The sequence below is a fragment of the Poecilia reticulata genome, chromosome 11, assembly GCF_904066995.2.
Source record: "Poecilia reticulata chromosome 11, P_reticulata-male-v2, whole genome shotgun sequence".
In the NCBI taxonomy this organism is placed as follows: domain Eukaryota; kingdom Metazoa; phylum Chordata; class Actinopteri; order Cyprinodontiformes; family Poeciliidae; genus Poecilia; species Poecilia reticulata.
The window spans coordinates 3,436,549-3,508,637 of NC_088840.1; the positions used below are offsets into that span (position 1 = coordinate 3,436,549).

Genomic DNA, 72,089 nt, shown 5'->3' on the forward strand with positions numbered 1-72,089 from the left:
TCCTCATCCCTTTATTCCCTTCATCCCTTCATTCTTTCATCCCCTCATCCCTTCATTCCCTAATCCCTTTATCCCATCCATCCTTCTGGTGCCTATCTCCAGCTGTCAACAGGCGAGAGGCGGGGTCACCCTGGACATGTCGTCAGTCCATCGCAGGGCAACACAGAGACACACAGCACACACACACTCACACACACAGACCTAAGGAGAATTTAGAGACAAATTAACCTGACAGTCATGTTTTTGGATTGTGGGAGGAAGCCGGAGTACCCGGAGAGAACCCACCATGCACAGGGAGAACATGCAAACTCCATGCAGAAAAAGCCCTGGAATTGAACACAGGACCTTCCACAGTTCTACCAACTGCACCACTGTGCATCATGCCTTCTTTTTTAAAATCTTTAAACTTATATCTCCTAGTTCTAGTTCTAGAGAAATTAAGTTAATATGTTAACTTACGTTCAAGAGCAGGACCACATCCAGACCTCTAATTAAATATATTTATCTAATTTCATCCCTTTGTCCCATCCATCCATTTTTTTACACTCTTATCCCATTGAGATCTGTGCTGGTGTCCATCTCTAGTGGTCAACGGGCGAGAGGCAGGGTACACCCAGGACAGGTCACCAGTCCCTCAAACAAAGACAAACACTCATATAAACACAGACTTAAGGAGAATTTAGAGAATCCAATTAACCTGACAGTCATATTTTTGGACTGTGGGAGGAAGCCGGAGTACCCGGAGAGAACCCACAACATGTGCATCACGCCTTCTTTTTTAAAATCTTTAAACTTATATCTTCTAGTTCTAGTGAAATGGAGTCAATATGTTGACTTAAGTTCAGGAGCAGGACCACATCCAGACCACACCTCTAATTTTCCAGTGAGTACTTGGCTCACTCTTTCTTCTCAGTCCGTTACGTTTCGCCTCTGCGGGCTCAGGAAAATAAAGAGGAGTTATTTTCCCAAATACCCCCCGCCCCCCCCCCCCCCCCCGTTACGTCCGTTACGTTTCGCCTCTGCGGGCTCAGGAAAATAAAGAGGAGTTATTTTCCCAAATACCCCCCGCCCCCCCCCTCCCTCCTAACACTGAGTCTTCACCTTTTCACTTCCCTTCATCCCTTCATCCCCTCATTCTCTCATCCCTTCATCCCTTCTTCAATAAATCTTTAAACTTTTACCTTTATGATGTGGTCCTTGGTAGTGAATTGCAAATCTTCATCCATTCATTATAGTGAGTAGTTTCATTGTCTTGGCCCTTAGCATAAATCAAGCATTACTCATTTTCTTCAACCTCCCTTTTCTTCCATCTTTCTGGTTTCCTCAAACCCAGCGCATGTCGGAGTTTTTTTAGTAAAGGCTTCTTTTCTGGTAGGGGAGCCTTTGCTTCGTCATTCTCCTGTTCTTTCTGTTTTAGCTCCTCAGAGAGCTTATAATTACATTGAAGTTGACGTTCCATTTCAGCTGTCAAAGAATCCATCTCTTTTTTATGCTCTACTTCATCTAAAAAGAGTTTCCGTTTCACTTCGTCCAGTTCCTTCTGCAACATGTTTTTCTCAGCATGAAGGAATTTGGCTCTCTTTCCATTACGTATCTCAATCTCTGCATGTCGATATCTTTCGTCTCTGTGCTCCTGCTCCATCGTTTGTATTTCTTCCCTGAGGGCCAAAATATCAGCTTCATATTTCTGGACCATTTCCAGACTCACCTCTTTGATTTGTTCCAGCTCACTCTGGAGACGTGTCTCGGTCTGTATGGTGGCGTTTTGCTGGGATGTCAGTTGTTGTCTAAGAGCCTCGTTCTCAGCTTCCAGACCGGCTTGAAGTACCTGGTTCATCGTCAGCATTTCAGAATGAGCTTTTTCATTGTCTCTGAGCTTTTTCTTTAATGTCTCTGTTTGCTGCACCAGAACATTAACAGAAGTTTCATAATTTCTCTTTAGATCTTGAGAGGACTCTGTCATCTTGTGCAGCTCTTCCTGTAGCTGCCTCTCCTTCTCTGAAGTCGTCTTTCTCAGCAACGTAATTTCTTTCTTCAGCTCTGTAATCTGAGCTGTGCTGTCACCTCTTCTGATCTGAAAAAACATTTTGTTTGCATTTTGAGAATTGGCTGATCTTTCCATCTCCAGCTCTTCTTGCAATGTTGCCACCTGTTCTGAGAGATTGACAACATCATTTTGGAGCTTAGCCAGAACTTCTTGGTACAAAGCCGTATTATCCTGGATCTCTTGTTGTAAAAGTGCCGCTTTATCTTGAGAAGTTCTTAGTTGATCTTGGAGGGCTTTATTTTCCATGTCTTCACTGGTATTCCATCCTTTTTTTGCCTCACTGCAGAGGCGAATGTCATTTTGATTAAACTCACATTTTTCCAGCTTGAGTTTGAGCAGTTCTTCTTCCAAATTATTTGCTCTATCATGTTCCTTGTTGAATTTGGCTCGTTCTTCGTCCAAAAGAGTCTTTAATCTATTAATTTCCTCCTCCAAAGACTTTCCGCTTTGGGTATCTTGAATCCAGGCATCCTGATTTTCCTTGTTCTTCTGTCCATCTTCTTGGCAATGGGTCTCTTGCTCAAAGATTTCCTTTGTCTGAGTCTCCATTTCTCTCAATATCCGTTTCGGAAATATGCTGAAAATTGATAACAGTGTTTTCTGAAGAAGCAGTCTCCACTCGACCTTGTGCTTTCTGACAAGCTAAAGAACTAGTCAACTGAACTTTAAGTGAAGTTCTGTGGTGACATCACAACATGTATTGTGACATCATAGGATTGTCGTGCTATGGTAACCTTTGACAACTGTTCTAAAACCTCTCTGCACACTTGTGCTCAAGCTTGGCACAAAAAAGCACCGTCTCCTGGCAACCTCTCAGCCAATAAAATGTGTTATAGTGGACACATTTGTTTCCCCCACCTGCCCAAATTTGAAGTGTCAAGGGTTTCCATGGTGACTGGAGAGCAGTGATCGACAGCAGTTCACACTAAACAATTTTAGATGGTCGGATGATTTTCAAAACCTGAGAGACCACACATTAGCCGACCAAAATTGTAGGTATAATGCATTCGATTGGGCCTGATCCTGCAGACCAAGCTTTATAGTTCTTGGTAATATTGTTTGGAAGCAATGCTTCTCTAGCTTCAGTTAAAATTCTGGCTACTCTACCCACCTGGAGTTTGCTCACCTAAAGAAAGAACAAATATGGTGACCTGTCCAGGATGTATGCCACCTCTCGTCCAGTGACTACTAAAGATGGGCATCAGCCCCGCAATGGTACGATGCATCGATAAGCAGGTATAAGTATATTCACTGTTAATCAGCACATGAATATGTATCTAATGAAATACTTTTTTATACTTAAGTAATTTTTTATGGTTATTTTTACTAAAATTCGAGTAAAAAATTATTCTAGTATGAAAGAAGTGTAAAGTACATACATTCCTTGTTCGTGTGTCTGATTTTATACTTCTATTCTTGTAGAACTTTTGGATGAATTAAATATTAAATATATAAATATTAAATTTTTTTGTTTGTCATTGAAAAAAAAAGAACTACATGAGGAACAGAGACAGGGATAGATGGAACCAATGACCTGACAAAATCTCCTAAACCGAGACAGAGTAACTAACTACCACAACTATAGCTGCATTTTTAATGTCCTTTCCATTTCTTTTCTTTGAGTTCTGGTTTATCTTAATGAAACATTTATAATGGTTTTGTGTTTTCGTATGGTATAATCAGCAAGCCAGGGATTGTCCACATACTTTTCTTGCATGCTTTTGATGATTGTAAAGACATAAAACAATGAAACATAATCTACAATCAATTCACTGCACAGCATCCATAGATTCTCTATAGAAAATAATTCTGGTGGTCATATTGACGGAGGCTGCAAAAACACAAAATTTTACCAAGTATATTTGATCTAGTTTCTATATCTTAGTGTACTAAGATATTTGCATAATAAGACAAAACTCATTTCCAAGTATCTTTTCAACAGGATCCAGGAGATAGTTTTAAGCATATATTGATGAAAAAGTACTAGTTCCACTGGCAATTATTTAACTTATTGGAAAAAATATAACTTTCCAGGAATTTTATTCACGATCTTGTATTTTTTTTTTGACACTACGACATACCGAATTCCATAGCAACACGCGTGATTAAAAACCCAGCTACAGAATAAACAGCCTCTTATCATACGGTATTATAGCTTTGATGGGAAGTGACAGAGGAGAAAGACAATGAGACGGGCTAAATCCACAGAGGAGCATCCTCTTTAAGAGGCTTGAAACAGGTGCATTGGTATGTTTAGAATCAGATCACATAACTGCAGCATCTACAGTTTGATTCAAGCAAAGTGGGCTGTATGTGTCCTTTATATATTCCACCAACAGCATATGAAAGCCATGGGCATGAAAGGTAATATTGAAAGAATCGCCACTTCAGTTTCAGATTGGAAAAATTGCTATCTTTAGAAAGTAATGTTCCGTTCACGAAAAAGTAGAACTTTTACCTTGAACTTAATAAACCGCAGAGGCATCCATTAGGTGTGAAGGTGTTTCCCTGTGTCTCTGTGTTTAAGGCCAGGATGGGTCTTTTCTGTATTTTTTCTGTATGAGTGTTTTAAATGCAATGCCGTGTCCCGAACTCAACAAGACATCCAAAGTTGATCGCCTTTGGACACCAGGCACCCTGCATGTTTTAGTTCTCTCCCTGGTTTAACACACCTGGATCACATAGCTCATTAGAAGCCCTAAGAAAAACATAGAGTTGCTAAGGAGTTTTTTTACTACCATCAGGCAGAGAACTAGAACATGCAGGATGGCGACCCTTGAGGACCAGCTTTAAACACCACTGCCTTAGACACCAGTCTACATTTTAATGGTGATGGTCCTGGCATTCTTGAGCGTGTCTGGATGGAACTGTCATTTATTAGTACATTCTGTACAGGTACCAGGCATTGGTAATATTTGGGTTAAAGTGAAAAAACCCCCACTTATGTCAAAATGAAGTCCTGGCTCTGATAATCAATACGTTCTTGACTTTGAGGTATGAAATGACCTTATTCATTACTGGAAATGTTTCAATTCCTGTTCTGTCAAGGCTAGATTTCCTTTTCTTTTTTGAGAAACATGATGTTCTATGTAGTAAACCCAACTTTAATTATTAAGTTGGAGATTAAATGGTTCACCTAAAGTTTTTTTTAAAAAATCTCCGGTGTGGAAAATGTTATTATAAGGTAACATCTGCTAGCCATGCTATGTTATGTCTTTATTGTAAGTGCATTAATTGAACCTGTTTGGCATACACACTGACAAGGTGTTGTTTTCTGCAGCTGCATGGGAGCCAGACTGTTTCCAATGTCTGGGATTTCTTGTCTTCAGCATAAAACTGCTGCGTTGTCAGAGACATCTCAGAGAATCCCTGAGGCCGCATGGTGTCAACTCTGACACTAGTATGACTCTTCACTCTAATATGGAATAAATCAAAGGGAAGTCCTGATCATCACATCGGTTTAGGTTTTCTAATCTCTGGGAACTAAATCTGCAAGTGGACTGGAGTTATATTCAGTCCACTTTCCAGTCGTTCACACTAGCACTTTACCAGTGAGGTTGGTACACACTACTTTTGTTATACTGAATTCCGATTCCCAACATATGTCCAAAAAAAGCTATATATTGCTATATATATTACAACATATGGAAAGTGTGACTCATTCGTATATTTTGAAATATATTTCAATATATAACATGAATATATATTGTGTAAAACATGTATTGTCAAAATATTACTCAGTGTATCTACAATAACTTATAAATTGTATTGGGAAAAAATATACTAGAACAGGGGTGCTCAAACTTTTTGAGACCAAGATCTACTTTTTCTCTCACCCGCCGCCTGAGATCTACCTCATGACACAAAGACATAAACATTGCAAATTAAACTCTACATCAGTTATAGCAGAAATTATAAAGTGACAGAAAACCTAATCCAGATTCCTCCTCAGTGAGATTCTGACACTGGGAGCAGGTTACTGGTTTCTCTGTCAGAAGCTGGTTGCAAACCTGAGGCCAGCAGGTGTCAGTCAGTCATGGTAGATCTGAAATTTGGTTTGATGACCTCAAAATCAGAAAATACAGACTGATAGGAGGAACCAAAGAGCCCAATAAAGGTAAAGGCAAATCTTCTGAAGTCGGGATATAATTAATTTAATTTCACATAATTATCGCGGTAGAATTTGTTAAAACTTAATGAAATGTATTTGTCCTATTTGATGTTTGTTGTGACGTATACTCACAAACAAACGAGGTAATTAGTCCAAGTTTGTCGTTTATTGAACGTTCAGAAACTACAGCAGGTGTGATGAGCCACAGCAAAGGTAAACAACGGTTAAACAACCCGAACAGACCATGAACTGAAAACATCTCCTACCTTTTTACTCTCGGTCTCTGTCCTTTAAGCACACCTGTTGCCGTGGCAACCACCTGCGCTTAAGCCGAGCAAAGATTACATTAAAACACAACACTCAGTCCGTTACGATATCAGGTTCCCAGGCTTGGTATTTATTTCTCGATTATTAATAAGCCTCTCATGAACACAGCGGTGGTTGAGTAGCTAATTTAAACTCCTGCTCTGCTCGTCAGTCGGTCTTTGAGTCGCTTTTTTTTGTTAATGGAACCGAAACGCACAGAATTGCTCAACACCTTGTTGAAACAACACCTTGTTGAAACAATAATTACAACACGTTTCGTTGACTTTTTATAATTATTCTTTTTTAATGAAGCTACAAACGTTTAGGATCTTAGTGAATATTTTTGATAAACCTATCAGAAGAGGAAGTGCTGGCCTCAGCGTCCTGGCGCGTTCAGTTTGTCACTTGCCGAGATCGACTCAAAACCTTTCCGCGATCGACCGGTCGATCGCGATCGACGTATTGAGCACCCCTGTACTAGAATATATTACAATAGATTTTCAGTAATCAGGAATAAATATATTTTTCTTTTGTAAGGGATCCCATTAAGATAGAGTCCAGCACATGGTCAAAATCAACTGGAGTAAACATAACAACATGTAGATTGGTGCTTTCTGATAGGACGTCTCATTCATAGAGGAGCTGGCAATGTTGCCTACTGTCTGGGTAAAGTCTGCTGATGTGACAACTGTGTTATCAGATGTGATAACACTTTTAGATTTCCTCTGCCTTTAGTATCATTCCTACAGCTCTGGCATCTTCTTGATAGGGCGCCTCATTGAGTCAAGTCAGTTTAATTTGTTAAGCACATTTCAGTAACAAGGAAGTTCAAAGTGCTTTTCATCAGAAAAAGCGTCATAAAGGCATCAGTTACAATGACTGTATAGATTAGACGGAACAGCTGACAATGTTGCCTGACAGGTCTCCGCTGACTTCCACAGAAACAGGCCCTTCCCTCTAGCATCGTGGGACCTCACCTTCCAAATGTCTCCACACTTTTTTATTCCTTGTAACTTTCATGTGTGACATTACAGACGGAAGTCTTTGTTGGAGAAACCAGCAGCATTTACTACGCCAATAAACTGAAGTTGATCTTGATCTGTGGGACTTTGTTGAAGTCCACCAGCAGACGACATGAACCAGATGTTTCTTTTCTGCCAACAGATGTACACAGCTGTGCATTTAAGCAAACTCCATCTTACCTGTTCAATATTAACAACTGCAGAGACTCTCCTCACTATACCCATGGATGGTGATAGGATGGATGACCCAGACCAGGAAACAGATTCAGTTTAACACAACCTCTCTGCAGTTTTTGTACTGTCACCCACTTATTATCCCTCTAAGAAAGTGTCTTGCTTACTGCCAAAATTAACTACACAAAAGATTTGACCTAAAAAGAGGAAAGCATGAAAATAATATGATGACAAACATGACTCTGAAAAGAAAATAAAAACTATTAAATTCTGCTTACTGAACACAATCTCTCTTCAAAGACTTTAGTTGCTAATGATTTATGGTCATCAGGTTAATTTGTTTTTACTGGCTGCTGCAAGAAGATTATGTTGTGTAACCGAGTCAACAACTTCTAATAGTGAAATCTGATACGTCCCCCAAAGTACAGGGTGGGGCGGAGACAATGTTGTCTGACAGGTTGTTCAGATATTTGAATGATCGCTGTACCTATTAACAGCTACAGTTCTGTTCAACATGCAACCTTTGTTTTTCCTCATCCAAGTTGCAAAGCACTAGAACTACTTCAGTTGTTTTGTAAAGTCCACTGGGATAAGGCCATTATATTGAGCGATTATAACATTCGTGTTGACACTGACATGATAACCTAAATCAGTGTTTCTCAACCTTTTTCGGCCCAGCGCCCCCCCAGCCTTTATCCAGGTCCCTCACCACCCCCCACCAAAGAATTTGTAGACTACTTGCACTGACAATTCTTTTATTATTAATGTTACTATCATTATTGTAGATGTTTTGAATCGGCGCACCGATTATGTTTTCCCCTACACTTCAGCGCGCCTTACGCTGCTTCACCTCGCGCACATAACGGGGTAAATGTAGCGAGTTTTGCCCTAAATGTATCGGCGTCTGGAGGAGGGGGCTGGGGGGGAGGCGAGCGTATGTTTCTACGCTCCTTCGTGGGGGGGCGCCGATTTATGTTTTCGCATCCACCTGAATAATGTGTAGTTGCGCCCCTGCCCATGGCACTTCAACAATATTATTTTACCTTTTATCTGGAAATAGTGTCTGTTTATTCTTGCCATACAGTCTCTGTATTAATTATTACTCTAAAGGTCTTGCCATACCACTTTATTTCTCTGTATTTACTTTAGTTTCTTAGTTTATTCTTGCATTTTGTTCTTCATTCATTTCCATGTAGTTTCATTTGATTAGTTTTATCCTCTCTTGGTTTTTTGCTATGTCCACCTTAGTTTCTTTCCTGTTGCTACATTTATTTGATCGTTTATTGACCACCGGTAATATTCATTCATCACCTGCTACGCCTCCTAATCGTCATGTGTTTCACATCATGTGTTGATTTTTCACTGTTCTGCGTCGGATTCTCTGTTTTTATGCCATAATTCACATCTAGTTCTTCGCTCCGTTTTGCCCGCTTCTCATGTTTCAGAGTTTTGCGCAATGTGCGCGGCGTTTTTTTTTTTTTACTCCCTAAGGTGCAGGGCGGTCGGGAAACATATCAATGGGGAAAAGGCAGAATGACATAAACCTTTTAAAACAACGGAAACAATGTCTGCATTCTGATTATTTAAATGTAAAAGTGCTGTGTTGTTCTATCACCTCCGTTTCATACCGGACCACTTATAGCTCCGGTGTTAACGCTATAAAATGAACGCTCTCTATCGTGGTATCACCCATGGAGGGATTTCTTTATTTAAATGGGTTCATTTTTCAGAGGGATACAAAGTCGTGATTTTAGTAATTACATGTTTATAAGAGCGATTTTCTGTTTTCCTTCCATGGTAGCGGGCAGCTTTCAAACGGAAATAAAAAACTTTTTTATATAAATTGCTGCTTTGACATGATCACAGAACTGCCAAAACGTAGCCTACATGAATACCAGACAAAGTGAATCACAGCAGCGTCATCAGCCGGTGTAACGCTGAACTGATGCGGAGCGGAGCCATGAAGCTACAAACACTGAATAGAAGAAGAGCTGCCATAGATACCGTTGCAGCTAAACATGATTTAATGTTACACAATACAGTTTTAACCAAGTTGCTCAAAGTCTAAACTGGTATTGTTGTGGATTTAAGGTGTAAAGTTTACCTTCGACCAAACGCCCCCCAAAGGCATCCCAGCGCCCCCCTTTTGTAAAAATGTCCGCCAGCGCCCCCTGCCGTCCTCTGAACGCCCCCTGGGGGGCGGTACCGCCCACGTTGAGAACCGCTAACCTGAAGCCCTTGATGCTGACTTCAACTGATATAGTTTACTCAAAGACTACAGTCCTGCCTATTCTTGTTGTTGCTCTGGATTTAAAATGTAAACATATTCAAATCGGATTTTTCTACTGATGATCAGATGAATTCACGTTTCACAAGAACACCCATCCAGATCGTGGGTTGGTAGGGCAGCACACCTCCAGCCCCAGCATAGAGGGGAGAGTTGGAAGACAGGCTATGACTTAAAAGGATCCAGTCGCACAGCTCTGTTAGATGTGGGTTGGTGTTTAATGATAAGGCGCCTCAGCGAGGATCTGACATTGCTGACTGACAGCATTGTCAGTCAGCAATGCTGTCAGTCAGCATGCTGACAGTCAGCAATGAACAGGTGAGTTCTACAGAAACAGGCACTTCTCTGTAACACCATAAAACCACACCTTTCATATTTCTCCTCACTCTTTTATTTCTTGTTACTTTCATTTGTGACATCCCAGATGGAAAGCAACATGTATTACTCTAATAAACAGAAAGTGATCTGGATCTGTGGGACTTTGTTAAAGTCCACTAGGAAACTTCAAGATCCAGATATTTCTCCACTGCCTGCTGATGTGCATACCTCTGCCTTACAAAAAGTAATTTTATATGTCCAGTGACAACATCTTCAGAGACTCTTCACACTAAAACAGTGGATATGGATAGGATGGATGGTCCAGACCAGGAAACAGATTCACATTTTAGCACACCTATCTGCAGCTTTTGTACTGTTACTCATGTCAACTCTTTTTGACTCTTGTCCACAGACAAAAGCAGTTGGGACAAACATTAACCTAAAAGGAGCAAATCATAAAAATCTCATGAAGATAATTATGACTGACTGAACAGAAAATTGAAACAATCAAATGTGTTACTGAGCATAAGATCTGTCTCTTCAAAGACTTTGCTATTATTTAATTTGTCATCATTGACTGAAATTGGTTTGAGTCCGAAACTTGGCTGCGACAAGAAGATCATGTTAGTACACTGAGTCAACACTTTCTAATTGTTTAAACTGTGACATTGCTGGAAACAGAGGGTGAGGTGGAGAAGTACTAATCATTTTTCATTCAGATGTAATAATTAACCTGACACCTGTTAGTTCTTTTGAACGCATATTCATTTTTTCCCTCATCTAATTTGCAAAGAACTGAAACAACTTCATGTTTTAAATGTGTCTCTGTTGAAGCACACCTGATTCAAATGATTACATTACCTCCTCTGCAGCCATAAGTGCTGCTGAAGCCTGTTGATAACAGCTTTATTGAAGTCATGAATTCGTCTACTTGTAGAAGCAACTAAAACATGAAAGCAGGGGCACTGGATGACCACGTTTGGCAACTAGTTCTCTCAGGTATTAGATTTCCTTCGTCACTAGGATCAGTCGCACAGCTCTGATAGATGTTAAGGCGTCTCGACGAGGATCTGACAATGCTGACTGGTGAGTTCTACAGAAACAGGCACTTCTCTGTAGAACCATAAAACCACACCCTTCATATTTCTCCTCACTCTTTTATTTCTCATAAATTACAATAGTTTCATTTTATCTTATTATTTATTTTTAGTATTTTTTTCACGACACATCAAACCATATCAGATACTTTGTCCACTTAGTCAGCCAGAGTTGATGTGAGATCTGAAAAACTTGTCCCATAAAGCTTGGGCAACCAAGCCAGTTTCTGTGGCGCTTATTAAAACTTAACAGACACAAAATGGAAGAGCTACTAAAGCCACATTAGCAGCATTGAATTAAATCTCCTGTTTGCTGTGCTTCTCTGCACTTCACATCTCTGCCTTGAGCAGAAATTGCTGCTAAAAACATTAGCACCTCTAACAGCATTTCAACATAGTTTTAGTGAAATCTGGGAGAGGGGGAGTAATTTAAAAAGCCATCAGTGATAATTGTAGTTTATTGAGATTTATTTGTAAACAAAAGGAGCCCATCCTCAAGGAATAAACTCACAGCATCAGATTGTTGCTATGGTAACAAAACAATCTAACTATGAATATTGTTCCTTGATCTTTTACCAAGTAAACTTGCCAGCTCCTTAAAATCTTAAATTTAAATGTTAAACAATTTAAAATATTTAAATTTATGTATGCTGAAACCATTATATCAAATGTAGCAGCCTTGATCATCTCAATAAACAAATATTACATTCATGTATCTGTGGTCTGTGTTAAAATATTAGCATTTATGGGGCCCCTGAAGCTCTGGGGGGCCTGATGTAGCCACTGACTTAATTTGGCTTAAACAGAATTGTTAAAAATTGATACTCATTTTAACTGCATTTTTTTCTTGTTTTTAAGATGGATGTAAATAGCATTTCACTGGCGATGTTTTCCCATAGTTGCAGTTTCTGATATGGGTGACATGGGCAACTCCCCAGGGTGGGATTTTGTGGGGGCTAGCAAGGGGGGGCAGCAGTGTCCGCTGCCCCCTCTTGGTTGTCGAATTAGGTCAGGTAGTGGTCAACCAAACATTCAAAATGTTCCCTCAAAATGTAGCTAACTTGTGCGGATGTGAGAGAAACAGTCACAATGTGATTTATGAACAGTGTTTTACTTTAAAAAGAGTCTGTTTCACTCTGCCACTCTCTGTAGTGCAAGAGTGTAGGGGGAGGGGCGCCGGAAAGGTGGTTCGCCCAGGATGCCAAACATTCTAGGATCGCCTCTGTCATAACATATAATTACCCAGTAATAATTTACATTTCCTGTCAATTTAACATCTTTTAATACAAAAACACAGTGGACTGCTGGTGGACCACCTTGGCACCCTGACCACCGGGTTTAGCAAGTTCTTTGTGGGAAACCCTGTAATTATTTAGGATTTAACTGAAGTTCAAAATATTTATTTTTATTTTTATTGTATTTTTGTCTGCCCTTTTAAAGACTGTATGGCTGATATTTAGGTATTGTGAATAATGTCTTACAATAACATGATTAACTACTCTATCCTAGCTCTCCTACATCTGGATTTAGCAAGTTTTCTGGGGGTAAACCCTGGATGTCCACACCTCTTGAAGAGGAAGGGGCGGAGCCTCAGGTGGGCCAGTTGTAATAAGTTCAGGAGAAACAGGTCCAGTTTGTTCAAACTCCAATGTGTGTAAACAGAGCAGAAGGAAAATCAAAGATTTGGATCAGGGTAGGGTAAGTTTTAACTTCATATTCTTCTTCTGTTGCTCTCAGAGTCCCGAGTGGGTTTTTTCTCTCTTAACTCTTGGACAGAACCAGAGGCAGAATTTAGCCTGGCACTGCTTCAGTTTTATGGAGGAGAGCTAGACCATGTGATTTCAGACATCTGTAACCCAAACAACAAACTAAATGTACCCACACCAATGTGTAATCACCATCTGGTGTTGTAGTTCATCCTCAACCAGTGGTTTGCAGATTCTAACTCCCATTCTGTCCATCTTTGTCAATGTAGCCTGGGGGAAGACATTTCACTTGCAGTAAGTTTAAACTTACTGCTTAAACTTTACCTTTAATAACATAAAGTTACCTAATTTTTAAAGTGCAATCAGAAATACTTTTATAACAAATTTATATCAGTAATGATTTATTGGTTAATGTCAAGTTGTCATAACAAAGACATTTTGAATAATATCAACTTTGTATTAAAAGTGTCATAATTTACCGAATGATGCTTTATGACAACAGTCATCGATATTCATGATGACTGTTCATGTTTATGACAGGTGTTATGTCATGTTTATGAAAGTGTCATGTCAGTCTTATTCACCCCCCTTCAAATAAAGTGTTACCGAAAATCCTATTTCAAGCTGATTGCAGGTTAGTGAATATCTCAATGGTCAATACCTCAAACTGTGCAGTAGGTGGCGACAGCAGACAGCTGATTACATTTTAATCAAGTGGTGAAATGACAAGAGTCACTTAGAATATTTCAAAAGATCACACCTCCCTCTACTGCTTTTATAAACATATGAAAATGTTTGCTAGAGATCTGTTGTTCCACACTATAGTTTCAATGAGGTCTTAAAATTCCAACCCAGATCTGCTCTCTTGTAAGAAGGGGCGGAGCTTTATGTGTGTAAGTATGGTGAGATCAGGAGAAACCGGTTCACAGTGATTACATTTTATATGGTGGAATGGCAACAAATGCAGTTTAACAGAAGAGAGAATTGATTTTCTTGAAATACATAGTTGACTGTGTATTGATTGTTTTTAAATATTAAACAAAATTCTTCAAACCAGAGATTGTTGTATTTCATTAAGGAGATTTTCAAAGGAGGTCACTGAGACACTACAATGAATGAATGAATATACATTTTTAATCTCTGGGAGGGAAATTGATGTTTCAGTATGCCCCATCCAAAGAACGAAAACAAGGACATGGGTAGACAGGTGCCTGAGGCTGGAGCCATTGGACGTGCTACCCTTTCGTTAGATAATAATAACATTAGGGTAGGTTACATGAGGGAAATAAGGGACACACTGTGGGTTGCAAAAAAACGTCTGCACATCAAAACAAGATATGGACAACAGGGTGAGGGCGGCAGCGAAGGCTGTGAGTTCAGGGGGTTTCCTTGAACTCGACACCCCCTGAACTCACAGCTTCGGTAGAGGTCCCTTGAAAATATAAAAAAAAATCAGCCCTCCGCTGCCCCTGCTTTTATTTAGACCTGTGTAAATAAGTTAACACATTAAAACCCATCTATAAAATACCTCTTGGAGCTAAAATGGTTCCAACTGTGAATGGATTGACATTTCTATACAGTCACCCAGCGTTTCTCAACTCCAGTCCTCAGGGACTACTGCCTTGTATGTCTCTCTGTTCCAGAATACTTGATTGAAATAATTACATGACCTGCATGTCAAGTTTCACAGATGCCTGTTATTCACCCACTTATTCAAATCAGGTGTGGTAGAAGGGAAACACCAAAAACATGCAGGGAAGTGGCTCCTCAGAACACGAAGTGAGAATTGCTGCTTTTGGCCCTAACCTTCAGGTCCAGGACTTTCCCTAGTGGACAAAGAGCAGATATAGAGCGGACTATAAATGCATTCAATACACTTTGGAATAGAACAGAGATGATTATGAAGTTTCTTCTACAGGAGAAGGTGAGACCAACTGATCTGACCTCATGGACCAGAGAATGGACACGGAGAACAAGAGTCTGAGCAAAGCTCAAAGGTGGGATGACCCTCACTTTATTTCTTTACAATGTCTCAAGAAAAAAACTACATCATCTGTTCCATGTGTTCTTATGTGCTCCAGAAAGAAAAAGGCAGCAGGACCTGAAACCAGCAAACAGTCCTCTAAGAACTGCTCAACATGTCCTTCATGGTGTTGTTGTTTTCGGTAAGTTCTTCTGAAACCAGTCTTCATCATGGCAGCAACTTAATTTATAAAGGAATAGATCTCTACTATTTGTTTTTTTTATTGACTTTAAAGTAAGCATTTAGTTTTTTTAACTAGTGCTCATTCATTATGGTGAGCTATTTTACAATATTGTTTTTGACTCGCATTCACACTGTTGTTCTGTTTGGTTCTGTTTTTGCAACAATGATAGACCTTTAGAAGCATCATAATGATAAACATGATGGTTCTAATTAAATCAGAGGTTTGTGTGGGAGGACCAGTGTTACATTTAAGATTCCCATAAATCTTTTCATAATCTATTGCATTTATTCTTTATACATTCCAGACTAAAAAAACACCTGTTTAGAGTTGCTTTTGAAACATTATAAATGGGGCTGCACAGTGGCGCAGTTGGTAGAGCTGTTGCCTTGCAGCAAGAAGGTTCTGGGTTCGATTCCCGGCCTGGGGTCTTTCTGCATGGAGTTTGCATGTTCTCCCTGTGCATGGTGGGTTTTCTCCAGGTACTCCGGTTTCCTCCCACAGTCCAAAAACATGACTGTCAGGTTAATTGGCCTCTCCAAATTGTCCCTAGGTGTGTGTGTGCATGGTTGTGTGTCTCTGTGTTGCCCTGCGACAGACTGGCAACCTGTCCAGGGTGTACCCCGCCTCTCGCCCGAAACGTTGGCTGGAGATGGGCACCAGCACCCCTCCCGACCCGCTGAATAACGATTGCACTTGGCAGTTGTTGGCTGTGTGTTCTACAACTTTGTATTTCTTTGTCCGTGGATTTATGACATAAAGCACTTTGAACTGAATTGTTGCGCTATACAAATACACTTGATTGATTCTATAAAGATGTACACATCACTACCTTCTGATCAAACCATCAGAAGGTAGTTTTATAATGGTTGTTACCAATAGAATAAGATTTTTCAAGCTTTAATTTTTGCAATTTTATCAATTATGGCGTACACCTAAAGAGAACCCAAAATTCAGTGTCTCTGAAAATTCGAATATCACGTAAACCAATTAAAAACAGATGTTATAATGTCAGACTTCTAAAAAGTTTGTTCAGTCTGTGTACTCAGTACTTGGTCGAGTCTCATCTTTCCTGTAGAGCTGTTCAGAAGAGCAGCAGGTGGGTGCACTGAATTACTCTAACTGTAGTTAAAGGTGATCCATTCCTAAGTTTAATTTATGATGTTCCAAATTGTGGTCAGCATGATAATTTGACACCTTTAACCCTCTGATGGAGAAGTGGGTCCTTTAGGACCCGGTGAGGTCATCTTTTTGCAATACCTTTATAATGAAACGTTTTTATCACTTCATATTCCAGGTATTCCTCAAAAAATATGTTACTGATATCATGCAATTCAAATTTTTAATTTACCTTTTACAAATTTTAAGAAATATCATGTTTTATATTACTACCCCATTCTTCCATAAGTGGGTCCAAAATGACCCGCATTCATTTCCTATGGAATTTAATGGGAATCTTTGATTCTTACCAACTGTGAATGTCAGGAACACATTTTTGTGAACCAAACAAACTGAGACCTAAGTGTCACCCCTGAATAATATTTTACAAAGCAAGAACTTGTACATATAAGTATTATCTTTGTTTTTACCTCACAAATGTGTTTGTGTGTGTCAATCATCAATACTGTGACAGTGTTATTGTCACAAATCAACCTATTAGCCTTCTTCAAAGTTAGTTAAAACCAGTTATCTAACCAAGCTAGAAAACATTACTGCCTATACTTTATTGTGCATGTGTATTATTAGAGAGAGAGAGAGAGAGAGAGAGAGAGAGAGAGAGAGAGAGAGAGAGAGAATTTCAAATCAAATCAGACATAGATCTCCACAAAAACAATGCATTTGATGGCATTAAATCATACTTTACATATAGTAAAGTTTTCTACAACCTCATGCCTTGTTATATACTTGTGTTTCTCTTCATTAAAGGTGAGATTTTTAAATGTAATAAAAGGTGATTTTAAGACAGATATGTGTGTAATAATCAGTGAGTGCATTAATCTGTCTTTGGCCAATTACTGGTTCAGAATGTTGTTCACTGATGATGATATTATTAGTACTAAAATCATATTTCATATGTTGTGACTGCTGCTTTGTATATTTTCTAAACCCACTTCTGGGTAATAGGCAATATGTGATAAAATCAAACATTTAACTGCTGTTTTCAAGATTTTGAATTAATAAAACTTGCAAATACTTCCTGAGAAGCATAAGACAATTAATCAATGGGCATTTTTACCTGAATGCTGGACTCTTAAATACTTACCTGAAAGCATTTCCTTTTTGGTTGTCTGGTCATGTTCAGACGACAGAAACATCATGAACCTGAACGTGTTCAGACACTTCAACCTGGACCAGTACCTGAACCTCAGAGTGAAACTTACACTAAAGCTTCATTAAATCAGAGGTAAGTTTAGGCTATTTTCTACACTCTTATAATTGACAAGCCTCTACCCATATATACAATCATGTTTTTGATGTTTTTTTCCATAATAATTTATCATCAACCCTTAATTTCATAAGTTTTTTTTTCTCAGTTACCTGGTATTTAGGGATGTTATTCATTTTAATATTAAATATTGAATTACCACTATTAAATTATAATTTCACTGCAAAATCATACAATTAGTTTTAGATATATTCAGGACCATCTCATTTGCATTAACCCATTCTGTCACTGTTTTTAATTCCTTGCTCATAATGGTGTCTAGTTTTTTATTAGTTAATGCTGATGTATATATGCTTACATCATCTGGATGCATTACTATATTAGCTTTATTTAACATAGTGGAGTGCAGATTATTAATTTTGGATAAAACAGAAAAGTAACAGCAGAGTGATCCCACCAGTAGGTGTCGTCAGCACTGCTGTCCAACATGTGGTGAAGAAAGAGCTGAGCCAAAAAGCAAACCTGTTAGTGACTTATCTACTTTCCTACACTCACCTATGGTCAGGAAACATGGATTAGGACCGAACGGAGGATATCCTGGATATAAAAGGAGCTGAAATGAGCTTCCTGCTTTTGAGGTTTTCCATGTAAGTCCCAGAAGGAGGCGATTTCAGGCGAAATCAGACCTCACTGGAGGTACTATAAATCCTTTCTGGATTCATAGTACTGGTATTTAGGGATAGGCCTTTGAGATCCCCCAGAATGAAACATAGAATGTTGTTAGGAAGAGTGAAGTCTGAGGTTCCCTCCTAGACTTGCTGTCCCTAACAAAATATTTCCTGAGAAGCATAAGACAATTAATAAATGGGCATTTAACCTGAATGCGAGACTCTAAATACTTACCTGAAAGCATTTCCTTTTTGGTTGTCTGGTCATGTTCAGACGACAGAAACATCATGAACCTGAACGTGCTCAGACACTTCAACCTGGACCAGAACCTGAAACTTACACTAAATTTAAATTTCATTTAATCAGAGGTAAGTTTAGGCTATTTTCTACATTCCATCTCATATCTCCATGGAGACACAAACCAATCTAAGTCTATAAGCTCCTCTGTCTGACTGAAACTATTGCATTTTATATTCACCATTTTGGATCAGGTTAGGACAGAAGAAAGAACAATTTCTATGCACACTGAATTCAACATGATTATTCAACGTTACATGATGTCAAGAGTTTTAATGTACTCTGTTAGTCAAACCTAAACTTTCTGGTCCTTATAGTAATTTTCAGATGTTTGATGTTTGTATGGAAGTATGCAGGGGGAGGTTAGGAATTTGGTAAAAATCCAACCAGATCATAAATCTCCTCAGAGTGACTCATGTTCTAATATCTAGGGGCTGGAACATGTCCGTCAGTCCTGGAACATGTCCGTCCGTCCGTCCGTCTGTCCATTTTCTTCCGCTTATCCAGGGTCCGGTCGCGGGGGCAGCAGCTTCAGAAGGGAGGCCCAGACTTCCCTCTCCCCAGCCACTTCTTCCAGCTCCTCCGGGGGAACCCCAAGGCGTTCCCAGGCCAGCCGAGAGACATAGTCCCTCCAGCGTGTCCTGGGTCTTCCCCGAGGCCTCCTCCCAGTGGGACATGCCCGGAACACCTCACCAGTGAGGCGTCCAGAAGGCATCCTTACCAGATCCCCGAGCCACCTCAACTGGCTCCTCTCGACGTGGAGAGATCCCCCTGGGGAACATGTTCCCAGGGGGGCCCATGTAATTGGAGCAAACCCTCCGGTCCCCCTTTTTAAACAGGGGGACCACCACCCCAGTCTGCCAATCCAGGGGAACTGCCCCCGATGTCCATGCAATATTGCAGAGTCACGTGAGCCCACACAACCCTACAACATCCAGAGCCTTAAGGAACTCCGGGTGGATCTCATCCACCCCCAGGGCCCTGCTACCGAGGAGCTTTTTGACCACCTCGATGACCTCGTCCCCAGAGATTGGAGAGCCCAACCCAGAGTCCCCAGGCTCAGCTTCCTCAACAGAAGGCATGTTGGTGGGATTGAGGAGGTCTTCAAAGTATTCCGCCCACCGACCCACAATGTCCCGACTTGAAGTCAGCAGCACACCATCCCCACTATAAACAGTGTTGGTGCTACACTGCTTCCCCATCTTGAGACGCTGGATGGTGGACCAGAATCGCCTCGAAGACGAATGGAAGTCTTTCTCCATGGCCTCTCCAAACTCCTCCCACGCCCGAGTTTTTGCCTTAGCGACCACCCGAGTCACATGCCGCTTCGCCCGCCGGTACCCATTAGCTGCGCCTGGAGTCCCACAGGCCAAAAAGGCCCGATAGGACTCCTTCTTCAGATTGACAGCATCCCTCACCGAAGTTGTCCACCAACGGGTTCGACGGTTGCCGCCGCGACAGGCACCAACAGCCTTGCGGCCGCAGCTCCGATAAGCTGCCTCGGCAATGGAGGCACAGGACATGGTCCACTCAGACTCAATGTCCCCAACCTCCCCCGGAACGTGTTCAAAGTTCTACCGGAGATGGGAGTTAAAGCTCTGTCTCACAGGGGACTCCGCCAGACGTTCCCAGCAGACCCTCACTACACGTTTGGGCCTGCCAGGTCTGACTGGCTTCCTCCCCCACCACCGGAGCCAACTCACCACCAGGTAGTGGTCAGTGGACAGCTCCGCACCTCTTTTCACCCGAGTGTCCAAGGCATACGGCCGCAGATCCGATGAAACGATGACAAAATTGATCATCGAAATGCAGCCTAGGTGTCCTGGTGCCAAGTGCACATATGGACACCCTTATGCCTGAACATGGTGTTCGTGATGGACAATCCGTGACGAACACAGAAGTCCAACAACAGAACACCACTCAAGTTCAGATCGGGAGGCCGTTCCTCCCAACCACACCCCTCCAGGTCTCACTGTCATTGCCCACGTGAGCGTTGAAGTCCCCCAGTAGAACAAGGGAGTCCCCAGGAGGGGCAATCTCCAGTACCCCCTCTAAGGACTCCAAGAAGGGTGGGTAATCTGAACTGCCGTTTGGCCCGTAAGCACAAACAACAGTCAGAACCCGTCCCCCCACCCGTAGGCGGAGGGAGGCTACCTTCTCGTTCACCGGGGTAAACCCCAACATACAGGCGCCAAGATGGGGGGCAACAAGTATGTCCACTCCTGCCCGGCTCCTCTCACTCTGATGTTGGAACATGATTACAACATGTATCATTTTATCTGCTGTAACTGATAACATTTTTACAAAAATGAACCATCACTAAAATTTGCATCATCTTTTCACCCAAAGACTTCCCGAGGACATGAAGAAAACCTGGCAGGAGATTTGTCCCAAAGGGGACAAGGATGCTGTAAGTGACTGTCCATCTTCTTTAAGCTTGTTGCTATAGAGTACGGTTTGTTTGTTCTTGTTTGTGTATTCTGGTTTAATTTGTTCATAGCTGATTTTAAAGTCAGATTTTCACTGTCACTCATACATTTGCAAATGTCACAGTTCCAAACTAAAGTCTTAGTTTACAAAGTATACTGTATATTTAGAAGCAAATTCAATATGTACTTTAAATATTTAGTTCAACGTATATTTTGAAAAATAAGTATTAATTTTCCCAACTATATTTACTTACTTAGCCATTTTGTATAATCACAAAATGGCTGATGCAAATAGGATACTTATGGTGAGCCTAAAAAAACAGCCTGAAGTGTTAAATCAACAATTTATTCATTGTACACTGACTGAAAAGGTTTGCTGGCCTCACAAGGGGTAATGTGCGAATTATTCCATGTAAATCCCAGAAGCTTACCGGGCCTCCAGGATTTCATGCAGCAAATGAAGCTAGTCTGAAAAAATATTAAAACTATCTCAAGCTAGGCTTCAGTCCCATGCCTTCATCTGAAGGGCTATTCTCAAAAAGAAATTTTGAAAGAGTAATTCATTGAGGCTGAGATGTACCACCATATGTCATCACATGCCTTAATGTGAGGGAACATACTTAGAATGGAGTTTCGCAGGAGTTAGTTTAAAGTACAACGTTTTACATTACTCTTAAGATTTTACTTAAATCTAAAGTAACAGTATACAAACAGGATTCCAAAAAAGTTGGGACACTAAACAAATTGTGAATAAAAACTGAATGCAATGATGTGGAGGTGCCAACATCTAATATTTTATTCACAATAGAACACAAATCACAGATCAAAAGTTTAAACTGTGAGAATGTATCATTTTAAGGGAAAAATATTGTTTCAAAATTTCATGACATCAACAAATCCCAAAAATGTTGGGACAAGGCCATTTTTACCCTGTGTGGCATCTCCCCTTCTTCTTACATCACTCAACAGACGTCTGGAGACAGAGGAGACCAGTTTCTCAAGTTTAGAAATAGGAATGCTCTCCATTCATGCCTAATACAGGCCTCTAACTGTTCAATTGTCTTGGGCCTTCTTTGTCGCACCTTCCTCTTTATGATGTGCCAAATGTTCTCTATAGGTGAACGATCTGGACTGCAGGCTAGACATTTCAGTACCTGGATCCTTCTCCTACGTAGCCATGATGTTGTGGTTGCTGCAGAATGTGGTCTGGCATTAACTTGTTGAAAAATGCAGGGTCTTCCCTGAAAGAGATGACGTCTAGATGGGAGCATATGTTGTTCTAGAACCTGAACATAGTTCTCTGCATTAATGGAGGCTTTCCAGACATGCAAGCTGCCCGGCCACAAGCACTCATGCAGCCCCAGACCATCAGTGATGCAGCTTCTGAACGGAGCGAGATAACAACTTGGGTTATCCTTGTCCTCTCTGGTCCGGATGACATGGTGTCCCAGTGTCCCATAAAGAACTTCAAATTGTGACTCATCTGACCACAGAACAGTCGTCCATTTTGCCTCACTCCATTTTAAATGTCTCCTGGCCCAGTGCAAACGGCTGAACTTGTGGAGATTAGAAATGGCTTCCTTTTGCACTGTAGAGTTTCAGCTGGCAGCGGCAGATGGCACGGTGGATTGTGTTCACTGACAATGCTTTCTGGAAGTATTCCTGAACTCATGCTGTTATTTCCTTGACAGTGGCATTCCTGTTTGAGGTGCAGTGACGTTTAAGACCCCGGAGATCACGAGCATCCAGTAGAGTTTTACGACCTTGACCCTTACGCACAGAGATTGTTCCAAATACTCTGAATCCTTTGATGACGTTATGCACGGTTGATGATGATAACTTAAAAGTCTTTGCTATTTTACGCTGGGTAACACCATTCTGGTATTGCTGCACCATCTTTCTGCGCAACAATGGTGGAATTGGTGATCATCTTACCATCTTAGCTTCAGAGAGACACTGACACTCTAAGAAGCTCTTTTTATACCCAATCATGTTGTCAATTGACCTAATTAGTGTCAATCGGTCTTCCAGCTGTTTTTTATATGTTCAATTTCCTTTTTTCCAGCCACTTATCGCTACTTGTCCCAACTTTTTTGGGATTTGTAGACACTGTGAAATTTTGAATCAAAATATTTTTCCTTTAAAATGTTACATTTACTCAGATTAAACTTTTGATCTGCCATCTATGTTCTATTACGAATAAAATATTGACATTTGCCATCTCCACATCATTGCATTCAGTTTTTATTCACAATTTGTTTAGTGTCCCAACTTTTTTGTAATCCGGGTTGTAATTCAGAAACACCGACTGCCCACTGTCATCCAAACACAGACCATCACATGCTATTATTATGTGCTGCCATTGTAGCCACGTGAGGTCACATGTCACGTGTCCAATTATGTCATCATGCCCCTCCACTTGCCTCTCTCCTCAAATGTCAAAAGTCACCTGTCAACATTTTTTGATCAAAGTTTTTGAAAAAGACTTACATTTTCGTTGAGGAGCTAATAAGTTTGAGAAAAAGGTTCAAAGTTCTTGTGTGTCAGTTGGAGGTTGATTCCAAAAGCAAAGCTTAGGTCATGCTTTTGTAGTGGTTTTTGTAGCAGATTTGTATCTGATCCCCTTATCGCAATGGGGGTAGCTTGGCAGAGGTGTTTTTAGCACAACGAATGTGATATCTCCAACAAAAGAAATAATTAGGAATTAGATCCCATCAGTTTGTTTATAAAAATGGATTCCAACAAGGGTAGGCTTTCTAACAGCCTTGGTGGTGATTTATGTATTATTCCCTTTATCTGTTTTTTTAAAGGAAATTAAGGAATGGTTGAAGACCGGTCTGGAAGATCTGGACAACAAAGAGTTTAAGCACTTCCACTGGTACCTTCGTACTCCATACAAGTCCGAGGTTGATTTCAAACCAATCAAAAAGACCCGTCTGGAACATGCAAACAGATTGGACACAGTAGATCTGATGTTTCAGATGTACACCACAGACACCAGGAAGGTGGCAGACGATATTTTCAAGAAGATAATTCCACATGAAGGACATGTAATTACATTTACCTTTATTCCCTACACACAGGAAGCTCCTTAATTTCTCCCATCAGAGGGAGTATGAGTTCAGAGAAGATTTTCTTGACTGGTATGATACTAATTAATCTTTTTCAACTATGGCAGGATTTAAAAGTTTGGTTTCTGGACAAATTGGAAAACCCGGACAAGAAGCAGCTGAAGTTATTCCAGTGGTACCTTCACACTGCAGACGAGTCCAAGGATGGCTTCACACCCATCAAAGAGTCCAAGCTGGATGGTGCAGACAGTCTGGACACAGCAGATGTTATGATTAAGACATACACCTCAAACACCAGGGAGGTCACGAAGAAGATCCTAAAGAAGATTGAAAGCAATAAAGGTATGTTTGATGAAGAGAAAAACCTGAAACATTAGAAGTTCCTGCTAAACATTTATTCTGGTTCCCAACAGACAAAGTTATACCTGAAACTGAGCAGCAGATTAATTCATCTTCTCCAAGTGAAGGTACAACTAGCATGGCTTCCATAATCTGACCTTTATGGTTTCATAAAATTTCCATCAAGGAACTGCAGTGATTTGTATTTCTGCCTACAGAGAAAGAACTCAACATGAAGCTCAGTGACTTTGTGAAGAAGGTACCAAAAGAAACCTTAACACAACTCACAGAGGATCTCATGAGTGCAAACATCTTGAAGTCATCAGACAAGGAGAAAATCTTTCAAAACCGCACCAGAGTAAACATGGCCACCTGCTTAGTTGACAAAGTGGAGAAAAATGGAACCTCCAAAAAGCTGATTGATCATCTTCAAACCAAATATCCACAACTGTTGTCTGATGTACAGTCACCTTCTAAACCAGGTCAGTCCACAACTTTCTAATGACAGTTTTTTCTCTTTTCTTTACTACTATTGCTAAAGCTAAACACCATCTCATGTTTTAACTTTCTCCAGGTCAAGAGTCTAGTAAACATGTAAGCAACAGGTAAGTCCAACAAATGGTTCTAAAATCCAGTCAGATCAAATTTCTTCAGCTGCCCTTCCAACATTCTTATCCAATTATTAATATGAACTAAGGTCAGCTTCTTTAGGAGTTTAGTAAATTAAATTAAAAGTCTGAGGGAGAAGGGAGGCTTCAATGGAACAGCACAAGGCTAGTTTATATCATATTTGTCTGGCAGATACCAGGACCTAAAATTCTAGGATTATTGGTGGAGTACCACAAGGCTGCTGGGTCATTTTTCTCAACTATATATTTGCTTCCCCATGGGATAACGTTCCTCTTTTATGCTCATGATACTAATACTTTTTTATCCAAAAATACTGATGAATCCAACCAGTTCAGTAGATTACAATTTTCTCTGAAACAGTAACTGTTATCAGTCACTTGACATGGATGACATTAAATTGTCATCCATGTCAATGATGACAATTTAAAAGTTGCAGGAAACTAGAATTCAAGGTTTGTATTTGGAAGCACCTGGTCTACATGGTTCCTTTCTGAAAAGCAACTCTGAAACAACTTTAGGCCCAAGACTGTTCAGGGGTTTAGTCAATGAGATTTTGAAGGCGCAGTATTATGTAAAATCAACTTTCATGAGCTTTACATCATGTTGTAATGTTATTCCGTCATCAGAGACGTGTTCCAGGATTTAATGCGATTCATTTTTCAGCAAGTGTTTATAGAGCTAAGTTAGTCTCAGAAAGATTCATAAAGTGTACAATGATGCCCACAAGAATACAAGATTTGTAAGTGTATCTCATAATTAACAGATGTACTTAAAACAATGCATAAATACTAACCTGAACACTCACATATGTATAGAGTTTGTCAAATTTACACATTTCAAATGGTCCACAACTTCACAACTAAAATTGCTGGTTGTGATCATTGGCAACAGCTTTTTGCCCTCCAGCAGGGAGGCATTTCAATAACAATGGTTAACATATTAGGAAAGCCTCAATCACAATGTGTAATTAAAGCACTTATGAAGTATTTAAAAAACACACACAGCTGAGAGAATTTAATATATTTATTTATTTAATTAAATTCGTTCAAAAGGTGTATGGACCCCTTGAAGCATGACGTTTTACTCACAAGATCCCAACCCCAGCTCCTCGCTGGAGGGCAAAAAGCTGCTCGCCTGAGACTAATTTAACTCATATGTGTTTCACATTGTCAAAATTCAGTGTGTTTTGTGTTAGTCTTGAACCAGGTGGTCAAATAGTGTATTCAAAATCACACTGAATCTTTACGTTTGAACCATGCTCCAGAACAAGGTTGATCTGTTCTCTTGCACTGATAACAAGTCGGTACCAGGATGAAGCCTTGTGATTTTATGCCAAACTCAGTGTAGAAACAGAATAAACTAGTGTGAAAAAAGTGTTCATCACTGGACCCAGTTTAGCTAAACATCACCCTCTGATGAAGTGTTTTAATTAGTCTGTGTTGGAGGATCAGTCATCTGGAACAATCACCATTTCTGATTGCATATTTCCAAGTATAAAATGTTAAAGCTTCTTTAGAAACTGACATATCAAGATACAGTTTAGGAATCTGTAGTAAAATCCAAGCAGATGATAAATTGCCTCAGATTGACAAAGACATGTTTTCAACTTGTCTTTCTAGAGTTAAAACATGATTTAAACTCTAGAAAGTGATATAAGCAAATTTTCTGTAACTGATATTTCTATAAAAATGAACTTTCACTAAAGTTAGGATCATCTTTTGACCCAAAGCTACTTCAAGGACTGGGATGAAGGACAAGAGGCTGTAAGTCACCATCCATCATGTTTAAACTGTATGCTATCGAGTGCAGTTAGTAAAATAACATAATGAAGAAAATAATAGCAATCTTTTGGTCTATTTAACTTGTCATAAAAGAATAAAAAGGATGTTAATTTTTCAAATTTGTATTTTCACCATATTTTTGTTCCAAATGAAAGATTTACTTTACAAGCAATATTTAGTTAACAAAGTGCATATTTAGCTCATAATTAAATATTTAGTTTCAAAGTAAATGTTTATTTTGCAAAACAAGTTTATTTCACAAACTGAACATTTTATTTCAGAGCTAAATACTTATTTTAAATTTAAAACATTAAATTTCAAAACTAATTATTTCATTTTCAAACTAAATATTTAAACTGAACCGAAATATTTAGCCTGCCAACTTAATATGTATTGAATAGTGACGGGTCGGTCATGAACGTTTGGCTCTTTGAAGTGAGCCACTGCTCTGACGATCTGTGATACCTTGTCAGATTTTCCTACCATAGTGCATCTAGATAGCTTTGTCTATTTTCATCTTTGTTACCTTCCAAAAACCGCTACTATCATGTTTACACGCTGAAGACCATAGCAGTTAGTGTTAATGTTAAATATAATAACCAGAAGTTATTATATTTGTGATTATGTGCTTGTGAGCCATGATAAAGTACATGAGGACTAAACCATTTAAAGTTGATATAAATACTCACATGAAGCACACTGTGTGAGATTGTAGACCGTTGCTGGGCCGGATGAGATGCGCAACACATCCCCTCGGTCAGTAGACACCGGTGAGGAGCAGAATGCGTTAGGTTTTTGTCCACATATTTTAAACTGCAGTTTAAAGATATTTTATAATATGCAAGATAATAAAAAATAATATTATGAGTCTATCCGGTAGATTAGTTTTCAGTGTTTTGTTCATTCATTTTGGTGTTAAATAAAGTTTTGATTAAAATATGCAAAAATAAGAATGACTGTTTTCTTAACAAGACAAATACATACAATTAAGCAAGTATAAGGCTTGTCATAGGGCAGGGGTGTCCAAACTTTTTTAGTGAGGGCTAAATACAGAAAAATAAACAAAGCCACACACTACAGGTCACATATTGACAGATTAATACTGTGTGTATTTCTAACTCATCGATAGTGTGAAGAACATTGCATTCAGTGTTGGCAGTGATGATGTCCTTTGGATTGAAGGATGGCTGACATGTTAGGAGAAAGTCTGGTGGTTGAGAAACGAAGGACTTCACAGATGGCTCTCCGTCTTTCTGGCTCTCAGTCTGCTTTTGTTCTGATTTAACTGAGAAAATGTTTGTTCACATATGTATGCTGAGCCGAACAGGCTCATCATTCTTTTTGCGTGGCGTCTCATCAGAGGAAACTTGGCATTATCCAAACTTTGATAGAATTCAGGGAGGGAGAGGAGCTGATGTTGACTCTTCAGAGAATCATCACATTGCATTTCAATCAGTTCTAACTGCAGACTCTCTTCCACTTCTTCTGCCTCCACCAGGAAGGGGGTCTAGAACAGCTCCACTTGTTTTTCAATAACAGAAAAATCTTGTTTCTGTCACGAGAGACGCAACCACAGACACATATTTCTCCTTTGGAAAAGCAGACAAGCGCTGTCTGAAACAGGCGGAGCTTTACGCAGAAGGCTTTCGTGTGCGCATACAGTTGTGCCACCAGCTGTTCTTTGCCTTGTAGGTTCTTGTTCAGTGTATTCAGATGATGGGTAAGATCGACTAAAATGCCAGGGTCACTTAGTTCGTGAAGAGGTCGGCCCTTCTCTTTTAAAAACCGGACGATTTCTGATCTCAGCGAACAAAACCGCTGCAGCACAGAGCCGCGGCTCATCAGAGTGGTGGAGTATATCCCAGTATTCAGCGTCCACGTCAGAGAGGAAAGCCTGAAATTCTCTGTGGTACAGTCCTTTAGTCCGAATGATGTAGACAGTTTTTATAACAGTGTTCATCACATCGCCCAGCTGGACAGTCTTGGCACACAGTGCTTCTTGGTGGATTATACAGTGCGTCCTAACAGCCTCACTCTCCTCCGCTCTCTTTAACCTTGGCGCACACCAACGATGCCATTCCTTTGCGCTCGCCCGTCATGGCCGGAGCTCCATCCGTTGTTACTCCACAGAGCTTGTCCCATTTAAGCCCCATCTTTTCAACTGCCTCTGTCACAGCTTCAAAAATATCTTTTCCCGTCGTTGTGCCTTTTCGGCTCATCATATCAAGCAGCTCCTCCGTACAGCAAAAATGATCATCTACTCCCCGGAAAAAAAATTGACAGTTGCGCGGTGTCTGTGCTCTCATCTCATGCTATTGAGTAAAAATCAAAAGCACAAGCTTTGTCTCTCAGCTCAAGTTTCAAGTTAGCGGACAAGTCCTCGATGCTCCGCACCACCGTATTAACTGTATTTCTGGATAAGCTCGCATTGTTGAAATCAGGCACTTTTTCTGGGCACATTTTGACTTTGATGAGGCACTGCTTTATGAAATCACCGTCTGAAAACGGTTTGCCGTGCTGGGCAATAAGTTTAGCGACTTCATAACTTGCTGTTGTTGCGTTTTCCTGTATTTTGTTAGCACGAAAAAAAAACTGCCGTTGAGCTTGCGGGCTAGCTGCCATTTGCTTGACTTTCTGTGTTCGTTCGGCGCCAGTGAACGACGTGTAGCTCTGATGTTTGGTCTCTTAATGCCGACGGACATTATACTCTTTCATCACAGCAACATCTTCATTGCAAATCAAACAGACACACTTTCCGTTGATTTCTTTGAAAAAAATACTCATTTTCCCACCGTGCTTGAAAGCTTCTATACTCACTTGCTATTGTACGTTTCTTCTGTGCTGCCATTTCTGGTGACTCATAGTGAAGGGTTTTCTTCTCTTGATTTGGTCTCTGTGGCTGGCTCCATCTAGTGTTGAAACTGAGAAGTGCAAATGAGTTGAGCTCAAGCTTCTTGTGCGGGCCATAGTAAATTATATTTTCAGAATTTACTTTGGACACCCCGACATAGGGAATACTAATTGCAAAAAAATTAATCTTACAAAACATTCATTAATTTTAAAGTTAAGCTAAAATATGAGGTTACAGATGGTAGTAAATTAGGAGCCGTGGTGAAAATAGGACTTTAAAATATCCACATTCATATTTTATCACTTGTCTGTAAGAAGATATTTTGTACACTGCTAAATGATAACATCAGACATAGTCAGGCAAAAAAACTGAAGCTGTGACCCTTGACCCATCAATACTAGAGTTCTAACATCTGTGAGCTGCCTTGTTGATGACATTTGTATACCTTCCCTTGTCTGTTTTATAAAGGAATGGTTGAAGGACCGTTTGGATGATCTGGACAACAAAGAGTTTAAGTACTTCCACTGGTACCTTCGTTCTCCAGACAAGTCCGAGGTTAATTTCAAACCAATCAAAAAGAGGCGTCTGGAACATGCAGACAGATTGGACACAGTAGATCTGATGTTTCAGATGTACACCACAGACACCAGGAAGGTGGCAGACAAGATTTTCAAGAAGATAATTCCACATGAAGGACATGTAATTACATTTACCTTTATTCCCTACACACAGGAAGCTCCTTAATTTCTCCCATCAGAGGGAGTATGAGTTCAAAGAAGATTTTATTGACTGGTATGATACTAATTAATCTTTTTAAACTATGGCAGGATTTAAAAGTTTGGCTAATGGACAAATTGGAAAACCCGGACAAGAAGCAGCTGAAGTTATTCCAGTGGTACCTTCAAACTGCAGACGAGTCCAAGGATGGCTTCACACCCATCAAAAAATACAAGCTGGAGGGTGCAGACAGTCTGGACACAGCAGATGTTATGATTAAGACATACACTGCAAACACCAGGGAGGTAACAAAGAAGATCCTGAAGAAGATTGAAAGCAATAAAGGTATGTTTGATGAAGAGAAAAACCTGAAACATTTGAAGAAGTTTCTGCTAAACATTTATTCTGGTTCCCAACAGATAAAGTTATACCTGAAATCGAGGAGCAGATTAATTCATCTTCTCCAAGTGAAGGTACAACTAGCATTTACATGTTTTCATGGCTTCCATAATCTGACCTTTATGGTTTCACAAAATTTCCATCAAGGAACTGCAGTGAACACAGCATTTCTGCCTACAGAGAAAGAACTCAACATGAAGCTCAGTGACTTTGTGAAGAAGGTACCAAAAGAAACCTTGACACAACTCACAGAGGATCTCATGAGTGCAAACATCTTGGAGTCATCGGACAAGGAGAAAATCTTTCAAAACCGCACCAGAGTAAACATGGCCACCTGCTTAGTTGACATAGTGAAGAAAAAGGAAAATGGAACCTCCAAAACGTTGATTCATCATCTTCAAACCAAATATCCACAACTGTTGTCTGATGTACAGTCACCTTCTAACCCAGGTCAGTCCACAACTTTCTAATGACAGCTGTTTCTCTTTTATTTACTACCATTGCTAAAGCTAAACACCATCTCATGTTGTTTTAACTTTCTCCAGGTCAAGAGTCTAGTAAACGTCGCTTCTCTAGCAACACGTAAGTTCAACAAGTTCTTATTAAGTCAAGATTTAGATTTCCTGTTCTCAGCTGACCATCTAATATTATTACTATATATTATATATTACTATATACTATATATCTAATATTATTTCATATACTATATTGCCAAAAGTATTTGCTCACCTGACTTGACTCACATATGAGTTTAAGTGAAATCCAATTCCTAATCCATAGGGTTCAATATGGCATTGTTCCACCCTTTGCAGCTAGAATAGCTTCAACTCTTCTGGGAAGGCTGTTCACAAGGTGTAGGAGTGTTTATGGGATTTTCTGACCATTCTTCCAGAAGTGCATTTGTGAGGTTACATACTGACATTGGACGAGAAGGCCTGGCTCTCAGTCTCTAATTCATCCCAAATGTGTTCTGACGGGTTTAAGTCAGGACTCAGTGCAGGCCAGTCAAGTTCATCCACACCAGACTCTGCCATCCATGTCTTTATGGACCTTGCTTTGTTCACTGGTGCTCAGTCATGATTGAAGAGGAAGGGACCAGCTCCAAGCTGTTCCCACAAAGTTGGGAACATGTAATTGTCCAAAATGTCTTGTTATGCTGAAGCATTCAGAGTTCCTTTCACTGGAACTAAATGATCAAGCCCAGCTCCTAAAAAACAATCCCACACCATAATCCTATCACAGTTCCATGCTGGAATTCACTGAGATCCTGAGAGCTAGCCATTCTTTCACAAATGTTTGTAAAAACCAGTCTGCGTGCCTATGTGCTGTGGCTATCGAAGTGATTGGAACATCTGATTCCGATAATTTGGATGGGCGAGCAAATACTTTTGGCAATATAGTGTACAAACTAAGACCCAGTTGGTTTGGAGTTTAAGGAATTCTATTTCAAGTATAAGGAGCAGAGAGGAATCAAAAGAACAGCACTAGGCTGGTTTAGATTGTATTTCCTTGCCAGGAGAAACTCCTTTCCCAGTCCCAGTTCTGTCCCCTTGTCCTTTCAGAATTATAAAGAAGGCCAAAGAGGACCGTACTTCACATTACTTTCGAGTTCAGATATTTTAAGCATTTCACCTATATTTTTGGACATGTTTACTAGAAGGTAACCATTTCCATTTGACATATTTCTTCTACATTCTGTCAATATTGGTGGGTCCCCGTTAAGCCATTTCCTTGTGATTGAGCCTTTGCTTTGCCATCAGTTATATTTTTAAATGGCACTTATTCTGAGAGTTTAGTTCATTTGGTAAATTACATATATGGTTTATATGGTGAGGGCTGCACAGTGGCGCAGCTGGTAGAGCTGTTGCCTTGCAGCAAGAAGGCTCTGGGTTCGATTCCCAGCCCCGGTTTTTCTGCATGGAGTTTGCATGTTCTCCCTGTGCGTGCGTGGGTTTTCTCCGGGTACTCCGGTTTCCTCCCATAGTCCAAAAACATGACTGTCAGGTTAATTGGTTTGTCTAAATTGCCCCTAGGTGTGAGTGTGAGTGTGTGCATGGATGTCTGTCCTGTGTGTCTCTGTGTTGCCCTGCGACAGACTGGCGACCTGTCCAGGGTGAGCCCCGCCTCTCGCCCGGAACGTCAGCTGGAGATAGGCACCAGCCCCACCAGTCCCAGAAAAATGACTACCATTCTTCTGAGCACAATTGGAAAACTGAAATTATTAATCAATAGACTAATACCAGTAGCTCAATGTGGAGATGAAGGATACAGCAAACTGATTGACAAATGGCTTATAAAAGCCTGCTCCGCCAGCTCAGTGATCTTTATGGACAACCACAGGATCGTTATCACCTCTGGGACACTTTCTTAACTCATTTTTAACTTAACTTTTCAAAAATGCTTTAATTGAACTCAACACAAAAATACTCATCACATGAGGGAAAAAAAGAACTAAAAGCTCATGCACGCTTCTGTGCTTTATCAAAACTGAACAGTTTGTTTTCTCTTTTTTTTTAAAGGAATGTCTGATTCAGGACACAGAGCAATAGTCACCTTACTGATTAAATATTTAAGAACCTCAAGTAACCAGGTGACAGAGTATACAGGAGCTGCTCTGGCCAAAACACTACAGAATCTACTGAACAACATCCATAAGTTGTTTTTCACTTTTACGCATCATCAAATAGTGAATCTCCAAATTAAGTCCACCTGGAACAACACTCAAGCAATCCGGTCTCATATAGCTCTTTGTTTTGTGGCCCTCCACCATAAAGCAAATATCATTGGGCGAATAATGCTGTTGTCTAAGGCACTTTCAGAATACGGTTCCAATTTATGATTTAAATATAGACAGGCACTAATTGCATCTCCTGTAATGTTGGAGATTATACCTCCAACATAAATTTTGTCTGTTTTAAATAAGCAAATAAATAAATATGTTAGTACTGAAAAGCATAAATGTGCAGAAAGTTTTAGAAACAGATGTATCCAGAAAGAATTTAGGAATTTGCAGCAAAATCCAATCAGATCATAATGACTCACAATGTTCTAAGCTGGTCACCCTCTCCTCCTTGTTGGGATGGCCATCATTTAGTTCCTTCACAACATGTCAGTATTAAACTACATAATCTTTTCCATGTGTTTTTGTCATGTTTTTTTTTTTCTTTTCTTTTTTCAGAAAAAAACCTGCATCCAGCGAGCCGCCTTGTTTGGACTGCTTACCATGCCTTACATGGTGTTTGGATTTTCTGTAAGTTCTCTCCAAACCAGTCTTCATCATAGTAGCGGCTTCATTTATAACAGAGTATTATTATTTTTTCTTTTTTCTCAGCTGAATGTAGCAGTTTGTTTATTTCAACTACTGCTCTTTCGACCCACTGGTTTTATGGTGCTCTGAGCCGTGAGCGATTGTGCAACATTGGTTTTGAATTACATAATTTTTTTAGACCTACTTTTGCCCCACCTGTCCTTTCAGGGTTCTGTCCTTTTAAAACACATGCACACTGTTCTGTTAGACCCAGTTTTTGCAATAATGACAAACTTCAGAATCATCAGGGTGATAGAATCTGATGGTTAAATCCGAGGTTGGCGTCAGAGGACAGGTGCTACTGGAAAAATCATCATTTTGGATGAAACAGATCAGGAAGAGCAGACTGATTCCACAAGGCAGTATTGCCAGTACTTCTGTTCCAGTGTGTTTTGGTACAGAAAACTCTGAGCCAAAAAACAAAACTCTTAGTGGTCACTGTATATTCCAACCCCTGCCTTTGGTCAAAAAACATGAATCAGGATCAAAACACTGAGATACTGCACAAGCATCTGAAATGAGCTTCCTTCACAGGGATGAACTCAGCCATAGATATTCAGTGAGGAGTTGAAAATCTGCTGGTTTTCTGTTTTTTTCTGATCTGTTGGCTCTTTTGTGTAACCAGGTTGTTGTGTGTTTGTGATTTCCTCCCAGGTATTTCTTAAAAATGAGATCTGGATCTCAGTGGGGTTTTACTTGGTTAAATAAATGAAATTATTATAGAATCTGACCTTTTTTGGCTCAGAGTTTTCTGTACCAACCTTTGGAAGGTTTCTGGCCTGGAAACACCTTATTATCCTCCTGAATGAGAGGACTAATGTCACTAGGAAGGAGGGTGTTTGGAGTTCCCTCCTGGACATGTTGCCCCCAACAACCCATTAACTGCCAAGCATAAGACAACTAATGGATGGATTTTTAACCTGAATGTGAGAATGTAAATATTCACCTGAAAGCATTTCCTGTTTGGTTGTCACATAATTTACAGAAACCATCACAAACCTGAAGATGTTATGACACATCAACCTAGACGAGAACCTGGACTTCAGAGAGAAAATGACATTAGGGTGTCATTATTTGAAGGGTAAGATGGGACTATTTTACACACAACATCTCCTGTCACCATGGAGAAATGAAGAAATGTGTCAGTTCAGAGTCTGAAGGCTCCTCTTTCGGGCAGTAACTTTTACTGTTTTGTTTTTCTGTCTATTCTCACAACTGATAAAGGCATAATAGTTCAACTGAAGCTGATGTTACAACTGTGAGATTGGTCAGTTTATGAAGAGGAGAGAGAATTATCCTTCTGTACACTGAATTCAGCAGGATGAAAGCAATATTACATGATTTCAGGAGTTTTTAATGTACTCCTTGAGTCAACTCTAAATGTTCTGCTTCTTCTAGTCAGATGTTTTATGTTTGTAATGAAGTATCAAACATAACCAGATATTAAATCTTCTCTGAATGATTCAATAAAAATGTTTTAAACTGGTGTACCTAGGGGCTGGAACATGACTTCATCATGTATGATAAAAGTTAGTCTTTGGTAGCAGATTATATTTCCTTAGAAATTAACCTTCACTAAAGTTATTATCATCTTTTGACCAGAAGAATCATCGAGGAAAGGGGGGAACACAGGTGTCAGACTTGGGACAATGATGATGTAAGTCACCATCCATCATCTTCAATCTTGTTGCGACAATGTGCAATTTGTAAAGTTACACAGTAAAAAATTAACAGCAATAATTTAGTTATTCAGCTAAAGACAAATAAAGGGCTGTTGATTTTTTTACACCATGTTAATCATACATTTATGATAACTGATCAGAACTCCAAGCTGAATATTTAATTTGCAAGTCAAATAAGAGAACAAAGGAAATACACACTCAAAATACAATATTTAATTAAACACTAATTTTTATTTTGCAAAATAATGTGTATTATTTTCATATTGTTCATTTTTCAAATTAATATTTAATTTCCAAACCAAATATTTATTTTCCAGCCTACATACTTAGCTTGGACGAAGAGATTTTGCTTGCTAGCTAACTGAATATTTAGGTTGTTAACTAAATTGCAAATGTGCTTATTGACAAGATTATCAAAATAAAAGCTGGGTTTTACTGACCTCTTTAAACTCCTGTTGCTGGCAAGATCACTGGATCACTTCAGGTGACGCTCAAGTAATTAACATTATCAATTATCTTCCTCTTGACATGTTTAACATCTTAGTTGCAAACACAAGATTTGCTTACTCATGCATCTACAGCAAGCTACTGCAGCAAAATCTGCATAACACTTCTGCTTTATGTTTAATTCACATGAAGGTTTCTCCGGAGCTGAGTTATTGCATATGTATGGTTGAAATTTTTTACTTTTGCACAAATAGGATATTTCATCATTTTCATATACATAATTTTCTGTTTTGAATGAATGAACACTGAAGCAACTTAAGAGTGAATGGAACATAAACCGGGAAGAGTTATGGCCAGGGGTGAAAGTAAGGGGGTAGGGCAGGGTACTGCGTACCCCTAAAAGATTTAGCGGGGGGTACGCAGTACCTGCAAGAGAGGGGACCGGCTGTCTGCTGTAAAAAATCAACGGGTTCACTGTGCAGCCGTGAGTTCACCCACTAATTAGCCGTGACTGATTCGGTTTTCAAGAACAATCTAAAACACGACTTAATCAGTTAATAAATGGCTTTTTTCCCATTTCATATTGTTTCTGAACTGTTTTTTTGCTAGAGCAGCGGTGCAACATGTCGATCGTCGAAGGTTTTGAGTCGATCTCAGCATTAGGACAAACTGAACGCAGCCAGACGCTGAGACCAGCACATCCTCCTCTGACTCCTTATCAAAACGTTTGACCCGACGAGGGTCCCTGTTGTCAATCAGTGTTGCTTCCTAAGTGGACAGTTTGATTTCACATAAGTTTCATTTACTTGGAGTTATATTGTGTTGTTTAAGTGTTCCCTTTTCTTTGAGCAGTGTATATATATATATATATATATATATATATATATATATATATATATATATATATATATATATATATATATATATTTTTTTTTTTTTTTTTTTTTTTTTGGTCATATTTTTGTTTGTCATAGTACCCCCAAGAATTTAAAACTACTTTCACCCCTGGTTATGGCTTGCACAGAGACAAATGTTGCTGCAGTTCCGCTAGATCCATGAGTAAAGGTCTATATCGCCATTAAAACAGCATTGTGTATGTTTTCAACATTGGCTGTGCCTGTGCATTGTAAATGTCGGAGGAAAAAAAAAATCTATGATAAAAGAATTACTTCAGCAAAGACTGAAGCAATTTAGTCTGACAAGAAGCAGGAGTTTAAAAAGGTCAACAAGACCAAGCTTTTTTTCATATCCCACTTCTACTTATCAGCAAGTGGATTTGCATATAAACTAAATATTTATCTACCAATCTAAATATTTACCCCTCTCTTGGTCTTAGACCAATGCTCAGGCAAAGCGCAGCAGATGTCACAATCAGACAGCTGGGGGTGTGTGTTCCGACAGACCGTCAGTTTCTGAAACCACACAAAAAAGACCTTGTAAAACTTGGGTTTGATACAACCCTGCAACGACTGTGCACAGGTTAAAAAAAAACAAAAAACCACCTCTTAAGACAGAGAAGGGTTAAATAGCATGCTAGCTTACTTGCTAAATATTAACTTGGTTTAATAATTATATCCAAGCTAAATATTTAATTTAAAAATATTTATTTTTAAAATAAATATATTTTTTTAGGAAATTAAATGCTTAATTTGTCAAAGGAATACATACATAGAAAAATAAATGTTTAGTTAAACTGCACATTTAATTTATAACATAATATTCAGTTTGCAGACTATTTTGTTTGTAAACAAAGACATGAAGCTTCGTCACAAATTCAATCTGAAAGACTGCTTAGCCTCACTTGCCTCATCAATCAGTGCCTCCTATGTAGCATCAGGAATGTTTATCGACCTCATCGAATTTCCAGCTCGACATTCCCAGCCGGGGCCTGAACGCCAAAGGACTTTAATGTTTATTTGTCATTAAACTTTCTTTAATCGCTTTCTTTCTCTGTCTGAGTTTCTCCAGATTGAAATGTAGTTCAGACCTAAACATTGAATTTGTAACTGAATATTTAGTTTCCAAATTAATATTTGTAAATTTGTAAGCTAAATATTTTTTTGTATTATAAATATTTAGCTTGTGATTTATGCCCCTGTAATAAGGGCATTAATAAATGTCTGAATAACAGTAAAAATATGACTGAAAAATGTACAATAATTTTTAAGGCTAAATAAACATAAATATTAATAGAATATTTTACTGTGTGACTTTATAAAGAGCCTCCCTTATGATGCTATTATATAAAGTCTAAGACTTGAGAGACTCCTGTAAGGTTGGTGGTTATGGGCAGACTCTTTGGTGAAAACAAAATCCTCACTTGTGTGTAAGAGTACATTATGTACACTTCTTTAAAATAACATGAAACTTAGTTTGGTTGGAATCCTGATGCTGTGACTCTTGATCCACCAACTCTGGAGTCACAAAAGCTGTTTATCTGATTCCAGTCATCTGTTTTTAAAGGACAAGCGATGGCTGACGGAGCATCTGGAAGAACTAGACGACAGAGACCTGAAGTACGTCCAGCACTACCTTCACACTGCAGACGAGTCTAAGGTCGGCTTCAAACCCATCAAAAGGCTGCAGGGTGCAGACAGACTGGACACAGCAGACCTGATGACTGAGACATACACAACAAACACCAGGGAGGTCACAAAGAAGATTCTGGGGAAGATTAAGAGCAATAAAGGTTTGTTATATGGAGAGAAAAATTTGAAACATCCGAAGACATTTCTGCTAAACATGTATTCTGTTTCTCAATAAACAAAGTTATGCCAATTTATAAGTTGGCTCAAATAATTTCTTTTTAAAGTTTACTTGAGTTAAGTTTCTTTAAGTTTAACCAACTCGTCTATCCAACTTAATATATTATGATCATCCAGCTAATTTTTCATCAAGTTCATCCTACTCAGTCTAAGTTTTTTTAACTGAATTCATTAAGTGAGTTTAAAATGACAAATTTAAGTCGGTCTTAATCAAATCATTTAGTTTACTTCAGAAAAGAAGGAAACTAATAAGCAATCTCTTTTAATACAAGGTTTTCTTTTTTACTCAGACAGCCTTTATTTGAGAGAAGTTAGACAGGAAAGTGGGTGATGACGGAGAGAGAAGACAGCAGCAAAGATCATCAGAACTTATGATGACTGCGTTGAGGACTAAGGCATCCTTATGTGCAATGTGCTTTACCTCTGCGCCACCACACAGTTGATGATTAAAGTTATAAAAGCTTAGTAAACTGAGTTGGATAAATGTAATAAATTGAGTTGGTCAGACATAGGATATGAAACTGGCATTGTTTCAAGTAAAGTCAAAGTATAAAGTTAGTTGATTTACATTAGTTAGATTTGGTACTTTTAAGTTAATTGAACAAAAAAAGTAAGTTATCACTGAACCAAATGAATGAAGTGAGATTAATGTAAATGCCAAAAACACTTTAGTGTGTAGAGGAGCAGATTAGTCCATCATTTACAAATGAAGGTACAGCTAGATTCTATAATCTGGCCTTTATTACATCACAAAGTTTCCATCAAGGAACTGCAGTGATTTCTTTGTGTTCATGCCTACAGAGAAAGAGTTCAGCAGGATGCTTCTGGATTTTGTGAGGAAGGTACCAAAAGAAACCTTGACACAACTCACAGAGGATCTCATGACAGCAAATATCTTGACGTCATCGGAGAAGGAGGCAATCCTTCAAAACCACACCAGAGTAAACATGGCCACCTGCTTAGTTGACACTGTAGTGGAAAAGGAAACCAATGCCTCCAAAGAGATGATTCATCATCTTCAAACCATCGATCCACAACTGTGGTCTGAGCTACAGTCACCTTCTATTGCAGGTCAGTTCACAAGGTTTTATTGGCCACTATGTTTCTTTTTTATTAATCCTATGGTTAAAGTGAACACTGTCTGCTGTTGTTTTACCTTTTTCTAGGTCAAGAGTCTGGTGAAGATCTCTTTGATAAGGAAACGTAAGTTCTACAAGTTCTTCTGAAGTCCAGATTCAGATCCAGTTTATCTAGACATCAACCTCTGAAGTGATCTAATTACTCTGTGTTGGAGTAACACAGAGTAACATGGAGTAACCATCAAGCATAAAATATTCACACATTTTTATAAACACAAGTATTAACAGATAAGTTAGGGATCTGTGTTAAATGTCTACCAGATAATGAATCATTTCAGAGTGACTTATTTACCATGTTCTAAACTGATAAATTTAGGGACTGGAACTTGATTTCAACATGTATGACATACGCAGCCCCGGCTTCAGAGCAGTTTAGCAGGAGGGGTACCTTTGCTTAATTTGAGGGGGGCAGACTAAACCAGCTTTTACTTTAATATAAATACATAAACAAACCTTTATGTAACATTTCAGGTAAAATTACCATGTTTATTTATACAAGATAAACAGTAAGGATGTAAACAGTGACATGTGTAACATGCAATTTGAGCATAATGTTTATGCTCAAATTTGCATAAACATTAGCTTGATGTTGCAGAAATCTAAGGTGTCCCATGAAGACTAATTAAATGCTAAATCAAATCAACTGAAGTAAGAGTAGAAATAATATTACTCAAGTAAAGGGAAAAAGTACAGTACAGTAAAACGATTATCAATTCGTCCTTTCCCAAAAAGTTACTTAAGTGAATGTAACCAGCACTACCCAGTTTTGAACATATATAACAGCAATACTATCCATCCAACCATCCATCCATTTTCTTCCGCTTATCCGGGGTCGGGTCGTGGGGGCAGCAGCTTCAGAAGGGAGGCCCAGACTTTCCTCTCCCCAGCCACTTCTTCCAGCTCCTCCGGGAGAATCACAAGGTGATCCGAGGCCAGCTGAGAGACATAGTCCCTCCAGCGTGTCCTGGGTCTTCCCCGAGGCCTCCTCCCGGTGGGACGTGCCCGGAACACCTCACCAGGGAGGCGTCCAGGAGGCATCCTGACCAGATGCCCGAGCGACACCAGCCCAGATAACAGCAATACTAGTAACCTATTCTTGTCAAAAAGCTTAACGTGATTTATTGACATTAGTCGGTCATTTAGCTAACATTACCTGCACCCAACAACATTAATGAACTCAGTGGTTAGTTTGGGGGTGGGTGGGTGGGGGGGGGAATGTGCAAAGTTCTTTGACTTTTGCTAGTTTGCTGCCATGATTCTAACACACACCAGCATGCCATTCCGCACAGCAGCAGCAAGCCTCTGTCGCATTTACACTAGTGTTGCATTAAAGGCGGCTCAGGAAAACACCTTATGACATTTTAGCAATGGATTAAACACTTGTAATGGCTGAAAAAGATGCGGGAGACAGAGGGACCAATACAGGATGTGTGGGACCCCTACTGTACCAAATCAAGATAGGAATAATAGAAAGTTGGCCACTCTGAGGAAAAGATGAAAGAAATACGTTCCACTCCAGGGGGAGCTGACTCTTTGGGTGGACAATGCCTCCCAGTGCCCCCTATTGACCGCCATCCAATCAGGCCTGGATGTATGACATCTTCTGTAATAGATATTTTCATAAAAAAAATTAACCTTCAGTAAATTTAATGTCATCTTATGGCCCATAGACCCTTCAGGGACATGAAGGAAATCTGGCAGCCGGAATCTCCTGAAGACAACAGTGATGCTGTAAGTTGCCATCTTTGTCTATGAGCTTAATGCCACTAGATAGTCTAAGTTTTGACTGACTCCTGTAAGGTTAGTAGCTATGATCAGGTTATTTTGGAATATATTTTCTTCACTTGTTCTTAACAATGTGTTTTGTACATTGCTTTAAAAAAACATCAGACATAGTCATGCAAAGAACCTGAAACTGTGACCCTGGATCCTCCAATTATGGAGTCCTAATAGCTCTTGGCTGTCTTGTTGATAACATTTATCTAATTAACCTCATTTATTTTTAAATGGTACAAAGCAATGGTTGAAGGAGCAACTGGAAGATCTGGATAGCAGAGAGTTGAAGTACTTCCACTGGTACCTTTACACTTTACACGAGTCCGACGTTGACTTCAAACCAATCAAAAAGACCCGTCTGGAACATGCAGAGAGATTGGACACAGTAAATCTGATGTTTCAGATGTACACCACAGACACCAAGGAGGTGGCAGAAAAGATTTTAAAGAAGATCATTCCATATGAAGGACATGTAATTATACTTTTTCCTGTATTGCCTACAAATAGGAACGTCGTTAACTTCTCTGATAATGAATGAGCTCGAAGATTTTGTTTCCTGATTTTCTAACAAGGAATATTTTCCTGAACTGGCAGGTGTTTAAAGTTTGGCTTCTAGATATTTTGGAAGACCTGGACAAGAAGAAGCTGCATTTATTCCAGTGGTACCTTCAAACTGCAGACGAGTCCAAGGATGGCTTCAAACCCATCACAAAATCCAAGCTGGACGGTGCAGACAGACTGGAAACGGTTGATCTGATGATTAAGACATACACCCCAAACACCAGGGAGGTCACAAAGAAGATCCTGAAGAAGATTGAAAGCAATAAAGGTCTGTTTGATGGAGCAAAAATCTCCTTCAAGAGTTTGTTCTGAAACATCTGAAAAAGTACCTGCTAAACATTTATTCTTCTTATCAACAGAAAAAGTTACCCCTGAAGTAGAGGAGCAGATTACTCCATTATCTACAAATGAAGGTACAACTAGATTCCAAAATTAGGTCTTTACTGCATCATAAAGTTTCCATCAAGGAACTGCAGTTATTTCCTTGCATTTCTGCCTACAGAGAAAGAGCTCAACATGATGCTCAGTGACTTTGTGAAGAAGGTACCAAAAGAAACCTTGACACAACTCACAGAGGATCTCATGAGAGCAAACATCTTGAAGTCATCGGAGAAGGAGGCAATCCTTCAAAACCACACCAGAGTAAACATGGCCACCTGCTTAGTTGACACTGTAGTGGAAAAGGAAACCAATGCCTCCAAAGAGATGATTCATCATCTTCAAACCATCGATCCACAACTGTGGTCTGAGCTACAGTCACCTTCTATTGCAGGTCAGTTCACAAGGTTTTATTGGCCACTGTTTTTCTTTTTTATTAATCCTATGGTTAAAGTGAACACTGCCTGCTGTTGTTTTGCCTTTTTCTAGGTCAAGAGTCTGGTGAAGATCTCTTTGATAAGGAAACGTAAGTTCTACAAGTTCTTCTGAAGTCCAGATCAGATCAAGTGTATCTATGCTGCCTCACCAACACTGGTGCCCAACCCTTCATATGAATTAAAGCCTAATTAGTTTGGAGTATAATTGGTAACACTTTATTTGAAGGAGTGTGCATAAGACTTACAGTACATGACACTGTCATAAACATGACATAACACCTGTCATGAACATAAAGAAGTCTTTGTGAATGTTTATGACAGTTGTCATGAAGTGTCATTCAGTAAATAATGACACTTTTAATGCAAAGTTAGACTCAAAGTTTAATGCAACTTTGTCCATCAGTGAAAATGATGGACAACAAAAAATTCTATTGCAACCTCTGAAGCTGAGACTTAATTTCCTGAGAGGTCATTTGACATTTGTGAGATTTCAAAAATTAACTTTTGACCCCAAAAGCTAATGTCTTGTTGATTTTATGACATACCTCTCTACTAAATATTTTTGTCAATTGTCTTGAAGGTATCTAATCTATCTGTGTGCTAAATTTCAAATGTTTTATACCTTTTTGATTGGGTTAACTTTAGAGGATGTTGTGCAGCTGTTTGGCCACACCCCTTTTCAATTATAGTGATTTTTGTTTTTCTGCACGTTTGATGTGTTCAAAAGTTGGTGCCTTTTTATCATTAGGGCCTCCAAAAAACTACTTTGCTTCAGAAGAGAATAAATCTCTGCAATTACAATGGGCCTTTGCAGGAGTTTTGTTACTCAAATAATGAATGATGAGAACCAGCTGGTATCTGACCATCTAATGCCTTGTCAGTGTGAACACTGAAGCTGGTAAAAAATCTCATTTACAGACTGCAGGGTTGTGGAGGTCAAGAGACAGATTGAGTTTTTGCTGATCTATGGTTCTGTTTCTGAAGAAAAGGAGAGCTTCCTTTTGGTTTCATGCCAGCATCATGCCCTACAAGCCTAAGCTAAGCAGAGCTGGATCAGGACCAGCCTTGTCCCAAATATCCACTCCCCCACAGCTCGACTGCTACACCCTAATATAAAGCCCCATATAACACCTTCTGCAGCAGTTCTTCAGTTTGGTCCAAAACTGCAGCTTCAGTAAAAACAGTCAGAACTTGATTTCTGCTTCAACAATATGAAGCTGCAGTTTTCCAGAGATGTCTCCCACATCCTTTTCTCTTTATATTTGCTGCTACCCATCAGTGCGGATACGGTGATGGCAGTTTAAGAAACTGCTAGGTCCAGAGAAGGTTCACTCTGCTCACCTGAAAACTAAACCAAACAAATGAGCAGGGGTCCAAACGCCTCTGTGGTGGAGCTTATGCATCCACTTTATGACATAAGACCAATAAGCCAGCCAGTGAAGTCCTTTCCAGTCTGAGTCACCTGGTTGTATTTATCTAAAACACAGAGTCAGTTTATTTTCCACAAGTTCCTGTTCTCTTAAACTGTCACTTAGAAAAGTATTCATATCTTTCTGCACACATGCAGGGCCCCCTCTTGAATCATAGTTTTTCTACCTTAGTACCTGAAAATAGAGGAAACAGTCTGTTATCCTACTGACATGTTTCAGCTTTAATAACTGCAGATGTGTTTTATATATGCAGGCGAAATAAACTGTGCTGATGTTTTGGTTGCTGTTTCTGGCATCAGTAGTGTGTTTTCTGGTGGGGATGGGGTCTTCTTGGCAGAGAAAATTTCTGTGTGGATATTATGTGATTTATTTAATTTTTTAAAATATATTTATTTAATTTATTTTGGTTTTTTGCTCCAATATTAATTGTTTCCCTTCTGAATGCATACAAGTGAAAGACAATAGAATTTGTAAATAGAAACTGAGACATAAATAAATAATGTATTTTCAGGGATAAGACTGAGAAACCCCAAGTAGAGGAGCAGCAGGAAGGCCAGCAGGACTCAGGTAAGTGGTGAGAGTATTTTAAACTGGTCACTGTTGGAAACTGTTACAGAGAGAAGACAAACATATTTAGTTGTCTTTATATATCTATATAATCAGAAAACTTAATGATTTGCAGTTCTCAGGAGTTTATTTCTGTATCAACCATTAAAATGGTAAAAATCTAAACTGACAAATTACAGCTTGTATGATGAACCATAGCTTCAGTCTATAAAGAGATCTTTTTCATCTCTTTCTGCTCAGTGAAACACTGTGAGGAACAGTTGGAATCTTTGTAAAGCCTGAATATAACAGGTTTTACAAAAAGTGAACTCAGATGGACTCCAGAACTCTGCACAAACACAAAGTTATGATGAATGATATGAAGAACAGGGGTGTAACTGTCTGATACATCAGTCTTTATTCCATCCACCAATACATGGACTCAGAAAGTAGACAGGGAAAGCAATTCAATGTTTATCACATCATTCATTCATATCACAATTATTATATTTTCCTAACATGTTCCTAACATGTTCCTAACATATTTCTTTCATAGTAGGGACTTTTTGGACTTTGTTTTGCTTTAGTCCTATATTAGCAATGGCTTCAATGGTTCTGTATGGGGTTGATCTAGAGAAGCTCATCCATGCATTTATCTTTAGTCACATCAATTACTGCAACAGTATCTTCACAGGTCTGTCCAATAAATCAATCCTCCAGCTGGAGCTGATCCAGAACGCTGCTGCTCATGTTCTCACTAAAACCAGGAAGTCAGAGCACATAACACCAGTTTTAAAGTCCCTACACTGACTTCATGTAACTCAAAGAATAGACTTTAAAATACTGTTGTTAGTTTAAATAACACCAGTATTTGTTATGATGTAAAGCACTTTGAAATGCCTTGTTGCTGAAATGTGCTACACAAATAAAATTTGATTGATTGATTGATTAATTAATTAATTGGTATTGCATAGCTTGCACAATTTTCAAAAATATTTAAAAATGTTCTTATTGCTTTAGCAGCTTGGTCCATAGATGTTATGTTAGAGCAAAAAAAAATAAATCTAGGCAGAAGTGGGCATGGCCAAAGTAAAACTGTTGCAGAATCATCTAAGGTTTAAGGTCACATTAAGATTTTGAGTGTAGGACTTGAGGTTTAGGAGTTACTACCTAAAATGAATTGTCCTTTGTAATGGTGCCCACTAAGTATTGGGAAATATGAAGATTTTTCTCTAAGCAGCAGCAAAGTTTTTCAACCAGAGCCTCATTAGCTTTATTCCAGCGTTTCCTGCTTTTTCTGGCCAATATGTATTAGAGGAGAGGAATAAAAAGAATAACAAATTACTCCACAGGAGCAAGAGAATGGCCACGCCTTGACTTGGCCATCTGCTTGCTTCCACAGGCTTGGAACCATAATAATTAATTTACTGTGAATATATTTAGCATTTTAATGTGTCCATGTGACCTTGTACACAAACACCCCTCTGAGAGGATCAGTAATAGTTTGTATTCTTCATTTTTTAAGTGTATCCTGTTTTCTGTTTGTCTCTTCATTCAGATATTGTTAGTCGGTGTCAAAGTGACCTTAAAGAGTCTCTAAAGAAGATGTTCCGATATCTGCATGAAGACAATGTTGAAGCTCAAAATCAAACCTTTCAGAATCAGATCTCCACAGAGCTCTACATCACAGAGGGATGTAAAGTAGTCAATGATAAAAATGTAGTCAAAGTAAGTAAATGGAGACAGATTCGAACAGCATCCAGGAAACATGGGTCAACAATCACACAAGAAAAAATGTTCAAACTCCCTCCTGGAAGAAAGGAACCAATCAGAACAGTGATGACAACAGGTGTGGCTGGAATGGGGAAAACAGTCTTAACACATAAGTTTATTCTGGATTGGGCTGAAGACAAAACCAACCAGGACATTCACTTCATATTTCCATTCACTTTCAGAGAGCTGAATGCCTTGAAAGAGAAAACATTAAGCTTGATGGAACTCGTCAATCTCTTCTTTTCTAAAAACAAAGAAATGTGTAGCTTTGAACACTTAAAGGTTTTGTTCATCTTTGATGGTTTGGATGAGAATCGACTTACTCTGGACTTCCGCTACACTCAAATCCTGACTGATGCTACAGAGTCCACTTCAGTGGATGTTCTGCTGATAAACCTCATCAGGGGGAAACTGCTTCCCTCTGCTCTCATCTGGATAACCACACAACCTGCAGCAGCCAATCAGATCCCAGATGAGTTCATTGACATGGCGACAGAGGTCAGAGGGTTCACTGACACACAGAAGGAGCAGTACTTCAGGAAGAGATTCAGAGATGTGCAGCAGGCCAGCAGAATCATCTCCCACATGAAGACATCGCGAAACCTGGACAGCATGTGTAACATCCCAGAGGTCTGCCGGATTGCTGCAGATGTTCTGGAGAATGAACTAAAGTTCAAAGAGGGAGCAGAGTTGCCAAAAACTTTAACTGAGCTGTACATTAAGTACCTGGTGATTCAGAAGAACAACAACAAGGAAAAATACAGTGGTGGAGCTGGAAATACATACATCCAAGAGATGGTGGAGTCTCTGGGACGACTGGCTTTGGAGCAACTGCTTAAAGAAAAATTTATCTTCAACAAATCAGACCTCAAACTGTATGACCTTGACATCAAAGATGCCTTGTCCTCAGGAGTGTTCACTGAGAACATTAAAGAGGAGAGAGGATTAGGCAAAACTTCAGTCTACTCCTTTGTTCATCTAAGCATCCAGGAGTTTCTGGCTGCAGTCTACATGGCTCACTGTTTCGCCATTAGGAACACAGAGGTGATAGAGAGCTTCCTAAGAGAAAACCATAATTACTCATCTTTGGATGAGTTCCTGAAGAAAGTCATGGAGAAATCCCTCAGGAGTAAAACCGGCCAACTAGACCAGTTTGTTCGCTTCCTTCATGGCCTCTCTGTGGAATCAAACCAGAGACTCTTAGGAGACCTGCTGAGGAAGACAGAGAACAGCCCTGAAACCATTCAGAGAATCATCAGCAATTTGAAGGAGATGAACACTGATGATGTCTCTCCAGAGAGAAGCATCAACATCTTCCAGTGTCTGACAGAGATGAATGACCTGTCGTTTTTTCAGGAGATCCAACAGCTCTTGCAATCAGGGAAGAAGCTCTCACAGAGCCAGTGCTCAGCTCTGGCCTTCATGCTGCAGATGTCAGCGGAGGTCGTTGATGAGTTGGACCTGGAGAAGTACAACACATCAGAGGCGGGAAAACTGAGACTGGTTCCAGCTGTGAAGAACTGCATAAAGGCTCGGTGAGTCAAGGGGTTTTCGTTGTGTTGATGTTGATTCAGCACTACTGCACTCCTGTTTATTCTTAGTTTTTCAAGTTGCTTCTCGATGATTCTTGGCCTTTAGCTACTTCCTTAATGCTTTGGTCTATTTAAACCATTCAATTCAATTCAATTTAGTTACTTAGTGCCAGTTCAAAACAAATGTCATCTTGGAACACTTAAGAAAAAATGATTCAATCACACAAACATTCCAATGCCAGTGAATTGTTCAAAGTAGTTTAAAGCATTTCTGTCTCAGGAAAATGTACATTTAAGACTGTTTTCTCATCCTATTTTTCCATCTTCTTTACAATGCCTTAAGATCTTCTACTTAAATCTGGCATTTTCTCATTGTCGGTATCTGAGATACCAATTGAAAAATGTAAATGTTCAGCTCACTCATGACAGCACTGCTGTAGCTTTTGGTATTTAGAGATTTTGCTCATTTAAAAGTGTCCCATTTTTTATCTGTTTTCATATTCAATTACAATGAATAGAAGACATTGAGAACTAGAAAATCAATATTGTATATGAAAGATCCAATCAGCCACAGGCACAATTTAAAAGTTAAATACCTCTATGCTCATTGGGCCATCAGTCCATAATTTGTCTTTTAGGATCTTTGACCGTTTTAATAAAATCAGTTTTGGTTTCATAGAATCTTGGACCATTAAAATAAGTACTTCATTGCAGTTGTTGCCATGGGAAATAATTGTTTTCACACAGAAAACCTTGTTAACAAATTTTTCCTCTTCTCACTAATTTTCTCTGAGTTTGTAAATGAGAGTAAAAGTTTCTGGAGGAGTCCTAGTTTTTGTCAAGTTCTCCCAAAGATCTGAGGACTCAGATTCCAGAGTTTGAACCATTTTCTTCATCAGCACCTCATCTGCAGCCTTTAACACTTTAGACATCCCACCCTCTTAATTACTGGAACAACTTTCATTGTTTTCACATGAAAAAATGCTCATTGGTCAGCCGCTCTGTATCCTTCCACTATCTTCTGTCTTCAGCTCTTTCTTTATATTATGTCTGTAAACAATGAAAATGCACATATTTTTAAGAGTTCACAACATCAGATGTCTTTTTTTTTTTATCTCACCTGTCCTTCGTTTTGGCGTCATGAAAACAACAGATAGTTTCTGTAAAAACAAAAGATGGACTTAAAACACATAAAGGCATTATGCACCACATAAAAAGTTTTCTTACCATGAGTCCTGGAATGATCGGGCTTGATCTGAGAGACATGAAACACTGGATGAACATAATGGAGGTGAGAGGGAATTTAAGGCAGACTGCAGGACTGATGACAGAGACAATGGTAAATGAACCAAGGAACTTGGGGGAGAGTTTCTTTGAGATGGACTTGAGGGGAAAATCTTTTGAAGACAGCCCAAAAGCTCTTGACCAGAGCATAAAAGGGGGCTGGCACACACTGTCTATCTGCAGTGCTTTTATTCTGAAGAGACGTACGTTGTAGGGCAGCCTTGGTTTGACTCCCTACACTCTGGCAGTTCCTGAGGTGAGTCCTGACTGAATGGGTGACTGGTTCTGGAAAGGAGGATGGCAACAAGGGATACTGGTAGTCAGTAGAGGCTTCGAAAGGAGAAAGGCCTGTAGTGGCTGAGATGTGAGAGTTGTGCGCATATTCCTCCCCAGGTAAGTGGGTTCCCCAAGAACCAGGATTAGATGCAGAAACACAACGCAGGGGATTTTCTAGCTCTTCATTCATTCTTTTGCATTTCCCATTGATTTGGGGGGAAATCAATGGGAAATTGATTTCCCACTTGCATGGGATGCACATGCCAGTGGAAAACATACTGAAAAAGAAGTGGCTGTCTCGGAGGCAGAAGGAAGCTTAGACAGTGCAACAAGGTGGCATGGCTTTAAAAACCTGTCAATGATTGTGAGAATGACTGATTTTTTAGGGGAGGCGGGAAAACCAGTGACAAAATCTAGGGCAATGTGTGGCCATGGGTGTGAGGGAACTACTAGAAGCTGAAGCAGACCAGCAGTAGAACTGTAGGATGATTTACCCGTAGCACAAATGTTGCAGGCTGTAATGTATTCTTGTACACTTTTGTTAAGGAACGGCCACCAGAAATGACGACGAAGAAGTCCAATAGTATGGCTGACCCCTGAATGGCAAGAAAACTTTGATGCGTGACCCTAATGGATCACCTGGGACCGCATGAAAGCAGGGACGAAGGCTCACTTTGGAGGACTTCCTCCACGGTTTTGTTCATCTACTTGAGCTGCCTCAATGGGGCCTTCTGGACCCCAAATAATGGAACCGCCATAACAGGAGGGTGGAAGGATAGGTTCGGAGGAGTCTTCAAAGTTATAAGAAGAATGTTGTTTTGAGAGGATGTCTAGTTTGGAATTTTTGAAACCAGGGCGATTGTAGTTGAATTGAGAAAAGAACAATGTCCAGTGGGCCTGTCTAGGATGTATGTGTTTACCAGGCTGTAGATTGACTAGGTTTTTGTGGTCTGTCCAAACATGGATGGTTTGTTCTGTGCCTTCGAGCCAGTGTCGCCAACACTAATTTATTGGCTTGATGCTCCCGGTCACCAATTTTATAGTTGCGTTCAGGTGGAGTAAAATGTTTTGAGAAAAATGCACATGAGTGTCTTGTTTGTTATACCTGAGTCTGGTGCAGATGACAATTAGAAATACAGACACAGTTAAGGGTAAGTACGTAGTTTATTTTATAGCAGCAGGAACAACAGGAGAACAGATAGCAGGAGGTGAGGACTGGTCAGCCATTCACACTGGCAGGGAAAAGGTGAGTAACTGATAAGTATACTGGATGTGAGAGCAATATGCAGGTGGAAAGGAGGCAGCTCTTACTGTTGGCTGAGATGGGGTGGTGCTGTGGGGGGGAATGTATATCCAGGCAGATATCGGCTGTGAGCTGGAGAGCTGTGTTGAGACTAGAGTTCTCTGAATGCTGTCTTCCAAGAGTTTAATCATGACCAGCAGAGGTTCTGTAATGGCAATCTCAGTAAAATGATATTCAGATGATATGATTGAGATCACATCTTAGTCTGTTTATAATCTAGATTGTCTGATTTAATCAAAACTGACTCTCTTCTCTAATCACAGACTTGGTGGCTCTGATCTCTCAGAGACTGAATGTAAAGTTGTGGCCTCAGCTCTGAAGTCCACCCCCTCCCATCTGATGGATCTGGAAGTAAGTAGGATCATTGAACTGAAAGACTCTGGAATGAAGCATCTGTGTGAGATCCTGGAGAGTTCAGCCACTAAAGTGACGATTCTGAGGTTTGTTTCATCTATTTATTCAACAAAATCATTCACTGATACTTTAATACTTATTTAAATTCATATTTCTTCATATTTTAATTCAGTCTTTAAAGTATTGAACTTTATATTTTACTTATTCACACTTTGTTAGGGTAGAAATTATTACTTTAACCTCCTGACTACCAGGAAAAAAAATATTGTCCAATCACCATTTTTTTTAAATCCCACAGTCTTTGTAAGGTAATTAGAATACTGAAAACATTTTTTTTTTTGGGGGGGGGGGGGTGTTTTATTTTCGAAATATGATGTGTCCACTACAGAGGACAATTTTTCAACTTTTAAATACTACAATAAAATACAGTCAAAATTATTCATGGAATGTTTTAATATGCTGCTAAAAGACTTATTTAGAATATTCCAACAAAATTTTAAACCAAAATTTGCACAATAAAAAGTTTTATTCACTTACTTCCCATAAAATGTGCTAATACTGATGAACGCCATATTTATGAATGAGAAAAAGGAAGGTACAAAAGTCCCACCCCTTCACACGTGGTATCATTGAAAAGCCGTAAATGTCTTCTCTAGATACCAAAAGGAATTAATTCAGTAGAATGCAGGGGGTGGGAGTTATTCAAGTTTAGAAAGTTTTATGTTTTCTACGCTCCTTCACCCTGATGTACCATCCTTCGGCAGGGGGGGGGCGCCGATTTATGTTTTTGCATCCACCTGAATAATGTGTTGCGCCCCTGGGTGGAGGGTGCAGGGACGTATGCACACTATCTAGATCTATCTATACATTAATTATTAACCCCTCTGACTCCAATAGTCAATTTTGTATCCTTCTTGCTGGATAACAGCATGCATTTATAGTAATTTGTAAAATCTCTTGCAACTCTCCAGATGAATCCCAGCCAATTCTTCTTTGGCAAATCTTTGAAGCTCTTGCCAATTCAATGGTCTTCTCGCATGAACCCTGGTTTATCTCAGATTTTCAATGGAATTCAAGTCACGGCAGAGTTATAGCTCTTCACCTGGATCAGTATACGTTAGGTAGTTTTATATATATATATATATATATATATATATATATATATATATATATATATATATATATATAATCAGTTTTACACATCAGTTCATCACATTTTTGTCACTTTTACATTAAGTGAAATAAATTTCCTATAGTGCTCATATTTAAGTTTTAACCTTAATCCTGTTGGCCTCAGCTCACAAAATGTATTCTTTACTTAGATTGAAGTGGTGCAGGCTGTCAGAGATCAGCTGTGCTTCTCTGGCCTCAGCTCTGAAGTCCAACCCCTCCCATCTGACAGAACTGGAGCTGAGCAAGAACTACGACCTAAAAGACGCTGGAGTGAAGGAGCTCTGTGGTTTTCTGCAGACTCCTTTCTGTAAAATACAAAAACTGACGTAAGGAAAAACATTTTTAAAAATAGAGCTGATATTTCTGATGTCAAAGTTTAGCTGTCACTACACTGCAGATTAATGGATGATAATACTGATTCATGGTAAAGTCTGTTTTCTTCTTTTCTTGTTTTGCTCAGTTAAAATTAGCTTCTTTTTAAAAACTTCGTTTGATTAATTGATGTCACTGACACCACAAATCCGCCTGCATTATTTAAAAAGATGATCTACTGTGTTTCTGTAGTGTACACAAAAGCTTATAATAATAAATATTTCTCACAGACTGCTATACATCGTATGGCATTGCAGAGTGTCACAGTTCTGGTCTGTAAAAATTAAGTCAAACCTTCTTGTGACACAATGGGGGTAAGTCAAAATGTAAACAATTAAGGCTGAGATCACAGAAGCAAAGAAAAATGTAAGACATTTCAGGGAAGATTTGGGCAGCTGAGTTTTTGAGGAAGAAGCTAGATTGAGTGGTAAAGAAGAAAGGTCTGGAAGGACTGCAACCCTTTAGAGCATTTAATAATGTAGTAAATATGTTTCAGTGTTTGGATATCAGTTATAACCTGCATCCTGATGTCTACAGCTCGCATGTTTTCTTTTTCTTTATTCAGATTGAAGGAGTGCAGGTTGTCAGAGATCAGCTGTGCTTCTCTGGTCTCAGCTCTGCAGTCCAACCCCTCCCACCTGACAGAACTGGACCTGAGTGAGAACAAAAACCTGAAAGATGCTGGAGTGAAGGAGCTCTGTGGTTTTCTACAGACTCCTTTCTGCAAAATACAGATATTGAGGTACAAGTGTAGTTCAGTTCATATTTCTATGAATAATTTATATTATTCAGTTGAAAAACAAACCTCATATCTTTTATTCTAATAAATATATATATTTTTGCAAATTTGTTTTTGGACTTAGAGCTAGTGTTTAATTTAGTTCCTTTGTGTAACTGAGTTGAGGTCAGAACAGGACAGCAGTTTTACCCCCAGTGTGTATAAATTTCCCCGCATGTGAAGCAGGTCAAAGGTAATTTGATCAAGTTCAGAAAAGTGAATTTCACTTCCTGTAATCTATCTGATAATTAATATGGCATTCCTGATTGATGCGTCAACACTTATAAGAATGTGAATAAGTTTACTGATTAAAATCCTCCAATATATTTTTCACTAGATTCTAGATTTGTCTGTTTCAGCTCTTAAAGTCGGTTTTACATGAAATGTTCTCCATAATGTCATGTTTTTTGTGACTGTGGAAATAGTTGAATTTGTCCGTGTTAATCTACATTTGTTCATATTTCCTACAAAATGCCTTTTGACTTGGTTGTTTTAAGTAAAAGTTGAATAATTTGGCTACAGAAGCAAAGCGTCTACTGATGGAGTTGCTGGTGGAGCTGGCAGAGTTTAAGAGCTGAAGTCAGCTGGTCTTTACTGACGGAGCACCATGTTGTTAACTGGTTTCAACAGAACCAGTTTGTGAACTGGTTCTGTTGGACTTTTTTAACCTGTATCCCAATGGCTTCATCTCACATTTGATCATTCTTTCAGACTGAATGGATGCAGGTTGTCAGAGGTCAGCTGTGCTTCTCTGGTCTCGGCTCTGAAGTCCAACCCCTCCCATATGACAGAATTGGACCTGAGCTACAACAACCTGAATCAGTCAGATGTTCAGCAGCTGAAGGATCTTGTAAAGATTCTGAGGTCAGTAGATGACTGGAGTGAGTTCAGCTCTCAGCAATAATGAACTAAACCCTGCTAGTATCAAATCAAAAATCCAGTGTTTCTAGTAGAGCTGCTGCTTCTCAGTGAGAGGGGAATGGTGAAAGACTTCTTGAGTGGAAACAATAGGCAACAATCAGCCAATCTGATGTTTGTAACTTGTTATGGTACCTGGGTTTGTGTTGATGTGAAAATAACTGTTTTTGTGTTCATCTTTCTTGGAAATAATCAACCTTCCAACACGTATAGAGACAATGATGCTCATTCATCAAACCATGGTAGCATCAGATCTTAGTTTCATCCAGATGTGTCTGCCTCCATACTTATGAACGTGAGTGAAACCTGCAGAGGAAGCACACTTAAGACTAGAAGTGTGTGCAGGCGTATGAGCTTGAAGCTCAGTGTGTTCACTCATTCATGTTAAAATGAGAGAAAAAAGAAAGCTGTCTCCACTCCAAAGCTGCTCTCTGAGCAGGAAAGAAGTCCTTGCTGCTCTTTCCACTGGATATGATTCATCACTAACCAACAGCTGATGGAGAGAGAGGGAGGCTGAAAACACTCATTGATTTCCTCTGTTGTTCCTTTTCTCTGCAGGTGGGAACCATCTTTGTTAAGGGAGAGAAGATCAACTGTTTCCTGATGATGAAGCTGCAGCAGTTTAAGTTTAAAGAGTGTCACACTAACTGTGACCTGTCAGATGTCCCACTTCATTAAAATAATTAACAGTAGGATAATATTTTAGTGCAATTGAGGAGGTACTCAACTGTTATGTTGTATATAAAACCTGAGTAAAAATTAACAGGAGATTGTAAAATCACATAAGGGAAACGTCAGGTGCCTCAGATCTGTGAGTCTCCACAGCAATCAGGAATTGAGAAAGTTGTGGTTTCTGGACTGCTAAAGGCAGAGGACAGCACCTTTGAGAAAAAATATATATATGTGTATGTTTGTGTTTTAAGAAAAAACATTCCTGTCATGTTTTAAAATTAAGTGCTATTCTTACTGGATAATCAGAACAGTTCATTCTGCCAGAGAAAGCAATTATTTTAAGAGTTATTAAGATTCTCCCTTTCTTAAAGGTGATTAGTGTATCATGAGGATTCAGAGAGATTCGACATTAGGATGATGTGACCCCAGATCGGGGGCAGGTGTTACGAATAAGGCCAGATTTGACAATTAGATGGTTTTACTTTGACTTTGGTATTTTATGATTTTTGTTGGCATGAAGTAATTAATCTAGAACTTATGATTTATTCTATGCTGAAGATTCAAGCTTAACAAGGAGGGTTAAAGTTGAAAGAAACAAAAATCTGCATATTATTTGTTATCCCAAGTTATTTGCAGTGATGAAACATGTTAAATTGAAAAGGAATAGTTGTCTCGTCTCCATGCCTTTTAAGAAAACGGTTAGTTTTCAGAACCAGTCCATGACGAGGTTTTACAAGTCAAACTCTAAAATTGACAATGCAAAGAAACACTTAAAAAAGGAATATGGCATCAGTTCAAGCAATGAGGTTATGCTATGCTGTTTCAACCTTGATTTAATCTTTTTCTTTCTGAATCTAATCATGTAATCATGGAAAACCTGTGATTTTGGTAAGTTGATCAAAGCTGCCTGGGCTGTAGGGGAGACTGTGGTCATTTTTCATTTTTAGGATCACTACAAAAAGGCAATCTTAGTCTAATTGCCAAAATGTATATCTGCATGTATTTTTGGGATGTTGTGCTTCTCTTTAAGCAATCAGAATGAATGTAAACATACTTTATTCATAAAATAACATCTTCAATAATAGTTATCTCTTGGTTCAACATAGCCCGTGTATCCCCAGCCCTATCCCTCCCACCCCCAACAGAATGTTTCACTAGGGACCATAATGTTTACTTTGGGAAGTAAACATTATTTCATAATTATAATTATAGTTCCTTTCTTAATATGTTTGCAAAGTTGAGACTCCGTGGCATCTAAAGAAAATAATTTTAGCCTCCTTTTCAGAAGTGCATTTTCTTTTTCATCTGTGTATCTCTTCAATGTCATTCTGACTATTTTTGTATGCATTGCTCCTGATCCAATAGACTTCCCCTCACTAACTTCACTGGTGGCTCCCCTACTTGTTTTGTGCTAATATACTCGAGGCATGATGTCCACTGTATAATTATGAAAATGCAGAATCTTTATTTAATATATTGAAGACACATAGACAGCAGCTAAAATATGTGCATTAAGTGTATTTTGGTCAATTGGCTCAACCTACCCAAAGCTATGAATTTGACTTTACCTTAGTCTACTGACCATTTGAAATTGTAAGAAGTCAATAAATGATTTTTATAACTCGGGAATTGAATGTTACAAATATCAATCATAAACAATGTTGAGCAATGATATCAATAATTGAAAGTAATGTGAGGTAAAAGGTAAATCGCTGATTTAATTAATGTTATGATTAAATGTGTATAAAATATATTAATCTGTTGTAAGGGACAGGAAATGACCCAGATGTGGCATGAATGAAAAAGATATGTTTACTGGGACAAAGAGACATGAAGAAATGGTACACAAGGTGAGACATGACGTGAGTTTAAAGAGGAAGCTCATTGGATGACAGGGACCATGCACCTGCAAGCAACGGGAAGGTCACAAGATTTTGCAAAGATGTTCAGACTAGCTCTAGTGTGATCAAAAGATGGGCAAATAGACAAAGGGTTACAGAACTACAAAAGAGGGACTCCAGACAGGGTGTAATGGGGAAGCCAGTTATGCTTCCAGACAGCAGAGACACAATCCAGGTTCAGAGATGCTCATGACACAGGAAACATGTCCTAATAAGGACACAGAATGAGTTAAGATTCCAGAAGATCACGTTCACACAGAATCATGTTAGGCTTAGAGGGCATATAAGAGCTCTCCTTGGAAACATCCAGTGTTGTGTCGTGGGGACAGTCTTCATGTTCACATCAGGAGGTGAGCTGGTGAAGAACTAACCACCAAGGTTTGAGAATCTAAATCAGACTGAGTAAGTGCATCTCTGATGAGGCCAACCCACTAGCCAAGGGTTGAAGCTTAAAAATCTAGAATTACTCTCAAGTCTGCTGCTTCATGCTGGGTTTGTTCTTTTTGTTGCATACACAATTGTTCATAGGTTCTGTCAAGAACAAGCTCAATGAGTTTTAATTGGATTATTGGGGCTACATCTACCCACATTGGAGAAAATTGGATTATACCATGTTTTACACACAAAAAACAAATGAATCAACTTAGGTATTTCCCTGAGGTATAAGCCTCTCTCTGTCCTTGTAAATTTATTACATCCAAAAAGTTCACTCTGCCACAGTTTTAGGGCAAAATAATTAAACAGAGTTCAACTGTTTTTGCTACTTGTTTTCTTTTTCTGATTTGTTAAAGTTCCACTGTGTTCTGTACTTGTTGGCTTTGCAATTAAAGAGTGGGTGAAAAATGTTTAAAAAGTTGTGGAAATTTCATTATTGAGATTGTGACCATTAAGGATTCTCCCTAGTACTAAAAGTCTGGTTACATGAGCTGAACAAAATTTATCAGACATTTTCAGGCCTTGGTCCAGAATGTATAAAAACAAAACCCTTGTCCAAACTTCTGAAACTAATTCAGCCTGATTTCAAAGTACAAGTTGTATGAGAGGAGAAGCTGCCGTTATGGTAGTGGTGTCCCAATACTGGTAATGCACCAATAGGGTGCATTACCATATTGCTGCTCCTCAAAAAAATAACTGAGAAGTTAGATGGCAGAGAGGGAAATTTTTTTCTTCACATATTTACAGTTTTTAAAAATTCTGGTATTTTAAATGGATTGTACTTTTCATTTCAGCAAATGATTTAATGAGCATATGAATAACTGATCAATAGTTTAAAAAACCAGTAAATTAATTAAATGTAAAATAAAAGTATGAAAATATATATTGATGGTTGATTAAAAATGTTCAAATCCTGGATTGTTTGGATGATGGAGGTTGTGGATCTCATGGACTTTTAGTACAAAGGTGACAACATGTTTTTGCTACTCAGCAAAAACATGTGCTATCTCAGGCCATCAGTGTTCCAGGCCTCCTCATACCCCTATCCGACATATTGGGTCTCATAAAATAATAAAGGAATGTATTTATTGAGAATTTATATAGTTTACGTTTATAGTGTTTTATTTATTTATTATGAATCATCAAAAAGGTCAATAGATCATGTACCAGCGAGGATTAGGGGTCAAAGGTTAGGATTAGGGGTCAACGGTTAGGATTAGGGGTCAAAGGTTAGGATTAGGCATATTGTGTAAGTGAAATAACTCAAAAACTGTAAGTGTCAGACAAGCTAAACTTGGCACATAGAGTCAGACGTCTGCTGGCTGGGTGCAGATTCTGTGAAATGTCAGCCGTTGTGGATTTGATTAGGCCTGTATGTGTGCTTGGGGTGATAGTTGGATTTGTAGAGGAGAGCAGGTGTGTAAGTGGGCTTTAAATAGACTTTAATGTCTAATCTATGTGTGGTGCTGCACTGTGAGCCTTTGCATGTAGTTGTGTCCAGGAAGTCTACAGCTTTAACTCTGTGTGACTGAGTTGAAATAAAGAAGAAAAATTAACAAAAATCAGAAGGCAAAAGTGATTGTAACTATATTCAAATACTCAGAGCATATTTTGAAATATACATAAAATTACAGTGTGAGTACATATAGACAACAAAATATAATGTGTTGCTCAAAATATAGGTTTAGATGCACAGTGCTCCCATATATGAAATGATAAGAAGATATATAATAATTATGTTATGGATGCAGGTAAGTAACCAAGAAGTCTATAACTATAACTATAAAATCTGAAAGATGAGGTTTAAATCCCCCCACCAACCATGGTCCCATGGTGCCATCTTCTGGCCAATTAATAGAACTGCAGCCAAAAATCCAGAAAAAAGCCAAACGACTGGTTTGTGGTTCCCACTTCTAAGGAGGGTTCTCTAGAGGAGGGGCTCGTGAGAAGAAGTCGGTGAGGGGCCCTTTAGGTTTAGGAGGATTGGGGGTCAGGAATAGGGACTATAACTGCTCCTGAATAACTAAAATCCCAATATTTGAGCCTTTCTCTAAAACACTGCCTATTTTAATATTTTAAAACCAAATTTGCGCATTAATATTCATTAATATACACAGTTGAAACAGCCTTTGCACTACTGCAAATGCTAACATCTAGTTGTTTTTTATGAACTTTTTATTATTATTATTATTATTATTATTATTATTATTATTATTATTATTATTATTATTATTATTATTATTATTATTATATCCCTGCTCTTGGCAAGACAGCCATGGAAACTAAATGGTTCCCCTGGATTGATTGACTGCAAGTGCTAGGCAATTACATCCACTTATAAAAATATGCACAATAAGGGTGTTTTCTACAATGGTGTATTAGGGTTGTCATAGATAGAAAAAAATGATTTTTTTTCCTCAGGGAAAAAAATAACTTTGAGAATAATCTCAGAAATTTTCTAGGAAAAACTTGAACATTTCTGAGTTTTTTCAAAAAACAAAAAATTCTGAGATTAACTTCAAAATTTGTGAGTTTTTTTTACATAAATTGACTCCTTCTATCTACAATAACCCTAATACACCATTGTAGGTGTTCACACCTTATCCAAACTCATATTCATTTTTTGCAGATGATGTGGTTCTGTTGGCTTCTTCAGGCCATGAGTCCCAGCATGCACCAGAGTGATTCATTAATTATATTGGGTCTCACTTAGTGAGTTACTAAAATACACTAAACTTTTGGATAGTAATTCTATTTTTATTGAATGGTTTTGTATATTGTAAACCCCACAAACTTCCTAACTAACGAAGAAATATTGTTACAAAGATCTTATGTGTTTCATTTTGTTTCCTGAGAGCTGATTACATGTAAGTGCCACACCTACAGTCCCATCATCATGCCATCTGATGAGTTATGTGTTTCTCTTTTATCTCTTAGATCCTTGAGTTTTAATCATTTCCTGTCGTCCTTAAAAAAGCAACAGTAAACCCCCTGCCCTAAAGGCAGACATTTTGAGAAAGACGGATACATGTGTTGGTGGTTGAGTGTCTTGAAGGTCACCAAACACCTCGTCCTCTTGGCTTCTCTGTAAAGACGATGCAAAGACCATAATTACATTTTGTGAAATACAAAACAGCCAGCTGCTGTTTTCACTCATCCATGCACATGGAGGCTGCTCATTGATGACATGTGGTCTGCAGGATAATGAAGTTCTTTGTGTTAGAGGACGATGGAGAATAGAATACAGAGAAATGTCATTACTGTCCATTTCAGCAGAGTCCCCTGCAGCAGGCCTGAGCGTTCTCCTGCGACTCAGGGCTGCTTTCATTTCCAATCAGGTGTGTCCGTCATCAATCCTCTCTTTGTTTGGTTTTAACTCACCAGGAAGACGTGCGACCAGGTATTGCTTCTAACAGCAAACAAAATACAAAATATACAGGTTTTTTTGTTTGTTTTTTTTGCCTATTATGACGTTTTCTGTCTTTTTTCTGGTCAGATTTTGCTGTACAGCAATGGAATGTAAAAGTATTCAACTCAAAATATAATGCGGTGTTACATGGCTTCAGAACATGCAACACCAGTTGTGTTACATGTTCTGAGTCCGTGACTTCAGAAGGGATTTTATCAACAGATCTTTTCGATTGTTTGGCCACAAAAGTAGAACAGAAGAAAACATGGTTTTCTTAAGAGTTATTGTTTGATTATACAGCTTTTGTAAAAAGTGTTTTTTTTTCATACTTAATAAAACTGCAACTTTATGAAAAAATAAATCCCCTCCTCCTCCTCCTCCCCCTCCCTGAGCTAACACATCCAGCTGAAGAAATGCACCACTCCTGGTCAAAAACAACCAATCAGGGCCATGAAGAGGGTCTTAGTGTTGTCAATCATTCCTGTGTGCTTACTGCTCACACCCTCCCTGTTGCCCTATGCTATGCTACAACTTTTTTCCATCAGGAGAGCCTGTTGCAAGTGCTAAGGTTAGTTAGCATAGCAACCAAATGACAGTTTTTCTTCACCATTTGAACAAGAGGAGGATTGGCAGCACTAAGACCCTCCTCTTGGCTCTGATTGGTTGTCTCTTACCAGGAGCAGTGAACGTCTTCAGCTGGCAGGAGATCAGGGAGGAGGAGGAGCTTCATTTTTTTTCATAGATTATCAGTCTCATGTTACGCTGTCAGGATGTAATGACAATTTTAACAAATATGTAAAAAACATATTTTTCTTTTTGTAAAATTAAAAGTTACATATTGTAGCCCTCAGATCTTTATACTCTCTGCATTTGAGCTCCATTTTCTTGTGGTCTTCACTTTATTAGAATAAACCTCGACATATTGAAAATTAACTTTTACAAATAAGCCAACAAATCCTTTACTTGATACATTTATACCACACATACAAAAACCAGAGGCTATGACAGGCTGAGCAGAATGTTGGATCAGTCGGGATCTATAATCAGGTGTTTCCTCCTTTGAATGGACACAAAAGAAGCAGGACTGCAGCGACCAAAGGTCCATCACATTCTGCTCTCAAAATGAGAAACTTTTAAAAGAAATGCTGAGATGAAAAAGAACTGATTCAATCTCTAGCTCCTTGTAAGCTTCATATCTGGTAATGAGATCTTTTATAAACAGCAGAAACGAGTTCATCCATTTAAAGAGGTTCAGCAACACAAAACACTGATGTGTAATGTCGGCTCCTTCTCTGTTAGCTACTGTCCAGCATTTCAAGCATAAACTCTGTCTTCACAGCTGCATTTCATCAGGCTGACATGGAGAAGCAAATGTTTCACTTCATTAAAGTACAAAAACGTGTCTTTTTATCTACACATGATTGCTATTTTAATATTTTACTATATTTTGGCTTTTCTATAGCACATAAAGCAGATTGTTTTTTTCTTAAAGCTTGTAATGAGGTAAATTTCGTTCCAACATCACCTCATCATTCTGTTACTTGAGAATAAGACAGTTCTTTCTCCATTTCCTGATTCATTTGGTCACTTGGGGCACCCGTAGCCAGAACATCACACTTTCAGCCCAACATGGTGAGGAGATCAGAACGTATGGGGGAAAAAACAACTAAACAGTAACATCACTGCAGATGGAACCGTCTCTGTCAAGGTGAAGCAGCAAACTTTACACTTTACTTCTTTCCATTATGCATCAAATATGTAAAATGTGATCATCATGGACAACAAAGGTGCTGCACAGAAGTGACAGGATTTAGTAAAAAAGCAAAACCAAACGCATTCCTTCATGTTCCTGTCAGATATTTGTATATATGCCAGCATGTGTGACAGCAGCTCTACAGGCAAATTCAAGGACAAACTAAATGTTTTCACATGTTGCTGACTGTGAGAAAACTGTGCTGCACTAAACTACAGGTATTTTTTAAATCAGGACATAAGAGTTTGTTTTAAGTCGATTAGTCCATAATGATGATAATAATAATAAATAAAGTACTAATTCCACTGGCAGATTTTTTCACGTTTAACAAAATATGTATCCCATGTTCTGTGAGAAAATCTGCCATTGTAACTACATTCATTATTATTATTACTAAGGAATTATTACTACTTATTACTTAAAACAAGCTTCTATAATTTGCTGAAAAGCTACTTATAAGCTACTTTAGTCTTATTTCAAGTTTAATTAGATATTTGCATCAAAACTGATTTTAAAAAAAGCTTTAGGATCTGGTGTTTTTCCCATGCTGCTCGTCAAGCTAAAACACAAACAGCCTTATAGCATTAAAATGTTCAGTTGATTGTTTACGTTCATCTGAATTATCTGCAGAAAGAATGATTCAAATAAATCATATCTAATGAAAAATTAACGTGATATTCAGGCCCAATATGACTGCATGTAAGTTGCTCAGTGGCACTGCAGCTCAGTTACCCTACGGAGTTTTACAAATGAGCTCCACAGATGCTGAATGATTGCACCTCTTATGACTTATTGTCACATTTATTTGTCCACACACAGCAGCTTGAGGCTTAACACACACACATATTTCACACAAGGACTAATGGCTTTGTGGTTACATAAGAATCTGTACTAATATCATCACCATTTGCTTAAATGAGTGAGTCCATGTAAAACTGTTAAGTGAAGGCTGCAAGGCAGAAATGATTTCTGAAAAACAAAAAAATATGTGTTTGCATGTTTGTTTTTCATTTTTCATTGATGCCATGAAAAAAAAAATCATCATCAGGTCTAGTTGTGAAATTTCTATACCTGTTAAAGCTGAAGTATGTCACTTTTATATGTAAAAAAAATATATATATATATATATATATTGACAAATAATGCATTATTATATATGACAGATAATGCATTATAGTTCTTTAAATTAGAACAATAATGATTCTGTACCAACAGAATCAAAGCAAAAGTCCATGTAATAATGTAATATATATATATATATATATATATATATATTTTTTTTACTTATTTGTTGAAACTGTCACCATATCAATACAGTATGGTGTGGCATCTGTGAAAAGATTAATCTCCTCCCTGAGCTGCTACTGCCGTCTGTAGAAATGCAGAGCTCCCGATCAGAAACAACCAATCAGAGCCAGGAGGAGGGGCTTATCGCTGTCATTCATTCTCGTGTACACACTGCTAAATGTGCCAATGGTTGAGAAGCAACTTACCATTCCAGGAAACCTGTTTATCCGCTATCATCGGTGGCTATGCTAACTAGAATGAGCATTCACAGCAGGCTGTGTGACGGGTAGAAGCTGTAGCGTAGCTGAAAGCAACAGGTGGGGGTGGGGGAGATGTGAACTTAAATGTTATTGACAGCAACACCCCTCCTGGCAGCACTGGGAGAAGGCAGAGGAGTTTGATCCTTTGTCATGGAATATTTGTCTTATTCTGTTACAACACAGTAACAGTTTTTACAAATATGTAAATTTATATATTTAGTAATAAAAGTTACATACTGTAACTTTAAGCAGAGTTTTGATGTTATTTTTCTGTTTTCAATGTCTTTTTTACTCAGATGGTGATAACATCTATAATATACTAATCAATAATTCACAGTCTGAATTATTGATTAAAACACCAAATGGATGATGATTTTAACAGTCAAACCAACAATAAGAATTTATGGACATAATTCAAGTTTAAAGTCCTTCAGAATCACGAAAACATAAAACTGAATTTGTTTGTTTCTCACACAGCCAGCTTCATTCTGTTACCTCTGCGATGAAGCACAGAGTCTTAATGAGAAACTTAATGGAGCCAGAAATAACGAGATCTACATGTTATTGACTCAGAAACCGTTTCCTTCTCTTTAGTGCGTCTCGTTGATTCCTCCCTCTCACCTCTTGACATTCCCATTCCTTTTTCAGTGGTTTAATGTGAGTGTGTGTACTGTGGCGGGTCGGGTGTGTGTGCTCCCTTCATTAGCCACAATGTTCTGATCATTGGGGTGAATCAGGGCTTGCTCTGCCTCGGTTCACTTGGTTCAGAGAGAATACATCCCATATTCTCTGATGCTAGTGAGAGTAGTACGCATAAAATTGAATATATATTTTGGATCACAGGTTTTTTTAAAGGATGTTCACTTACAATGAATTGATAGTCTTGTTGTAAGAAGTGGTGAGAAGGGGATGAACACAAATGTACGGCGTATTTCAAGTCTTAGTATGATAGACAAGAACATTTTATTTAATTGGGCATTATTACATAAATTACAACTCTGGAAAATATGACAAAGTTTTTTGGGTTTTTTCTTTTAAATAACCCTTTTAAAATTATGAATTACTTATGTCCCTTTTTGCGTTTTTCTTTTAGTAACAATTAAAAGATGTTTTCAACCCACCGGTGTGTAGCAGAAGTAGAACCCAGGTACCAACAGAATCAAAGCAAAACTCCAGGGATGTTTTTGAAGAGGGAATAACACGATAACATGAGGTAAAATATGAAAAACAAGTTGATTTTGCATAAAGTCCAACTTGAAAACTGCTTTTTGTTTTTACTCAGGTCATCTTCGTCTGACATTAAAACTTTTAAGCATGACAGAAACAAAAAGAATGAATCTGAACGGTGGAAATGTTGCAACACAAGATGCTTTGGAATAGTAATACAGAATATATATCAATAATTCATAAGATGGAACCAAACTTTAGCTCAGAGGCCACTCAGTGTCTAAAGCTCAGGAAATGTTTAGCTTGTTGTAATTACTTTTGTTTTGAGAAGAGTCTTGTGATTAGCAGGCATGAATGATGCTACAGTTAACGACAAATCCCTGATTCCAGACCAGGATACAGGAGATCCATTTGCTGGCTTGTGCAGAAGAAACCAAAAAAACAAAACTAATGAAAATGTGTTAGCATACCAGTTACCCCAGGAGTTGAGCAAACAGTCGTCTAAGAGGTTAAACAAAGAGGAAGGTAATTCAGATTCGGCTGTTTCTCTCTGTGAAGGTTTTAAAAGTCAGACATCAAAGTGTGTGTCTAATTTTATCCAGCAGAGGTTTTGTGTTTGACACGTCCATCATTTCAGATTATTAATTAGTGATAAAAGAAGTCATCATCATGATAGAAACCAGCAGTTTTTTTTCAGTTGATCTGTTACATCTTTAGTGATCATTAAACTTGTGGCGTAATCCTGAATATATTATAATCTGTTTTTCTAACTTAAATTGTGTCGTACCTTTAAATTCCTTGGGGATTTCTGCTGACAGCAGCTGGATGTCTCTAATGTAAACTGATCAAAATGACTGGAAAAGTTCAGTCCATTTACTCTGGTTTCCTCTTACTGTTCAGGAGCATGACCACTGTTGGGTTAATTGGTCTTTCAAAAATGTTCCTTCGGCGTTATGTGTGTTTGTCCTGTGTGTTTTTCTTTTACTCTGGGGTGGACTGTGGACCTGTCCTGGTCGAGTCCCAGCCTCTCGCCCCGTCACAGCTGGAAACAGTCACCAAAATTCGATTTGTTGGATTAAAAATGACTATTTAAAGTTCAGACCTTCATCTCTCACAGATCATTTCAGGAATCCCAGTTTCTTCATAAATGCCATGTGACATGAGTGGGCAGCTGCAGCCCACATTCCTGCGTTTATAACACACGTCGAGGCCGTTTTCAACAAAACATCGGACACACAGGCTCCTTTAGAGGGATGAGCCTCAGCAGGGAGTACAGATCTCTTTGTTGAGGAAAAAGCAATCAGGCTAATTATTAAGTGCCTGCTAACAGGAGATATCTCCATAATTGAATTGTGACTCTCTCTCTCTCCGGCTCGTACTCTGAAGAGCATCGGGCCTGAGATGCTGGCGGTGTCCATGGCGACTCCTTGATTCTGCTCTGAATCTGGAGAAGAGATGCACAGTTGGCAGTTTAATTTTCTGATGGCTGTCGATAGCACTCTCAGTGATTCAGGAAAGCCTCAAGTCATTTTGGGCTTGTTTATCTGAGTGCTTGTGGAAACGCCACAGTGAACTTTTCTGAAGCACTCTGGCTTTGACTCGATCACAGTCATGCAGGACGGATTTTTAAAAGCCATCAGCTCCAATTTGAAACCATTTACTGAATCAACCAGGAAACCCAGACAGAGCTGTTCCTTACTAAATATTTAGTCAATTTACTTTTTGGATATGATGGCAGTATTGTGCAACAATAGGGTCTGGCTTGCTTTGAACAACTATAAATAATTGTGTTGGGCAATTATTAATAAATCTATCATTTAGATTAGTTGAGTTATTCTGAAACACACTGACCTTTGCCTCCTTGTGCCTTCCTCATGCTTATTTCTAAATCTCTGACATTATAAATTTTTTGACAGCCACACCCTAAAGTTGACTCATGTCAATTTGTCAAGAGTATTGGATGAAGTCATCATTACTTTTCTATTTGCATAGAAGCCTGTAAATTACTGAAATCCCCAAATAAATTTTGGTCTAGTTTCTATATCTTAGTACACCTGAAGAAAGACAAAACAAACTTAAAAGTAGCTTTTGAGCAAGTTTTATAAACTTGTTTTTAGTTTTTAGAAAGTATGTAATATTGTACTTGTAAGTACTTGTTCCTTTGGTATTTTATTTCATTTATAAATTATAACAAGACATTTTTGTAGATTGTAGAATTTCATGACATCTTATAACATGGAAGTTATTGACTTAAAATTCAATAATCCCCATTATTATCTTTTGAAACTTGCTGAAAAGTGACTTGCTGAAAAGTGACCAAACTCATTTCAGTTGAAATGAGTTTGGTCTCATTTCAACTGTGCTAAGATATTTGCACTAGACATGAGACCAAAAATACTTAGTAATATTTTGAGTTTTTTCAGTGTTATGCCTAGATATTCCATATTGAGGAATTAGAGATTTTTCTACAAATAATTTGGAGTTGCAGAAAAAAAATCCACAAAAAATAAACCTCAAATAGGCAAAGGTTCACTGTATGCAAGTATCAAATGGAAACCTGAATCTACATGACAGCAGATTCTTCTTTAAGAGTATAAAATCAAGGTCCAGAAAAAAATCACAGCATCAGCGTACCAGTTAAAATCTAAAGTCTGGGAGATAAGTTGCATTTACATGTAAAATCATCCACAGAAAAAACTATAAAAGAACAAATTGTCATTCCATCTTATTAATGTGATACTTTTGAATACTGATCCCTGTAGGCAGGGACTGAGTTTACAGCAAAAGATAAAACTCACATAGCGCTGGCTACTTAAGTCCAAAGACAGTTTTATTTGCTCTTCAGCGTCAGTGTTTTAATTATACACCTTAAAAGGTGGAAACATTTTAACATAATAGATGCTAATCTACCAGCAAACAAACTGCAGAAATGAGATGAGAATGAGGAAATCGTCCTTAATGGCACATTTTAAGTCAGACCTGCTGCACAAGGCCAAACACACCATCTGCCACTGGAGGGTGTTTTTTCCATTAGCTATTGCCAAACAACAGGGAACGGGAGAAAATCATCAAGAGTGCAGAGATGCATAGAAACCAAACAATTCCTGCTGACGACTCTACTGCAGAGCCTCAGTCCACTGAATGACAGGCAAGTTAAGAATAACATGTTCATTTCATCCATCCAAAAAACATTGGCTTGTAGTCGGCTTATAATTGAGCCAGCACAAAAATCTATGACAGAAACAAGCATACACACACACACACACACACACACACACACACACACGCACACACGCACGCGCGCACACCCCCACCTACACACACATTCATATGTACCTCACACTGCTGTCAAGCAAATGTGCTGTAAACTACCACATGCCATTATCAGGTGATTCAAAGTAAAGGCTTAAACTAGCGGTTCTCAACGTGGGCGGTACCGCGCCCCGGGGGGCGCTCAGAGGATGGCAGGGGGCGCTGGCGGACATTTTTACAAAAGGGGGGCGCTGGGATGCCTTTGGGGGGCGTTTGGTCGAAGGTAAACTTTGCACCTTAAATGCACAACAATACCAGTTTAGACTTTGAGCAACTTGGTAAAACTGTATTGTGTAACATTAAATCATGCCAGGCTGCAACTGTATCGATGGCAGCTCTTCTTCTATTCAGTGTTTGTAGCTTCTTGGCGCAGCTCCGCTCTCCTACTAGTAGCTTCACCACATCAGTTCAGCGTTAAACCGGCTGACGACATTGCTGTGATTCACTTTGTCTGGTATTTTTGTACATATATTTTGGCAGGCCCTGCGACAGACTGGCGACCTGTCCAGGGTGATCCCCGCCTCTCGCCCGGAATGTTAGCTGGAGAGGAGCAACCCTCCCGACCCCACTGAGGGACAAGGGTGTCAAGAAAACGGACGGACGGACGGACGGACGGACGGACGGACGGACGGACGTACGTATGTATGTATGTATGTATGTATGTATGTTTTGGCAAAGTGTTTCATTGTCCGTCTGGTTGCTGCCCGCTTCCATGGAAGGACAACAGAAAATCGCTCTTATAAACATGTAATTACTAAAATCACGATACCTTCACTTTGTATCCCTCTGAAAAATGAACCCATTTAAATAAAGAAATCCCTCCATGGATGATACCACGATAGACATGGTTCATTTTATAGCGTTAACACCGGTGCTATAAGTGGTCCGGTATGAAACGGGGGTGATAGAACAACGGTACTACAGCACTTTTACATTTCAATAATCAGAATACCGAAATTGTTTCCGTTGTTATAAAAGGTTTATGTCAGTGGGGTGTGCTGTGGTGGCACAGGGGTTAAGCACAACCCACATTTGGAGGCCTCAGTCCTCGACGCGGCCGTCGCAGGTTCGATTCCCAGCCTGGTGACCTTTGCCGCATGTCTTCTCCCTCTCTCATTACCTGCTTTCCTGTCAACTAACTATCAAATAAAGGCCACTAGGACTTCCGGTTGGAATGCGTGAGGAGTAGACGCACGCTTGGACTGCTGCTACATTTCTGCTTTCTATACCTTTTTAGAACCCCATCTCCTTTATAAAGATTACATTTTTTCTTTGTTGCTGTTGTTAATATTTCTTTCAAACTTACTTCGTCATGTCCAAGGCCAAAGGAAAATCCTCTGAACGAGAAAGAGATGCGCCGCCGGCTACTGCTAGCATAACAATCGCGGACATTAGCTCGCTCCTTGGCAGTCATAAAGAGGCCCTGTCTGCGGAGTTCAAGTTGTCTTTTGAGTCTCTGAACTCCACACTGGACAGCATCAACTCTACTATGACAGATCACGGTCAGCGTATTTGCTCATTGGAAGATAATGCAACTGCTAATGACGCGCGCTTGCTGCAGGTGGAGAAGATGTGTGCTAATCTTCAAAAAGAAAATGAGACGCTGAGAGCTAAAGTGGTGGATCTGGAGGGGCGCAGCAGGCGCCAAAACATTCGCATTGTCGGTTTACCAGAAGATATAGAAGGTCCCCGGCCATCCTCGTTTTTCTCAAAGCTTTTGACTGAAGTCTTCGGTAAAGACACGCTCCCTTCCCCTCCTGAAATAGATCGAGCGCACCGCACCCTCGCCCCTAAGCCCGCCCCGGGATCCCGTCCTCGCCCTGTCATCCTGCGCTTCCATAGATTCCAAGAGAAAGACCTGATTATCCGCGAAGCCCGCAAGAGGGGCGTACTGTCTTATCAGGGGCATAGGATCCGCTTCTATGATGACTACAGTCCAGAGGTTGTGAAACAGCGCGGCGAGTACAGTGGTGCCATGACTGAACTGTACAAGCGGGGATACAAGCCGGCGTTGCTATTTCCTGCGAAGTTGCGCATCACACTCCCGAACGGAGATAAGAAGTGGCTCCCGTCGGCCGCGGATGCGGCTAAATTCGTCCAGGATTTGGGTCAGGATTAAAAAAAAAAAAAAGCGTAACATTCTGTTGCCTTGGAAATCTAACATTTTTTCCTTTCTTTTCTCAATTGCGTTTAATTATTTCCCTAATTCAGTGCGGCTTGTTTGGTCCATTTGTTAGTGAATAATACTGTATTTACATTACATATACACAGCTTGATCACTCTAAGATATAAGGAGTGGGGTTCTAATCTATCTGTTTTTCCATAATGCGGTTGCAAGGAGTTGGAATTTAGGAAAAAGGAAGTATTAAAATATGCTGATAGGTTTATCAGAGTTCTGGTGCCTGCCTTTTGCGACACCATTTTTTTCCCATTTTTATTTTTATTGTTTTTTCTTTCCTCTTTTTATATGTGTGTTTTGCGGGTCTTCCTTATCTGCATGTATTGGTGCTACTCATTACATATGTGCTACAGTTCATAGCTCTCTGTCTTTTTCGTATCTATCACACCTAGGGTGTTATGCCAAGTACTGACGCCCCATTGGCACCACCAGGGATTCGTTAAGATTTGTTAGTTGGAATGTTAAAGGGTTGAACTCTCCTATAAAGCGTAAAAAGTATTTAATCATCTAAAACACTTAAACACAACAATTGCTTTCTTACAGGAAACACATTTAAAACTGTCAGACCAGCTCAGGCTTCGCAGTGGGTGGGTTGGCCAGGTGCATCATTCATCATTTAATAGCAAGGCACGTGGGGTTGCT

General features: G+C 39.1%; 2 protein-coding genes across 3 annotated transcripts; both read left to right on the plus strand.

Moving 5' to 3' along the window:
* The first annotated feature begins 12,531 nt into the window (after positions 1–12,531).
* On the plus strand, positions 12,532–43,472 carry LOC103471987 (uncharacterized). 2 transcript variants are annotated; one of them, XM_081612750.1, is made up of 28 exons: positions 12,532–13,060; positions 14,987–15,065; positions 15,150–15,233; positions 17,575–17,676; positions 20,974–21,034; positions 23,864–24,103; positions 24,232–24,466; positions 24,538–24,591; positions 24,682–24,945; positions 25,038–25,068; positions 26,823–26,856; positions 30,194–30,424; positions 30,553–30,787; positions 30,862–30,915; positions 31,022–31,291; positions 31,387–31,423; positions 34,020–34,091; positions 35,134–35,229; positions 35,751–35,805; positions 38,741–38,966; positions 39,844–40,113; positions 40,209–40,245; positions 41,852–41,912; positions 42,199–42,429; positions 42,552–42,786; positions 42,878–42,931; positions 43,021–43,290; positions 43,386–43,472. In XM_081612750.1, exons 2-28 carry the CDS (start codon positions 15,016–15,018, stop codon positions 43,424–43,426), a joined length of 3,630 nt encoding a protein of 1,209 aa, XP_081468876.1. In that variant the 5' UTR covers positions 12,532–13,060; positions 14,987–15,015; the 3' UTR covers positions 43,427–43,472. The 2 variants fall into 2 exon arrangements, with proteins under 2 accessions (XP_081468876.1, XP_081468877.1); XM_081612751.1 differs by having other exon boundaries at positions 35,754–35,805.
* A 1,702-nt stretch (positions 43,473–45,174) lies between these two features.
* Positions 45,175–58,477, plus strand: LOC145553780 (NACHT, LRR and PYD domains-containing protein 12-like). Its single transcript, XM_081612752.1, has 7 exons — positions 45,175–45,330; positions 46,868–48,617; positions 51,741–51,917; positions 53,154–53,330; positions 53,942–54,118; positions 54,866–55,018; positions 55,631–58,477. The coding sequence occupies exons 2-7, from the start codon at positions 46,915–46,917 to the stop codon at positions 55,674–55,676; spliced, it is 2,433 nt and encodes an 810-aa protein (XP_081468878.1). The 5' UTR covers positions 45,175–45,330; positions 46,868–46,914; the 3' UTR covers positions 55,677–58,477.
* The last annotated feature ends 13,612 nt before the right edge of the window (positions 58,478–72,089 follow it).

What these genes read in the sequence shown, in the direction of transcription:
- LOC103471987 (XM_081612750.1), top strand. Translation starts at nt 15,016, where the DNA reads ATGGACCAGAGAATGGACACGGAGAACAAGAGTCTGAGCAAAGCTCAA. An exon ending in TTCATCTTCTCCAAGTGAAG is followed by an intron (nt 30,916 to 31,021) that starts GTACAACTAGCA and finishes TTCTGCCTACAG; the next exon opens with AGAAAGAACTCAACATGAAG. An exon ending in ACATGGTGTTTGGATTTTCT is followed by an intron (nt 34,092 to 35,133) that starts GTAAGTTCTCTC and finishes CATAATTTACAG; the next exon opens with AAACCATCACAAACCTGAAG.
- LOC145553780 (XM_081612752.1), top strand. Translation starts at nt 46,915, where the DNA reads ATGTTCCGATATCTGCATGAAGACAATGTTGAAGCTCAAAATCAAACC. An exon ending in AAGAACTGCATAAAGGCTCG is followed by an intron (nt 48,618 to 51,740) that starts GTGAGTCAAGGG and finishes CTCTAATCACAG; the next exon opens with ACTTGGTGGCTCTGATCTCT. An exon ending in TGCAAAATACAGATATTGAG is followed by an intron (nt 54,119 to 54,865) that starts GTACAAGTGTAG and finishes TCATTCTTTCAG; the next exon opens with ACTGAATGGATGCAGGTTGT.